The sequence below is a fragment of the Onthophagus taurus genome, chromosome 10 (genome assembly GCF_036711975.1).
Source record: "Onthophagus taurus isolate NC chromosome 10, IU_Otau_3.0, whole genome shotgun sequence".
NCBI lineage: Eukaryota > Metazoa > Arthropoda > Insecta > Coleoptera > Scarabaeidae > Onthophagus > Onthophagus taurus.
In genome coordinates, this window is record NC_091975.1 from 14,011,332 (window position 1) to 14,083,420 (window position 72,089).

At 36.7% G+C, this 72,089-nt stretch overlaps 3 protein-coding genes across 5 annotated transcripts; 1 reads left to right on the forward strand and 2 right to left on the reverse strand.

The window, feature by feature from the left end:
- Positions 1-11,613: 11,613 nt before the first annotated feature.
- LOC139431516 (uncharacterized) lies at positions 11,614-15,195 on the forward strand. The gene is made up of 2 exons (XM_071199395.1): positions 11,614-12,245; positions 12,305-15,195. The coding sequence occupies exons 1-2, from the start codon at positions 11,687-11,689 to the stop codon at positions 15,193-15,195; spliced, it is 3,450 nt and encodes a 1,149-aa protein (XP_071055496.1). The 5' UTR covers positions 11,614-11,686.
- Positions 15,196-20,095: 4,900 nt separating this feature from the next.
- Positions 20,096-21,972, reverse strand: LOC139431484 (uncharacterized). 3 transcript variants are annotated; one of them, XM_071199326.1, is made up of 3 exons: positions 21,718-21,972; positions 21,577-21,657; positions 20,096-21,516 (listed from the first exon to the last, which is right to left on the reverse strand). In XM_071199326.1, exon 3 carries the CDS (start codon positions 21,379-21,381, stop codon positions 20,224-20,226), a length of 1,158 nt encoding a protein of 385 aa, XP_071055427.1. In that variant the 5' UTR covers positions 21,382-21,516; positions 21,577-21,657; positions 21,718-21,972; the 3' UTR covers positions 20,096-20,223. The 3 variants fall into 3 exon arrangements, with proteins under 3 accessions (XP_071055427.1, XP_071055428.1, XP_071055426.1); XM_071199327.1 differs by lacking the exon at positions 21,577-21,657; XM_071199325.1 differs by having other exon boundaries at positions 20,096-21,657.
- Positions 21,973-23,173: 1,201 nt separating this feature from the next.
- LOC139431517 (uncharacterized) lies at positions 23,174-24,436 on the reverse strand. Its single transcript, XM_071199396.1, has one exon. The coding sequence runs from the start codon at positions 24,434-24,436 to the stop codon at positions 23,174-23,176; it is 1,263 nt and encodes a 420-aa protein (XP_071055497.1).
- Positions 24,437-72,089: the final 47,653 nt, after the last annotated feature.

Genomic DNA, 72,089 nt, shown 5'->3' on the forward strand with positions numbered 1-72,089 from the left:
ACCGGAACCAAAAGTGATAGAAAGTTCAAACATGGCTCAAAACGTCGTATAACTTCATAATATCACGTTTTGGGCACATTTTGTTTTTTATCTCCAACATGCTCCAAAATAATATTTACCATCTGAATATCACATATATGGTCGCCAGAATTACCGGAACCAAAAGTGATAGAAAGTTCAAACATGGCTCAAAACGGCGTATAACGTCATAATATCACGCTTTGGGCACATTTTGTTTTTTAACTCCAACATGCTCCAATGTGACATTTGCCACCTGAATGACATATATGTGGTCGACAGAATTAACGGAACCAAAAGTGATAGGAAGTTCAAACATGGCTCAAAACGGCGTATAACGTCATAATATCACGTTTAATGCACATTTTGTTTTTTATCTCCAACATACTTCAAAATAATATTTACCACCTGAATATCACATATATGGTCGACAGAATTACCGGAACCAAAAGTGATAGAAAGTTCAAACATGGCTCAAAACGGCGTATAACGTCATAATATCACGTTTTGGGCACATTTTGTTTTTTATCTCCAACATGCTCCAAAATAATATTTACCATCTGAATATCACATATATGGTCGCCAGAATTACCGGAATCAAAAGTGATAGAAAGTTCAAACATGGCTCAAAACGGCGTATAACGTCATAATATCACGTTTTGGGCACATCTTGTTTTTTATCTTCAACATGCTCCAATGTTACATTTGCCACCTTAATATCACATATATAGTCGACAGAATTACCGGAACCAAAAGTGATAGAAAGTTCAAACATGGCTCAAAACGGCGTATAACGTCATAATATCACGTTTTGGGCACATTTTGTTTTTTAACTCCAACATACTCCAATGTGACATTTGCCACCCGAATATCACATATATGGTCGACAGAATTACCGGAACCAAAAGAGATCGAAAGTTCAAACATGGCTCAAAACGGCGTATAACGTCATAATATCACGTTTTGGGCACATTTTGTTTTTTAACTCCAACATGCTCCAATGTGACATTTGCCACCTGAATGACATATATATGGTCGACAGAATTAACGGAACCTAAAGTGATAGGAAGTTCAAACATGGCTCAAAACGGCGTATAACGTCATAATATCACGTTTAATGCACATTTTGTTTTTTATCTCCAACATACCCCAAAATAATATTTACCATCTCAATATCACATGTATGGTCGACAGAATTACCGGAACCAAGAGTGATAGAAAGTTTAAACATGGCTCAAAACGGCGTATAACGTCATAATATCACGTTTAATGCACATTTTGTTTTTTATCTCCAACATACTTCAAAATAATATTTACCATCTGAATATCACATATATGGTCGACAAAATTACCGGAACCAAAAGTGATAGAAAGTTCAAACATGGCTCAAAACGGCGTATAACGTCATAATATCACGTTTTGGGCACATTTTGTTTTTTATCTCCAAATGCTCCAATGTGACATTTGCCACCTGAATATCACATATATGGTCGACGGAATTACCGGAACCAAAAGTGATAGAAAGTTCAAACATGGCTCAAAACGGCGTATAACGTCATAATATTACGTTTTGGGCACATTTTGTTTTTTATCTCCAACATACTCCAAAATAATATTTACCATCTGAATATCACATATATGGTCGCCAGAATTACCGGAACCAAAAGTGATAGAAAGTTCAAACATGGCTCAAAACGGCGTATAACGTCATAATATCACGCTTTGGGCACATTTTGTTTTTTAACTCCAACATGCTCCAATGTGACATTTGCCACCTGAATGACATATAATATATATGGTCGACAGAATTAACGGAACCAAAAGTGATAGAAAGTTCAAACATGGCTCAAAACGGCGTATAACGTCATAATATCACGTTTTGGGCACAGTTTGTTTTTTATCTCCAACATGCTCCAATGTGACATTTGGCATCGGAATATCACCTATATGGTCGACGGAATTACCGGAACTAAAAGTGATAGAAAGTTCAAACATGGCTCAAAACTGCGTATAACGTCATAATATCACGCTTTGGGCACATTTTGTTTTTTAACTCCAACATGCTCCACTGTGGCATTTGCCACCTGAATATCCATATATGGTCGACAGTATTACCGGAACCAAAAGTGATAGAAAGTTCAAACATGGCTCAAAACGGCGTATAACGTCATAATATTACGTTTTGGGCACATTTTGTTTTTTAACTACAACATGCTCCAATGTGACATTTGCCACCCGAATATCACATATATGGTCGACAGAATTACCGGAACCAAAAGAGGTCGAAAGTTCAAACATGGCTCAAAACGGCGTATAACGTCATAATATCACGTTTTGGGCACATTTTGTTTTTTATCTCCAACATGCTCCAATGTGACATTTGGCATTTGAACATCACATATATGGTCGACGGAATTACCGGAACCAAAAGTGATAGCAAGTTCAAACATGGCTCAAAACGGCGTATAACGTCATAATATCACGTTTTGGGCACATTTTGTTTTTTAACTCCAACATACTCCAAAATAATATTTACCATCTGAATATCACATATGTGGTCGACAGAATTACCGGAACCAAAAGTGATAGAAAGTTCAAACATGGCTCAAAACGGCTTATAACGTCATAATATCACGTTTTGGGCACATTTTGTTTTTTATCTCCAAAAGCTCCAATGTGACATTTGCCACCTGAATATCACATATATGGTCGACGGAATTACCGGAACCAAAAGTGATAGAAAGTTCAAACATGGCTCAAAACGGCGTATAACGTCGTAATATTACGTTTTGGGCACATTTTGTTTTTTAACTCCAACATGCTCCAATGTGACATTTGCCACCTGAATATCACATATATGGTCGACGGAATTACAGGAACCAAAAGTGATAGAAAGTTCAAACATGGCTCAAAACGGCGTATAACGTCATAATATTACGTTTTGGGCACATATTGTTTTTTAACTACAACATGCTCCAATGTGACATTTGCCACCTGAATATCACATATATGGTCGCCAGAATTACCCTAACCAAAAGTGATAGAAAGTTCAAACATGGCTCAACACGGCGTATATCTTCATAATATCACGTTTTGGGCACATTTTGTTTTTTAACTCCAACATACACCAATGTGACATTTGCCACCTGAATGACATATAATATATATGGTCGCCAGAATTACCGGAACCAAAAGTGATAGAAAGTTCAAATATGGCTCAAAACGGCTTATAACGTCATAATATCACGTTTTGGGCACATTTTGTTTTTTATCTCCAACATGCTCCAATATAACATTTGGCATCTGAATATCACCTATATGGTCGACAGAATTACCGGAACCAAAAGTGATAGAAAGTTCAAACATGGCTCAAAACGGCGTATAACGTCATAATATCACGTTTTGGGCACATTTTGTTTTTTAACTACAACATGCTCCAATGTGACATTTGCCATCTGAATGACATATAATATATATGGTCGCCAGAATTACCGGAACCAAAAGTGATAGAAAGTTCAAACATGGCTCAAAACGGCTTATAACGTCATAATATCACGTTTTGGGCACATTTTGTTTTTTATCTCCAACATGCTCCAATATAACATTTGGCATCTGAATATCACCTATATGGTCGACAGAATTACTGGAACCAAAAGTGATAGAAAGTTCAAACATGGCTCAAAACGGCGTATAACGTCATAATATCACGTTTTGGGCACATTTTGTTTTTATCTCCAACATGCTACAAATGTGACATTTGGCATCTGAATATCACCTATATGGTCGACAGAATTACTGGAACCAAAAGTGATAGAAAGTTCAAACATGGCTCAAAACGGCGTATAACGTCATAATATCACGTTTTGGGCACATTTTGTTTTTATCTCCAACATGCTACAAATGTGACATTTGGCATCTGAATATCACCTATATGGTCGACAGAATTACCGGAACCAAAAGTGATAGAAAGTTCAAACATGGCTCAAAGCGGCGTATAACGTCATAATATCACGTTTTGGGCACATTTTGTTTTTTATCTCCAACATGCTCTAATATAACATTTGGCATCTGTATATCACCTATATGGTCGACAGAATTACCGGAACCAAAAGTGATAGAAAGTTCAAACATGGCTCAAAACGTCGTATAACTTCATAATATCACGTTTTGGGCACATTTTGTTTTTTATCTCCAACATGCTCTAATATAACATTTGGCATCTGAATATCACTTATATGGTCGACAGAATTACCGGAACCAAAAGTGATAGAAAGTTCAAACATGGCTCAAAACGTCGTATAACTTCATAATATCACGTTTTGGGCACATTTTGTTTTTTATCTCCAACATGCTCCAATGTGACATTTGGCATCGGAATATCACATATATTGTCGACGGAATTACCGGAACCGAAAGTGATAGAAAGTTCAAACATGGCCCAAAACGGCGTATAACGTCATAATATCACGTTTTCGGCACATTTTGTTTTTTATCTCCAACATACTCCGAAATAATATTTACCATCTGAATATCACATATATGGTCGACAGAATTACCGGAACCAAAAGTGATAGAAAGTTCAAACATGGCTCAAAACGGCTTATAACGTCATAATATCACGTTTTGGGCACATTTTGTTTTTTATAACCTACATGCTCCAATATAACATTTGGCATCTGAATATCACATATATGGTCGACAGAATTACCGGAACCAAAAGTGATAGAAAGTTCAAACATGGCTCAAAACGGCGTATAACGTCATAATATCACGTTTTGGGCACATTTTGTTTTTTATCTCCAACATGCTCCAATGTGACATTTACCATCTGAATATCACATATATGGTCGCCAGATTTACCGGAACCAAAAGTGATAGAAAGTTCAAACGTGGCTCAAAACGGCGTATAACGTCATGATATCACGTTTTGGGCACATTTTGTTTTTTATCTCCAACATACTCCAAAATAATATTTACCATCTGAATATCACATATATGGTCGACCGAATTTCCGGAACCAAAAGTGATAGAAAGTTCAAACATGGCCCAAAACGGCGTATATCGTCATAATATCACGTTTTGGGCACATTTTGTTTTTTATCTCCAACATGCTCCAATGTGACATTTGCCACCTGAATATCACATATATGGTCGATAGAATTACCGGAACCAAAAGTGATAGAAAGCTCAAACATGGCTCAAAACGGCGTATAACGTCATAATATCACGTTTTGGGCACATTTTGTTTTTTATCTCCAACATGCTCCAATATAACATTTGGCATCTGAATATCACATACATGGTCGCCAGAATTACCGGAACCAGAAGTGATAGAAAGTACAAACATGGCTCAAAACGGCGTATAACGTCATTATATCACGCTTTGGGCACATTTTGTTTTTTAACTTCAACATGCTCCAATGTGACATTTGCCACCTGAATATCACATATATGGTCAACAGAATTACAGGAACCAAAAGTGATAGAAAGTTCAAACATGGCTCAAAACGGCGTATAACGTCATAATATCACGTTAAGGCACATTTTGTTTTTTATCTCCAACATACTCCAAAATAATATTTACCATCTCAATATCACATATATGGTCGACAGAATTACCGGAACCAAAAGTGATAGAAAGTTCAAACATGGCTCAAAACGGCGTATAACGTCATAATATCACGTTAAGGCACATTTTGTTTTTTATCTCCAACATACTCCAAAATAATATTTACCATCTGAATATCACGTATATGGTCGACAGAATTATCGGAACCAAAAGTGATAGAAAGTTCAAACATGGCTCAAAACTGCGTATAACGTCATAATATCACGTTTTGGGCACATTTTGTTTTTTAACTCCAAAATACCCCAATGTGACATTTGCCACCCGAATATCACATATATGGTCGACAGAATTACCGGAACCAAAAGAGATCGAAAGATCAAACATGGCTCAGAACGGCGTATAACGTCATAATATCATGTTTTGGGCACATTTTGTTTTTAATCTCCAACCTGCTCCAATGTGACATTTGGCATCTGAATATCACATATATGGTCGATAGAATTATCGGAACCAAAAGTGATAGAAAGTTCAAACATGGCTCAGAACGGCGTATAACGTCATAATATCACGTTTTGGGCACATTTTGTTTTTTATCTCCAACATACTCCGAAATAATATTTACCATCTGAATATCACATATATGGTCGACAGAATTACCGGAACCAAAAGTGATAGAAAGTTCAAACATGGCTCAAAACGGCTTATAACGTCATAATATCACGTTTTGGGCACATTTTGTTTTTTATCACCTACATGCTCCAACATAACATTTGGCATCTGAATATCACATATATGGTCGACAGAATTACCGGAACCAAAAGTGATAGAAAGTTCAAACATGGCTCAAAACGGCGTATAACGTCATAATATCACGTTTTGGGCACATTTTGTTTTTTAACTCCAACATACTCCAAAATAACATTTACCATCTGAATATCATATATATGGTCGCCAGATTTACCGGAACCAAAAGTGATAGAAAGTTCAAACGTGGCTCAAAACGGCGTATAACGTCACGATATCACGTTTTGGGCACATTTTGTTTTTTATCTCCAACATACTCCAAAATAATATTTACCATCTGAATATCACATATATGGTCGACAGAATTTCCGGAACCAAAAGTGATAGAAAGTTCAAACATGGCCCAAAACGGCGTATAACGTCATAATATCACGTTTTCGGCACATTTTGTTTTTTATCTCCAACATACTCCAAAATAATATTTACCATCTGAATATCACATATATGGTCGACAGAATTACCGGAACCAAAAGTGATAGAAAGTTCAAACATGGCTCAAAACGGCGTATAACGTCATAATATCACGTTTAATGAACATTTTGTTTTTTATCTCCAACATACTTCAAAATAATATTTACCATCTGAATATCACATATGGTCGACAGAATTACCGGAACCAAAAGTGATAGAAAGTTCAAACATGGCTCAAAAGGGCGTATAAAGTCATAATACCACGTTTTGAGCACATTTTGTTTTTTATTTCCAACATGCTCCAAAATAATATTTACCATCTGAATATCACATATATGGTCGCCAGAATTACCGGAACCAAAAGTGATAGAAAGTTCAAACATGGCTCAAAACGGCGTATAACGTCATAATATCACGTTTTGGGCACATATTGTTTTTTATCTCCAACATGCTCCAACATGTCATTTGGCGCCTAAATATCACAAATATCTTCAGCAGAATTATTTGAACCAAAAGTGATAGAAAGTTCAAACATGGCTCAGAACGGCGTATAACGTCATAATATCACGTTTTGGGCACATTTTGTTTTTTATCTCCAACATGCTCTAATATAACATTTGGCATCTGAATATCACCTATATGGTCGACGGAATTACCGGAACCACAAGTGATAGCAAGTTCAAACATGGCTCAGAACGGCGTATAACGTCATAATATCACGTTTTGGGCACATTTTGTTTTTTATCTCCAACATACTCCAAAATAATATTTACCATCTGAATATCACATATATGGTCGCCAGATTTACCGGAACCAAAAGTTATAGAAAGTTCAAACGTGGCTCAAAACGGCGTATAACGTCATGATATCACGTTTTGGGCACATTTTGTTTTTTATCTCCAACATACTCCAAAATAATATTTACCATCTGAATATCACATATATGGTCGATAGAATTATCGGAACCAAAAGTGATAGAAAGTTCAAACATGGCTCAGAACGGCGTATAACGTCATAATATCACGTTTTGGGCACATTTTGTTTTTTATCTCCAACATACTCCGAAATAATATTTACCATCTGAATATCACATATATGGTCGACAGAATTACCGGAACCAAAAGTGATAGAAAGTTCAAACATGGCTCAAAACGGCTTATAACGTCATAATATCACGTTTTGGGCACATTTTGTTTTTTATCACCTACATGCTCCAACATAACATTTGGCATCTGAATATCACATATATGGTCGACAGAATTACCGGAACCAAAAGTGATAGAAAGTTCAAACATGGCTCAAAACGGCGTATAACGTCATAATATCACGTTTTGGGCACATTTTGTTTTTTAACTCCAACATACTCCAAAATAACATTTACCATCTGAATATCATATATATGGTCGCCAGATTTACCGGAACCAAAAGTGATAGAAAGTTCAAACGTGGCTCAAAACGGCGTATAACGTCACGATATCACGTTTTGGGCACATTTTGTTTTTTATCTCCAACATACTCCAAAATAATATTTACCATCTGAATATCACATATATGGTCGACAGAATTTCCGGAACCAAAAGTGATAGAAAGTTCAAACATGGCCCAAAACGGCGTATAACGTCATAATATCACGTTTTCGGCACATTTTGTTTTTTATCTCCAACATACTCCAAAATAATATTTACCATCTGAATATCACATATATGGTCGACAGAATTACCGGAACCAAAAGTGATAGAAAGTTCAAACATGGCTCAAAACGGCGTATAACGTCATAATATCACGTTTAATGAACATTTTGTTTTTTATCTCCAACATACTTCAAAATAATATTTACCATCTGAATATCACATATGGTCGACAGAATTACCGGAACCAAAAGTGATAGAAAGTTCAAACATGGCTCAAAAGGGCGTATAAAGTCATAATACCACGTTTTGAGCACATTTTGTTTTTTATTTCCAACATGCTCCAAAATAATATTTACCATCTGAATATCACATATATGGTCGCCAGAATTACCGGAACCAAAAGTGATAGAAAGTTCAAACATGGCTCAAAACGGCGTATAACGTCATAATATCACGTTTTGGGCACATATTGTTTTTTATCTCCAACATGCTCCAACATGTCATTTGGCGCCTAAATATCACAAATATCTTCAGCAGAATTATTTGAACCAAAAGTGATAGAAAGTTCAAACATGGCTCAGAACGGCGTATAACGTCATAATATCACGTTTTGGGCACATTTTGTTTTTTATCTCCAACATGCTCTAATATAACATTTGGCATCTGAATATCACCTATATGGTCGACGGAATTACCGGAACCACAAGTGATAGCAAGTTCAAACATGGCTCAGAACGGCGTATAACGTCATAATATCACGTTTTGGGCACATTTTGTTTTTTATCTCCAACATACTCCAAAATAATATTTACCATCTGAATATCACATATATGGTCGCCAGATTTACCGGAACCAAAAGTTATAGAAAGTTCAAACGTGGCTCAAAACGGCGCATAACGTCATGATATCACGTTTTGGGCACATTTTGTTTTTTATCTCCAACATACTCCAAAATAATATTTACCATCTGAATATCACATATATGGTCGACAGAATTTCCGGAACCAAAAGTGATAGAAAGTTCAAACATGGCCCAAAACGGCGTATAACGTCATAATATCACGTTTAGGGCACATTTTGTTTTTTATCTCCAACATGCTCCAATGTGACATTTGCCACCTGAATATCACATATATGGTCGATAGAATTACCGGAACCAAAAGTTATAGAAAGTTCAAACATGGCTCAAAACGGCTTATAACGTCATAATATCACGTTTTGGGCACATTTTGTTTTTTATCTCCAAATGCTCCAATGTGACATTTGCCACCTGAATATCACATATATGGTCGACGGAATTACCGGAACCAAAAGTGATAGAAAGTTCAAACATGGCTCAAAACGGCGTATAACGTCATAATATCACGTTTTGGGCCGTTCTTGTTTTTTAACTCCAACATGCTCCAATTTGACATTTGCCACCTGAATATCACATATATGGTCGACAGAATTACCGGAACCAAAAGTGATAGAAAGTTCCAACATGGCTCAAAACGGCGTATAACGTCATAATATCACGCTTTGGGCACATTTTGTTTTTTAACTTCAACATGCTCCAATGTGACATTTGCCACCTGAATATCACATATATGGTCGACGGAATTACCGGAACCAAAAGTGATAGAAAGTTCAAACATGGCTCAAAACGGCGTATAACGTCATAATATCACGTTTTGGGCCGTTCTTGTTTTTTAACTCCAACATGCTCCAATTTGACATTTGCCACCTGAATATCACATATATGGTCGACAGAATTACCGGAACCAAAAGTGATAGAAAGTTCCAACATGGCTCAAAACGGCGTATAACGTCATAATATCACGCTTTGGGCACATTTTGTTTTTTAACTTCAACATGCTCCAATGTGACATTTGCCACCTGAATATCACATATATGGTCGACGGAATTACCGGAACCAAAAGTGATAGAAAGTTCAAACAAGGCTCAAAACGGCGTATAACGTCATAATATCACGTTTTGGGCCGTTCTTGTTTTTTAACTCCAACATGCTCCAATGTGACATTTGCCACCTGAATATCACATATATGGTCGACGGAATTACAGGAACCAAAAGTGATAGAAAGTTCAAACATGGCTCAAAACGGCGTATAACGTCATAATATTACGTTTTGGGCACATATTGTTTTTTAACTACAACATGCTCCAATGTGACATTTGCCACCTGAATATCACATATATGGTCGCCAGAATTACCCTAACCAAAAGTGATAGAAAGTTCAAACATGGCTCAACACGGCGTATATCTTCATAATATCACGTTTTGGGCACATTTTGTTTTTTAACTCCCACATACACCAATGTGACATTTGCCACCTGAATGACATATAATATATATGGTCGCCAGAATTACCGGAACCAAAAGTGATAGAAAGTTCAAACATGGCTCAAAACGGCTTATAACGTCATAATATCACGTTTTGGGCACATTTTGTTTTTTATCTCCAACATGCTCCAATATAACATTTGGCATCCGAATATCACCTATATGGTCGACAGAATTACCGGAACCAAAAGTGATAGAAAGTTCAAACATGGCTCAAAACGGCGTATAACTTCATAATATCACGTTTTGGGCACATTTTGTTTTTTAACTCCAACATGCTCCAATGTGACATTTGCCACCTGAATGACATATAATATATATGGTCGCCAGAATTACCATAACCAAAAGTGATAGAAAGTTCAAACATGGCTCAAAACGGCGTATAACGTCACGATATCACGTTTTGGGCACATTTTGTTTTTTATCTCCAACATACTCCAAAATAATATTTACCATCTGAATATCAGTAGTAGATAAAAGCCGATTCTAGAACCTCCTCTCAGAACCTCAGGTCAAGGTCAAGGCCAAGGTCACGTTGAGTGACCATGACCTTGACCTTGCCCTGAGGTTCTGGGAGGAGGTTCCAGAATCGGCTATTGCAAAGGGGGTCGTTGACCAGTAACCTAGACCTAAACAATGACCTTTACTTTGAGCACACCTCAGGTCAAGATCACGTTTAGTGACCATGACCTTGATCAGTAACCTTGACCTGAACAATGACCTTTACTTTGACCTCAACGGAGACCTTGAAGTCAACCTTAATTGTGACCATGACATTGACCTTGTACGTGACCTGAAATGAAGGTTACACGACGTGAGTTCATTGAAAACCCCACTTCGGAGGAGGTATGCTTTAAATAGCAGATAGAAAATCGTGTTCAACAGTATTGAAGTAAGAGTGTTGTGAACATGTTGACCTGCGACGTGTGTTACAAAGAGTTTACTAGACCAGATAATCTTGTGAGACATCAACGCACAGCATGTATTGGGAAACGTCGAAAGGTGGAAGAGGATCAACAAGGAGATGTTATAGTGTGTGAAATATGTGATGAACACGTAACCAGACAATGTTATTCCTCACATCTGCGCAGCAACAAACATAAACAGAAAGCCTTCGTAATAATAGATGATGGTGTAGAAAAAATAGATTCGATATTTGGAGATAAAATATGTAGTTTTAGAGTGAGCGATCATGAACGGAAGTACGTAGACATGAAGGAATTCAGTAACCGAATTAGAGAAAAAGTTATCAGTTTGATACAGTCCGTGAGGAATGTAAATGGTAGTTTAAAAGTGAATACGGAAATTTTTGGATTGTATTTCATAAATACGAAGGAAGAAGTGGAAATCAAATCATTCAACACAAAAAATAAAATTATAACAGTAGCCGTAGACTTGTACCAAACATACGAGGACTTTATGGACGAGATTATGGTGAAAATGTCGGAATTCCAAGAACGGGACTCAGGTAAGAGTATAAGAATAGAAAAGTAGTAAAATGCGAAACTAAAGGCGTTAATACTGCAGGTTGGACCTTGTTGGAAATATTATATCTTGAAGTGAACTGTAACAAGTTTAATCCTACAAGAGCATCGAGCTACATCGACTTACCGACATCCATAAAAGGGAAGAGAGCGGTAATAAACGTGCAAAATAACGATAATAAGTGCTTTGCTTGGGCACTGATGTCCGCGCTGTACCAACCCACAGGTTTACCGCAAAGAATATCATCATACCCAGATTATAGGGAAACAGAATTAAAGTTTGACTGCGTAACATTCCCAGTACCCATCAGAGACATACCAAAATTTGAGGAAGAAAATAACATTTCAATTAACGTCTATGGTATAAATTCTTGGTATAATGGAGAGAAAATGGTAGATGATATTGTAACTGTATGTATATGTAAACAGAAACGGGAGCGTCATGTAAACTTATTAGTAGTCAGCGACAATTTCGGGAATAACCACTATTGTTGGATAAAAAACTTATCTCGACTGATAAATACACAATCATCGACTCATGAACATCAAAGATATATTTGTGAGGGTTGTTTGCAATACTTTTCAACTGAAGACAAGTTGGTACGACATCAGATGGATGACTGTAAAAAAGTGAAAGCAACAGTACCAAGCGAACAAATAAAAGTGAATAAGTTCGGACATCTAGAAAAGGAAAATGTTTTACAATTTGAAGGATTTGAAAAAAAAATGAAAGTTCCGTTTGTGGTGTACGCCGATTTCGAGGCGATTCTGAAACCCTTAACGCCCGAAGAAGGAAAAGTTTACGATGATAATAAACCATATACGGCCCGATGTTTTGAACACGAACCATACGCTTTTGCGTACTACATTAAGTGTGCTTACGATGATAACTTATCGAAATTCCAAATATACCGAGGGCGAAACGCTGCTCTGGAATTTATTATAAGATTGGAGAAGGATGTAATAGAGATCTATAAACAACATTTGAGGCAAACAAAGGATATGATACCGCTAAGCTGTCTGGACCAATTTGTACATGAACTGAGTTCCGTATGTCACATTTGTGATAAACCAATAAACAAAGAAGAGAAAGTGTGTGATCACGATCACTTGACAGGATTGTATAGGGGTCCTGCGCATTCCGTCTGCAATATAAATTATAAATTACCGATGTTTATCCCTGTGTTTTTCCACAACCTGTCGAATTACGATGCCCACATGTTTGTGAAAAGTATTGCCCTAAACAAGGAGGAAGTAGAGGTGATAGCACAAAACAAAGAAAAATATATTTCTTTTTCCAAAAAAATAGTTGTCGGAGAAACAACCGATAACAAGGGAAAGAAACGCAAAGTGTTTATGAAAATAAGATTCGTCGACTCGTTTAGATTTATGGCGAGTTCTTTGGAAAAGTTGGTTTCATATTTGGATGATAAGGATTGTGTGGAAGTGAAAAAAAATTTCAAAGACTCTGAAGAATTTAGATTGATGCGCCAGAAAGGTGTATTTCCATATTCGTTCGTAGATTCGTTTGAAAAGTTGGAGTATAGTAAATTGCCTGATCATACACAGTTTTACGACATATTGAGTTCAAGTAATATTTCAAAGGAACAATACTCTAGAGCACAGACTGTATGGAATAAATTTAAGTGTACAACGTTGGGAGAATACAGTGACCTGTATTTGACGTCAGATGTGTTAATGTTGACTGACGTCTTTGAAAATTTCAGGACAATATCTTTGGAGAATTACAATCTGGATCCTTGCCATTATTATACTGCGCCCGGGTTTGGGTGGGATGCTCTGTTAAAAATGACAGGTGTAAAATTAGAATTGTTATTAGACATTGACATGTTACACTTTTTTAAGAAAGGAATTAGAGGCGGTCTCTGTATGTGTGTAAAACGATCTGCAATAGCAAACAACAAGTTCCTTGACGATTTTAACCCGGAAAAACCATCATCATATATTCTATACTTGGACGCTACCAATTTGTATGGGTATGCAATGAGTTGTAAATTACCAACAGGCGGTTTTCGATGGTTGTCGAACCAAGAAATAGCAGATATAGATGTGGAGTGTTTAGATGATGAACACCTTGGTTATGTCTTTGAAGTGGATTTGGAGTATCCCGAAAGGTTACACAACCAGCATGATGATCTACCGTTTTGTCCCGAAAACATAATCGCTCCCGGATCGAAGCATCCTAAGTTGATTGCGAACTTACAAAATAAATCGAAATACATAATTCACTATGTAAACCTACGTGAATGTGTGAAAAAAGGTCTTAAGCTAACCAAAATACACCGTGCATTGCAATTTCAACAATCGCCGTGGATGAAACCATATATCGATTTTAACTCTGAGAAACGAATGAATGCTACGAATGAATTTGGGAAAAATCATTATAAACAAATGAATAATATCGTGTATGGGAAAACGATGGAAAATGTTGAAAATAGAGTCGATATACGATTAGTGTCACATTGGGAGAATCGTTACAGGAGACCCGGTGCAGAAGCTCTTATCGCAAAGCCGACTTTCAAGTCATCGAAAATTTTCTGCCATAATTTGGCAGCCATTGAAATGCAGAAGGTGGAGGTCAAATATAACAAACCTCTGTATGTAGGGTTTAGCGTACTGGAATTGTCGAAAGCGGTCATTTATAACTTTTTTTATAATTTTTTAAAAGAGAAATATGGTGAAAACGTATTATTGTTATATACAGATACGGATTCGTTAATTCTCGAAATATTTACTGAGAATGTATACCAGGATATCAAAGAAAATATAGAGATGTTCGATACCTCTAATTACAAGTTAAACAACAGACATAATATTCCTCCAGGGCCGCCGATAGTTGGAAAAATGAAAGATGAGTACCCAAATACGATATTAACACTTTGGAAGGAGTTGTCAAGCGTGCCAAGGGTGTGAAAAAGTATGTTATCGATAAAAACTTAAGTGTTTCAGAATATAAACGGATTATCGAAGATGGAGGTTCTGTGCGAAAAAAGATGTATGTCTTTCGCTCCTCCTATCACACGATGTATACAGAACTAAAGAATAAAGTGGCGCTCTCTGCACATGACGATAAACGTTACGTGATGGAGGATGGATGTCATACGTTAGCTTGGGGAAACTATCTTATTGAAGATCTACGCAGGGAAGATCTTTTGGACAACTTATTGGAGTTGTTAAACGTAAACATGTATGGCTAGTTAAATTGCGATCAGTTAATTTGTAAAAAAAAAAAAAAATACTTGCTTGTATCACAAAACTTGTATATAAAGTAGAAAGTAGGTTGTTAAAAAGGTTACTTGAAATAAAATCAACGAAATTAAAAAAAAAAGTTTTTTATTTTCTTAGTGTAAAAATTATAATACATCCTTTTTTGCAATCCAAGAATTATGAGAGCTATCCATTCCCAACCATTTCACTCGGACTTTATTTCCTTTTCGACGAAGAACTTTTTCAATTAAAAATACATCCGGGTGTTTCACACGTTGTAATTCTTCGTCGTAAAATGCTCCAAGAATGGGTTCTCCTCTACCATCTTTAATAAGGTAAGTCCTGGGATTAGTATTTTGAACTGTCGCTATGGTGAAAATTTCATTGGACCAAGTTGGTTGGTAACCTTTAGCAAAAGCGTGTCTGTACTTGCTAATTCGCACGTGTTCCCCCACATTAAATTTATGGTGGTTGGGGTCGACAACTTTAATGGAATTGTATACAGTATTTAACAGAGCAGATTCATTTCGTCGATTAACAGCTGAAGGTTTCATGTGAATGGTGCGATGTATTGTGTTGTTGTAAGATTTTAGTAATTTGGGTAGTAAGTCTAACCAGCGATAATTTCCTTGCATACTAAATTCTTTCCACATTTTATTTTTTAGGGTTCTATTAAACCGTTCGATAATCGAGCTTTTTAAAGTGGAATAGGTGCTGTAATGATTAATGTTAAGTTGTTCCATTAATTTTTGAAAATCGCTATTGTAAAACTCTTTCCCATTATCGGTTTGTAAGTTGCTCGGAGTAATATTCTTTTTACTATGCAAAATGTCCTTCATAGCTTGAGTAACCTCTTTCCCAGTTTTGGTTTTGAGTGGTAAGGCCCATGCGTATTTTGAAAAAGCGTTGATAACAGTCAGTATATACTTGTAACCTTTATTGACCGACGCATATGGGATCATTTCAACCAAATCAGCTTGATAAAGATCCAATAGTCCGTGAAGCAGAACGCGGCGTCGCCGATAATGTCGTCTCGCAGGTGCATGTAGTTCGTTAACGAGATCTCGCTTAACACTAACCATTACTCTACAACCCCTTCAATCAACAACTCTACAAGAAAAGGTAGTCCTCCTATCGGTGCATTATTTTTACACTTAATGGTATCTCCGCGTTTGAGTTGGACTCCCTGGAGCGACTTAATAACGATATCGTTAACAAGTAACTGAACATGAGCGGACTTTACAACATCTTTTATCATACCTTCGTAGAAAGAATTGATGTAATCCGTAATTCCACTTTTGTTTGTGATTTTATAAAGTTTTGTTTTTGGATCAACATCTCCATCACCACGTAAAGTTAAAATAAATGTTGATGAAGGTTGTAGAACTTCGGATCTTGCTATGTGGTTCTGTATAACATGGTGGTGAACATGCTTACCAAATTTATCGATAGATGTAGAACCATGTTCACCAAAACGGTTTAAAGGCATATTGGCTTCTGAAGCGTCACAGAAACAGAAAAAAGTTTATATACCCTTAACGAATGACTTGCGCTTCCCGTAATTCCTCTATGAGGGATATAATTTCGTTATGATGAGCAGTATGACCTGCTGCTTCGGAAGCAAGTAGTAAACGCAACCGATCAACTAATTCGTTCACGTCGTCCCAGTATTCGTACTCTTTAATTGCAGCAGGTACTAACAACTTATTTAAGTGACCTGATCCAGTTTTAGGTTTTGGCCAATATCGAGCCCAGTACACATTTGGTCTTTGACCCAAGGAAATTGGTTTGATTATGTTCACAAACTTTTCATTTTCATCATCAGTTATGATACTTTTTGAAGCGTCATAATCTCTTTTATGTACATTCGAACGTTGTAAGATATCTTTGTAATTTCTCGCATCTGGTAAAGTAAATTTACCCGGTTTATTTTTGAATAACAACTCGTATAACCCCGGTGTTCCTGTATAAGTAAATTCACCCACCAAAATGTTTTTCCCGTCAAACGTTATTGGTTGATTTGCGATATACAATCCATCGGTAAGTGCACGAACACCGTAAGTTTGATCGAACTCGTTATTTACATCTACTGTTAAACCCGTAACATAGGTACGTGGTAAGGGGTCCAGCTGCCCTAAAGCTTCTCTAATAACTGTCTGTTCCATCATTCCCTCCATATTCTCTTTCATGCGCGCCAACTGCTCCCTAGCGTCCCGCTCGTAGACATCTAAAGATGTGTCTGACTCACGAACAGAAAACTCAGGTGTAGTATCTCGACCCTCGAACACCTCTTCGTCGCTGAGAAATTGCGGACTCCGTGCGAGTTCCGGTGAAACATCCATGCTAGCTCCCGGTTTAATGGGTGTTGACGTAACTCTACGTTTAGGTTTCACTCTAGGAGTTTCCAGTTTAAGTCCTTTAGAAGGTTTCTGCAAGTCAGCCAGTAAGGCTGAGATATCTGGTGACTGCTCCTTTTTCGGGGTAAATAAATCACGTTTTATCCCGAATTTATTGTCGAGCGCTAATAAATTGACAGTTTGTAATTTTTTGGAAATATCTGTCAGAGGTTCTTTCAGTGGAGCGAGTTGAGCTTCGGCAATGGACTGCTTCTGTTTTATATCTCCTTTCAAAGTGCGTATTTTATGTTTAACATCTTCTCGCGCAGCTATTAACTGTTGTGCAACATTACGATTCATAGTTCAACGTGATAGTGTAATAATCGCACAGAGACTGAGCATGCAGTCGTAAAGTCAATGGTTTTACAGTATAATGTACTCATCGAAACCTTTCCGATAGCGTCCGTTATTTTTATCGCAATCTAAATCAATAACTAATATACCGTGCGGTGTATCCCAACAAGTTCGACAAATTCTGACAAAATCATCCCACGTAATGTCCCCTAGCAAATGATCGTTGTAAATATGTTTCAAGTTAGTGAGATCTTGTTTAAATAAAACTAAAAGGTTGCAATTGTCACGTAAAAGCTGCTTGGAAATGGCGCTATAACTTTGAGCGAGTAAAAAAGTATCAACGTTTCTATGACGACCGTATGAAAAATATTCCTTGATAATCTGTTGCTCTGTAGGAGCAATATCATCAAAAATAATAATTGAATATTCTTTCACCTTTGACGGTGGTAGAAATCGTCCGACATCTGAGTATTCATAATAGCCGCAAGAGCGGATAGGTTTAAGTAATTGTCGTAGAAATTCGTATTTGATTTGGTAGAGTGAATTAGAGCACAAATATATATTCAAAAAGCGCAACCCGTTGAGAGCTGTCAATAAAGTTAACATTACGTTTGTTTTTCCGGCACCCGAAGAACCAATTATCAAACCACGTTTACATTCCCCACCAAATAATTCGCTATGTCGTTTAAATTTATTTGCAGCGAAGTCGTTATGAAGATTACAGATTGGTAGTGTTAAAGGTTGGCTAACAAACTTAACGTCTTCAACCATGCTGACGGGTGATACTTGAACGGGAGATTAACAAGAAATGAAGTCGTAGTAGAAAACAATGTTTATTTTATCATAAAATGTAGCATACAAAAAATTTCAGCAGATTATTTATTATCATTGTTTCAAAATAATGGTTTACAACACTTTAACTATATAAACTGTTAACATTGAGTTTGAAAGTTATTTAAAGCGTGCGTAATATTACACAATATTTATTTTACAATAAGACGTGGTATACATAAATTTACAAAATTATTTATTATCATGATTTCAAAAGTATCTGTATGGTTGATGTAGTAGAACCACCAGTGGGTTATTCACATACAGATGTTATGTGATTAAACAAAATAAAGCAGTGTAAGTCACAGTACAATTTACACTACTTAGTATTAAATTAACAATAAGTAGATACGGTAAATATTCAAATAAGTAATTAATAATACATATTAACAAAAGCATGGGAGCGGTAACAATAAGTAGATACGGTAAATATTCAAATAAATAATTAATAATACATATAAACAAAAGCATGGGAGCGGAAAAGGTGAAAAGGAAGCGAACTTGTTGTCATATCATCAATTCGAACGATTTTCAGTATCATACAAGGATGGTGTACAAATTTGAAAAAACCACCTACAACATATTAGTTGCTGAGACATCCCTCCGACAATTCCTCAGTACTTTGATCCTCCTCAAGTTGTGGTTTAAAACAGACTCGAAACAAAGACACACGACAACACATCGCACACCAATATTTTTTATTTAAAATAATAGTCTGCAATCGTTCAGAAGATGCATACTTTATTTTCGAGCGCAATTTCACACGACAATCCAGTTGTAAAACGTTCGTTATACTAATATGGTGTAGGCGGCGTCGACAACGATAGCAAAGGTTGCCCAAATGTGATTCATAAAAAACATACCTTGCTTGATACTGAAGACCCACTCCGAAAGTTGAACTCCAATCAACCGGAGAACCGTGGAACAACTTATGTACGGTGCCTTGCGACATTTTCTTTCAAAAGCGTTCCACGGTGGGGAAGCAAACCTCCCCAAGATTGATTCGATCGCCCTTTCGGGATATTCGACGCCAGAAGCATATGTCCCAGCTGTACATTACGTTTAGTAGCAGAGTCTTTGGTAAAACATCTACTAACCGCAACGTACGGTCTTTACGGGAAATCGTCGAATTAACGCTCTCCATAGCCAACTCCTGCAACGTTAACACTGCAAGAGACAAAAAAACTGAACGAGCTTCAAAAAAAAAACGCTATTAACCGTTGTCAGGCAGCAGCCTGAGAAGGGACTTATACAGGTTAATTTTGGTGTTGTACATGTTAAGGATGTTTGAAGAAGCAGCAAAGCAGACGGTGGGATTCTGGTTTACTGCATTCAACGCGTTCACGAAGTGGCGCTTATGATGTTCCAAAGTCGTCACTTTGGTTTGCAATTGAGGTTTCAAGCCCAAGATGAAAAAATCCTCTTGGGACAAAAGACTGCTTGCCAAGTTGGTTGTTGAATGCAGAAACGCATCAACCCATGGGTCGGGATGTGCGGTATTTACAGCTGGAAGATTTTGCCTCTGCGGGATAGTAGGGATAGGTAAAGGTGGTGGGAACACCACATTTTGTGGTGGGATAGTTGTGATAGTTGGCGGGCTGTCACGGATGTCGATGGTCACCTCTGGTGGAGATGTAACCACCGTTGCAGGTCTGGTTACTGTAGCGAGTGTAGGTACTCTTCGTGTGTTACGGGGAGGTTTGGCTAATGCGTTGCGCAGCAATCTACAGGAGTCTTGTGAAGCAGGAGAAGGGTTTGGGCGGGTAGTTTGTTTCACGCAACCCCTTGACAACAAGTTGACGCGTTTTTTTATACGGCGGGATGTGTACCGTATGGGTCCACTCGAGAAGACAGGCGAAACACATATCCTATCGGAGGGTTGGGATACGTCTTCCGTCGCTGGTACAGACGGTGCCGCAAGCACCTGGTTTTCAGCAGGTGCTTGACTTGTGACATCCGTATGTACAATATCTGGAAGTGGTTGTACCACGTCGGCCTGATTGGTAGCAGGTTCAGGTGGCACAACAACTTCCTGATATGTTCCTTCTTCTCGTATCTCCATACTGATGCGAGTTAAGCCGTAGGACGACAAGGTTGGACTGGTGGTAACAATCGCACCATTGTCGTTCCCTGGCTGTGACCGGAGCTCATTCATTATTTGCTCGTACAGTGGTGGGTCTGTAGTGAAATCCTGCATGGTACGACTCAAACCGTCAAAGTTGCCGCTGCAATATAATGGTAACGACGGTAGGCTTGACTCAACAACATTCGTACTGTCGTTATTGCGTGGCAGCACGGCAACCAGTGGGTCGGTCATACCATCGGTATTATCGCTTGCACGAGCGTGGCTGTTACCAATTAAGTGAAGCATAATGGGAAAGACTTCAAGGAATCAAAAGGGTTACAAAAAATTTGGATTATTTTATTAAAATTATACGTTCGCTCACGTCTGACAAGTTTGCAATGCGCTGAAGAACCACTTTTCTCAGCGTATAACAATTAATGTCTGAAATCATCACAAACATACATGAAGAAAACCGATAAAAATTGTATTGATGTAACTTACTTTTCAAATGGTTTTCTATCACGTCTGACAGGTTTGCAATGCGCTGAAGAACCACTTTTCTCAGCGTATAACAATTAATACCTGAAATCATCACAAACATACATGAAGAAAACCGATAAAAATTGTATTGATGTAACTTACTTTTCAAATGGTTTTCTAGCAGAAGGCGATTTCTTCGTGGTCGGAAAAACACAGTTTTTAACAAAATCTGTTATTATTGTAAACACACTTTTTAAGGAATTATCGTCTTTTGTACACTACTATATCACTCAGCGACTGCTGTACACGGAGTGAGGAGTAACCCACTTTCCACTACCTTTAAGTACGGGTTAGTGAACAGGTATTTGTCCGGTCAACTGTCTGGGAATGCGAGGTCGTTTAGGTCTTCTCCTTGTTATCGCCCGTGACTGAAGGGGAGGTCATACTGTCTGGGAATGCGAGGTTGTCCAGGTTTTCTCCTTCCAGGAGGTGAAGAGGTTTCTTTAAATAAAACTCATCAATATGGATAAAAAAATAACATTTATTTCTTTTCTAACGTACATTTAATACAATGCATTTTAGGTGGTGGTGGTCCATCGAAATGAGTTTCCGCACAATCATTATTATAATGTTCAAGACACGGTAACTTCATTTGTAACATTTTCGATTGCTGGTAGGCGAACGGTAGTTGGGTCCAAATTCTTCGTAATTCCATAGATGGTACTTTATCGAAATAATACTGTGTTGGTAAATATTTTAAATCACGAGCTGGAATGTTCGCAAATGAGGCATCTTGTTCATATTTTTTCATTACGCTGTACACTTTCTTGGCAGATGTAAGTGGCCAACACCCAAACACAGTGAACACTTGTTCCATCGCAACCAGCTCTTAACTATCCCCCATTACGACTTGTCTCTGCTTTATAGTCACCGACTGTCTTTCGCATCCTTGTTTTGCACCCCCTCTTCGACAACTTCTTGTAAGTGGCGTACATTGGAAAGAGCGCACATACTTCTTCGTCGCGAGTGAAAAGCACAGCTCGGTATACCCATCTCAAGTTTATAGATACTACCTTCCAACGCAAATATCGGCGCGGAAATAATATGTCTTAAAAATTTAATTTTTTCAGGTCCTTTAACATACACTTTCTTGACATTCCGACACAGATATTTGACTATGGCGTCGAATTCCATTGGATGGATAAAACCAACTTTCCAGTCGATGCAATGATGATGTGTCATTAACCAGTTTGCAGTATTCCTATATTTAGATGGTAATGAAGCTATACTGCTACTCGGTTGAAAAACGTGGTGGGTTATGCATTTGTTACTATCACATGATGCTAATTCTTTAGGTACGAACTGATCTTCGTTGACCATGAAACCTTGTATATCGAGAATTATGTATTGAGTTTTATTTGAATACATCTTGCTTCCGTACATCAACACGATTATCCATACTATGCAGCCGTAGAAATCTGTCGCACAACTTATACTCTACGACTTTTTTTTGTTTACGCTGAATATAGAAGTCTCACATTTCGGATGATGAGCTACGGGTGCGATGCGGCTCAGGATCCGATCCAACTACACACTACCAACCCTTCTTTCCCCATACTCAAGTCATTTGTTTGACGATTTTTGTTAGTGGAGAATATTGAAACGCCTTATCATGTAAAACTAAACAGTATGCTGTGGTACCATCAGGAATCGGATTTTTTGTCGTAAATTCTATCCGTATTTCTACCCCACTTTTGTGTAGCGCTTCTGCTTGATATGTACAATCAATTCCAATCAGTGGATAATTTTCAATAAATTGTTTCGGAGTGAGTAATGGTTCTCCTTCCTTCCCATAGTAGGACTTTTGAAAGCGTGTATACATGTCATATAACACTGCGACACGATTACTATCAAAGTCCACGTTCAGATTATCGTATGGGTAGCGTTCACCGTTTAGGAATACCGTCAAATTGGTGAGTTTTACATTATCAAAGGTTGCCATGTTCGCCAACTGTTTTCCTTTCTTCTTTGTTTGAAACCCAATTATTATAAATCTAGGTGTTTCCAACTGCGGAGCTGTTTTCACAGCCCATGAATGCTTTGTTGTTTGAGGTAAAGAAGGATATTCATGTACTTCCCAACTGCGAAAAGGTATTTGCAGATCAATATTTCGTCCTGCTATTTTTGTTAGAGCTAATTGTTCTCGTAAGCCTACGGCTAGATGGGGCATTCTCCACACAACTTTATCGATTTTTAACTGTAACGGTTCTTCTACCGTATTCACAAGCACATCATTATTATCATTATTACGAATTAACACTAGCTCTTGTCTCACATTCATCACAATTGTTTTAAAATCTTCAGCAAACCCTATTAATGTCTTTAGCGGTACACTCAATCCAAAATTTCCATTTTTATCCATTATTGCATCCGTTACAGGGGATGTTGGGACCACTTGACCTAGCAGATCCTCGCCCATGTTCCAACCTGCGTTCGCCAACTTTATTATATCGTGAGGGGTATACGAAAAGTATCCTTTCATACATGATGTTAACCCCACGTTTCTCACTCCATCTATTTGAACACCATTTATAAGATAGCGAATATCACTGAACATAAACGCTACAGGATTATTTATCAATTTTGCAGTTGCACTAGCATCTTTTGTTGCTTTACCACTCGCATCCAGTTTACGTACGCTCCCTTCCACATACAAAAAACTTTCATGAGGCAATGTGTAATTGTCTATTTCGGGTATGCCTATACGAATTTCATCATTGTTACCGAAGCTAGTAGAACCAAACGGTTGATGGGAATGATATTCGTAACTTACAATCGAGTTATCTACTTTTATTTTCTCCGTGACGTTTAAGGACTCCATTTATAGTAGTTGAAAACCTAAGTTGCTTAAATACTGACGATTGACGCGTGTTAACTGGGTAGTTGATTTTCGCTTACTGTTAGGTTTTACATCCTTTCGTACCGTTTTATACATTACTCTATCACCCAGATTTTCCTGTGCTTTTCTTCGAACGTCGTACACTATACCCATATTAAATACCCTACTACTCACACCGATTTCAAGTGCACTCTCACGGTCACTTCTTCGTCTCTGAAGTTTACCAACTGACCGTCCTGATCAAGTATGCGTACTATTAATGTACTAATCACGTTCGTTGTAACAGGTAAGTAAATCGGTTGTTGCGGAGCTTCTATTATTTTAAAACCAGCCGGTACGTTCGGGAAGAAATGATACAACACGTGCATGGGTTGTCCATTCGTATACGATCCGGAGCTCAAATTACAATAAATTTGTAATGCATTCGTTTTATTTATATTCACGATATGATCCGATTCTGTTATCGTGTTTTTAGGTATAACTTTAGGGTTAAAACCAAGTAAGGAACCGATTGAATTATCGCTAGCAAAATTTATTCGCCGGTTTGTTTTTATCTCAGCACGTTGCGTATTATTATTACCTCTTATGCGTATCTGTGTACCCGGTGTAGTCACGCTGAGAATATTCCTCGCTGTTAATGTTTTTTTAACGTATTCGTTAATATCGTTAATATCGTATGTTCCTAGCGGTATTTCAATATTCTCTGTAAAATTTCCCATATGATCTTCATATTGTAAAATATTGTTTGTTGAATCGATATTAGGTAACGTATTGAACGTTTCGAAATTTAAAAGAGCTAACTCGTATGTACCGAGTTCATTCAAATAAATCGGTGGGTTAAAGTTACAAGACAACTCCGACCCCCTTCCGGTGAGCGTAAATGTATAACTTGTATGTATTGTATCTTGTTCCATTGTTGTTCTCAAGACTAATCTTACACGGATACTTCCTTGGTATTTAAACTATCTAAGAAATGCAGACACAATTGTCCACAATTTGTTTGATCTTCTTTTTGATATCGTCGATAATTATACCTCACAATATTTCTCCCCCCATCCGATATAAAATACTTCTCCACTTCAATCGGTGGTCGTAAATCTCCATAACTGTCAAAGTAGTTAACATTTACACCATCCTTGTTGTAAGCTGTCCAGTGAGTACCGGGACCCGTACGATTATCAAGATTTATTATCCCACTCTCTCGTTTTCGGATTTTCTTCGGTAAATTGTTTCTCATGTACACCCCACGAAAGTTTAACAGATCAAGCGCTCGTGCATATCGCCTTAACTCTACATCCGTTAAAGAATGTTGGGGTATTTTTATTAGTTTTTTGCTACAGTTTTATAACCACAACCCTTTTTATATGGATTAATAAACATTCCTGTACCAATTTTGTTCGCCCTCTTGGGGCGTTTTAGTCGCTTTGATTTTCGTGATACCGTTTTCATGACTAGTCCGCAACCTTGCTTATATGGTTTAATATACAAACCGCTGCCGATCGCTTTTGGTTCCATAGCCCGATTGTGACGTTGGGCTTCTTGTAACTGCTCCCTTGCTATTTTTGCTTCGTTTACGGTTTTTGCAATAGCTGCTGCACCTCCGCCTAAAGAACCGAGAGCACCCAAAGCTGCAAGTATTAAGGGTAAAAAACCTCCCGTCTTGGGAATCTTGATTATTTTTCCGCGCGGTTTAAGTATTCTACCTTGATAAGGTTTCAACAGATTGTAACCCACTTGTACATCTCCCTTTGTATTCGTACTGTTGGTCTGTGCAATCGCTCGCCGCACTAAGTTCATTGCCTGCGTAAACGACAACTTACCGCCACGTTTCAACTTCTGACGAGTTGTCCCTCTACGTCTTAGGGCACGAATTTGCATTCCCATACCCATTATTGTTTTTCCTTTCATTATCGTTGACACTAACGCCGACGATAGTCGCTCTCCTAAGCTTGCGTCTTTACTTCTCAACCGCTCTTTCGCCGTCTTATACAACTCTTTATCGGCTATGTGTCGCTCAGCTAAATTCGATGTCGCTGCGTAGGCAATATCATGCGTTTTACAGGCGTCGTCTAATTTATTCACTCCCCGATCTCCACGAACTAATCTCTTTACCAATTTGGTTCCCGGACCGCAATAATTATAACCTGGCAAATGTAGTTCTATCGGAAGCTTATTGATTAATGTATTCACAATACCTCGACCAGACCGTTTGCTTGATCGATGCATACTGTTTCACTGTCCTAACATTCATACCATTATATTTAATAGCTTTCGCACATTATTCGGTGAATATTGGATGGTTAATAATACGCTCACATTTGAAAAAAAATTTTATTTATTTTAAGTCATTACATATTTAAATCTTTCATGAAAAATCTTATTTCTAAATTCGCTGCTTAAGTACAGGTGTAACATATCATTTACATAACTTATTCTATTCTTAAATCTAAGACGATCTAAATACATTTCCTCCCAATTACACTTTCGTGATTGTCTATACGCATAAGTCCATGCATACATTCTATGCATCTCATTTTTACTCTCATCAATCCGCACCTTACCCATGTCTTTATTGATTGTGAAATAATTTAAACAAATCTACATCCAACAAGATTTTATCGAAATTGTACAACATCACTTCCTTACTTATACATATTTGTTCAGAACACGATTCATTGAGCATCGTTAACATATTACGTTTCACATCTCCATCCATTGCAGCTAACGCGTTTATAACACTATCATAATATGCTTTGTAATTCACAGTTCTCAATAATTTCAGTCGAGTTGCTACTAAATCTGCTACGTTCCAAAGCTCATGCAACGATTCATATGCAATATATACATATTCTCCACCCCTCTCCAACTTTAAAATCTTGCAAACGTTTTCCATCCAATCGCACGATATACTGACACCACACAACACTATCTGCGACGGAGACTGATTAGCAAAACTGTTTGTGATTGTTGACTTATACATAATAATGTTGTGCCAATCGTTTTCCGTTAATGTTAAACATTGACCTTTTCCCATTAACCTTACCACTGGTTCAAAATGTAAGTCAGCACTTAATCCTATTGCCACACATTTCGTGCGGCTCTTATTTAGTGCATACACTGTTTCCGAAAATAGAGGACCTCTACTTGCTCTTACTGTACTGTCCGACATGTTGGTTAAGCTCTCCATGTTATCTATTCTCGAAACTACTTCATTATTACCGTTAACACTTTGCGTCATAATAAAAGGGCTTAAGTCTGCAAACGAATCTTTTCCATCAGCGACCGCTTGCATATTGTTACCACACTCTATAACTGTATTAAACTTTTCTTGTTTTAACACCTCTTCAGATGCCACGGGTGTCAACGAGGGTTTTATCACCTTTGGACTTATGCTCGCTTTTTTGGACACCGCCTGTTGAACCTCGAGACTTCTCTTCGGTGCTTTTGTATATTGTTGTCTGGAACCCACTAAGTATATATAACATTAATACTTCTGCTGTAAGACAAGTGTTTATGGACTTACTTGTTCTGCGTTGTTATGTCACCACTACGTCGGATGATTTCAATGAAACTAATCTTTTATGAACCTGACTTGCTATTTATGCACATCATTTTAGGTGGGGACGTCACGGTCACAATTAAGGTTGACTTCAAGTTCTCCGTTGAGGTCAAAGTAAAGGTCATTGTTCAGGTCAAGGTTACTGATCAATGTCATAGTCACTCAACGTGATCTTGACCTGAGGTGAGCTCAAAGTAAATCCAACCCGGTCATGCTCCACTCCTCCGGGAGCACCCGAGAAGAGTCATCACTCGACTTGAGTACACCAAAAAAAACATCATGAACTGCTAACTCGGGGGCGTCGAGTTGACACCATAAATAATACGTTAAAAAGATATGCAATTGTTTATCATTTATTAAAGACGAGTTCAATAAATTAAATGAAATTTAATTCGGTTGTTTTTCTTTTCCATTTTATATATTAGGATTAGGAATGTGATACATTTAAATTGAATAAAAAAAGTCAGTACAATAAAAATTAATTTATTTAAATTTTAAATTTTAACACTAATCTAAATCCATTTTTAAAAATTTTAAAATTAATTTAACATTTTCAATTGCACAACTGCTTTCCGATTTATAATGATATGCGCAAGAATTTTGACTCAACGAAAGCAAAGGGCAATATATATTATCTTGTAAATTAATAATCACTGGCTTTACCGATGATAATAGGTCTCTCAATACCTTTTCTTTTTGAGATCCCTTTACAAACACCACCTCCACTCCGCATGTATGCTGTTCCAGAATGTCTTTCAGTTGATTATAGGGCACATATCCATTCTCGTAATGCAAATGGTGTAAGTTATTCTCCTCCCAACGCACTTGTCGACATTCTCGCTTATTGAGTCTTTCATAACTTATATCAGGTTGAAATATGAAATGGGAAATCGACTCACCATCACCGATAGCCAATTCTTTAACTCGAAATCCCGAAGATAAAGTAAACCCTTGCATATCGATGACTTTAATTGGATTTCTCGATGCCATTATATTTAAGCGATGTAAACTGCTTAAAATAGGAGCTACAAGTTCCTCAATTTCTTTATGTTCACAACACTCTTACTTCAATACTGTTGAACACGATTTTCTATCTGCTATTTAAAGCATACCTCCTCCGAAGTGGGGTTTTCAATGGCCTCACGTCGTGTAACCTTCATTTCAGGTCACGTACACGGTCAATGTAATGGTCACAATTAAGGTTGACTTCAAGGTCTCCGTTGAGATCAAAGTAAAGGTCATTGTTCAGGTCAAGTTTACTGATCAAGGTCATGGTCACTAAACGTGATCTTGACCTGAGGTGAGCTCAAAGTAAAGGTCATTGTTTAGGTCAAGGTTACTGGTCAACGACCCCCTTTGCAATAGCCGATTCTGGAACCTCCTCCCAGAACCTCAGGGCAAGGTCAAGGTCATGGTCACTCAACGTGACCTTGGCCTTGGCCTTGACCTGAGGTTCTGAGAGGAGGTTCTAGAATCGGCTTTTATCTACTACTAATATCACATATATGGTCGACAGAATTTCCGGAACCAAAAGTGATAGAAAGTTCAAACATGGCCCAAAACGGCGTATAACGTCATAATATCACGTTTTCGGCACATTTTGTTTTTTATCTCCAACATACTCCAAAATAATATTTACCATCTGAATATCACATATATGGTCGACAGAATTACCGGAACCAAAAGTGATAGAAAGTTCAAACATGGCTCAAAACGGCGTATAACGTCATAATATCACGTTTAATGAACATTTTGTTTTTTATCTCCAACATACTTCAAAATAATATTTACCATCTGAATATCACATATGGTCGACAGAATTACCGGAACCAAAAGTGATAGAAAGTTCAAACATGGCTCAAAAGGGCGTATAAAGTCATAATACCACGTTTTGAGCACATTTTGTTTTTTATTTCCAACATGCTCCAAAATAATATTTACCATCTGAATAACACATATATGGTCGCCAGAATTACCGGAACCAAAAGTGATAGAAAGTTCAAACATGGCTCAAAACGGCGTATAACGTCATAATATCACGTTTTGGGCACATATTGTTTTTTATCTCCAACATGCTCCAACATGTCATTTGGCGCCTAAATATCACAAATATCTTCAGCAGAATTATTTGAACCAAAAGTGATAGAAAGTTCAAACATGGCTCAGAACGGCGTATAACGTCATAATATCACGTTTTGGGCACATTTTGTTTTTTATCTCCAACATGCTCTAATATAACATTTGGCATCTGAATATCACCTATATGGTCGACGGAATTACCGGAACCACAAGTGATAGCAAGTTCAAACATGGCTCAGAACGGCGTATAACGTCATAATATCACGTTTTGGGCACATTTTGTTTTTTATCTCCAACATACTCCAAAATAATATTTACCATCTGAATATCACATATATGGTCGCCAGATTTACCGGAACCAAAAGTTATAGAAAGTTCAAACGTGGCTCAAAACGGCGTATAACGTCATGATATCACGTTTTGGGCACATTTTGTTTTTTATCTCCAACATACTCCAAAATAATATTTACCATCTGAATATCACATATATGGTCGACAGAATTTCCGGAATCAAAAGTGATAGAAAGTTCAAACATGGCCCAAAACGGCGTATAACGTCATAATATCACGTTTAGGGCACATTTTGTTTTTTATCTCCAACATGCTCCAATGTGACATTTGCCACCTGAATATCACATATATGGTCGATAGAATTACCGGAACCAAAAGTGATAGAAAGTTCAAACATGGCTCAAAACGGCTTATAACGTCATAATATCACGTTTTGGGCACATTTTGTTTTTTATCTCCAAATGCTCCAATGTGACATTTGCCACCTGAATATCACATATATGGTCGACGGAATTACCGGAACCAAAAGTGATAGAAAGTTCAAACATGGCTCAAAACGGCGTATAACGTCATAATATCACGTTTTGGGCCGTTCTTGTTTTTTAACTCCAACATGCTCCAATTTGACATTTGCCACCTGAATATCACATATATGGTCGACAGAATTACCGGAACCAAAAGTGATAGAAAGTTCCAACATGGCTCAAAACGGCGTATAACGTCATAATATCACGCTTTGGGCACATTTTGTTTTTTAACTTCAACATGCTCCAATGTGACATTTGCCACCTGAATATCACATATATGGTCGACGGAATTACCGGAACCAAAAGTGATAGAAAGTTCAAACATGGCTCAAAACGGCGTATAACGTCATAATATCACGTTTTGGGCCGTTCTTGTTTTTTAACTCCAACATGCTCCAATTTGACATTTGCCACCTGAATATCACATATATGGTCGACAGAATTACCGGAACCAAAAGTGATAGAAAGTTCCAACATGGCTCAAAACGGCGTATAACGTCATAATATCACGCTTTGGGCACATTTTGTTTTTTAACTTCAACATGCTCCAATGTGACATTTGCCACCTGAATATCACATATATGGTCAACAGAATTACAGGAACCAAAAGTGATAGAAAGTTCAAACATGGCTCAAAACGGCGTATAACGTCATAATATCACGTTTTGGGCACATTTTGTTTTTTATCTCCAACATGCTCCAATGTGACATTTGGCATCTGAATATCACCTATATGGTCGATGGAATTACCGGAACCAAAAGTGATAGAAAGTTCAAACATGGCTCAAAACGGCGTATAACGTCATAATATCACGCTTTGGGCACATTTTGTTTTTTATCTCCAACATCCTCCAATGTGACATTTGGCATCTGAATATCACCTATGTGGTCGACAGAATTACCGGAACCAAAAGTGATAAAAAGTTCAAACATGGCTCAAAACGGCGTATAACGTCGTAATATCACGTTTTGGGCACATTTTGTTTTTTATCTCCAACATGCTCCAACATGTCATTTGGCGCCTAAATATCACAAATATGGTCAGCAGAATTATCGGAACCAAAAGTGATAGAAAGTTCAAACATGGCTCAGAACGGCGTATAACGTCATAATATCACGTTTTGGGCACATTTTGTTTTTTATCTCCAACATGTTTCAACATGTCATTTGGCGCCTGAATATCACAAATATGGTCAGCAGAATTATCGGAACCAAAAGTGATAGAAAGTTCAAACATGGCTCAAAACGGCGTATAACGTCATAATATCACGTTTTGGGCACATTTTGTTTTTTATCTCCAACATCCTCCAATGTGACATTTGGCATCTGAATATCACCTATGTGGTCGACAGAATTACCGGAGCCAAAAGTGATAAAAAGTTCAAACATGGCTCAAAACGGCGTATAACGTCGTAATATCACGTTTTGGGCACATTTTGTTTTTTATCTCCAACATGCTCCAACATGTCATTTGGCGCCTAAATATCACAAATGTGGTCAGCAGAATTATCGGAACCAAAAGTGATAGAAAGTTCAAACATGGCTCAGAACGGCGTATAACGTCATAATATCACGTTTTGGGCACATTTTGTTTTTTATCTCCAACATGTTTCAACATGTCATTTGGCGCCTGAATATCACAAATATGGTCGACAGAATTACCGGAACCAAAAGTGATAGAAAGTTCAAACATGGCTCAAAACGGCGTATAACGTCATAATATCACGTTTAATGCACATCTTGTTTTTTATCTCCAACATACTTCAAAATAATATTTACCATCTGAATATCACAAATATGGTCGACAGAATTACCGGAACCAAAAGTGATAGAAAGTTCAAACATGGCTCAAAACGGCGTATAACGTCATAATATCACGTTTAATGAACATTTTGTTTTTTATCTCCAACATACTTCAAAATAATATTTACCATCTGAATATCACATATGGTCGACAGAATTACCGGAACCAAAAGTGATAGAAAGTTCAAACATGGCTCAAAAGGGCGTATAAAGTCATAATACCACGTTTTGAGCACATTTTGTTTTTTATTTCCAACATGCTCCAAAATAATATTTACCATCTGAATATCACATATATGGTCGCCAGAATTACCGGAACCAAAAGTGATAGAAAGTTCAAACATGGCTCAAAACGGCGTATAACGTCATAATATCACGTTTTGGGCACATATTGTTTTTTATCTCCAACATGCTCCAACATGTCATTTGGCGCCTAAATATCACAAATATCTTCAGCAGAATTATTTGAACCAAAAGTGATAGAAAGTTCAAACATGGCTCAGAACGGCGTATAACGTCATAATATCACGTTTTGGGCACATTTTGTTTTTTATCTCCAACATGCTCTAATATAACATTTGGCATCTGAATATCACCTATATGGTCGACGGAATTACCGGAACCACAAGTGATAGCAAGTTCAAACATGGCTCAGAACGGCGTATAACGTCATAATATCACGTTTTGGGCACATTTTGTTTTTTATCTCCAACATACTCCAAAATAATATTTACCATCTGAATATCACATATATGGTCGCCAGATTTACCGGAACCAAAAGTTATAGAAAGTTCAAACGTGGCTCAAAACGGCGTATAACGTCATGATATCACGTTTTGGGCACATTTTGTTTTTTATCTCCAACATACTCCAAAATAATATTTACCATCTGAATATCACATATATGGTCGACAGAATTTCCGGAATCAAAAGTGATAGAAAGTTCAAACATGGCCCAAAACGGCGTATAACGTCATAATATCACGTTTAGGGCACATTTTGTTTTTTATCTCCAACATGCTCCAATGTGACATTTGCCACCTGAATATCACATATATGGTCGATAGAATTACCGGAACCAAAAGTGATAGAAAGTTCAAACATGGCTCAAAACGGCTTATAACGTCATAATATCACGTTTTGGGCACATTTTGTTTTTTATCTCCAAATGCTCCAATGTGACATTTGCCACCTGAATATCACATATATGGTCGACGGAATTACCGGAACCAAAAGTGATAGAAAGTTCAAACATGGCTCAAAACGGCGTATAACGTCATAATATCACGTTTTGGGCCGTTCTTGTTTTTTAACTCCAACATGCTCCAATTTGACATTTGCCACCTGAATATCACATATATGGTCGACAGAATTACCGGAACCAAAAGTGATAGAAAGTTCCAACATGGCTCAAAACGGCGTATAACGTCATAATATCACGCTTTGGGCACATTTTGTTTTTTAACTTCAACATGCTCCAATGTGACATTTGCCACCTGAATATCACATATATGGTCGACGGAATTACCGGAACCAAAAGTGATAGAAAGTTCAAACATGGCTCAAAACGGCGTATAACGTCATAATATCACGTTTTGGGCCGTTCTTGTTTTTTAACTCCAACATGCTCCAATTTGACATTTGCCACCTGAATATCACATATATGGTCGACAGAATTACCGGAACCAAAAGTGATAGAAAGTTCCAACATGGCTCAAAACGGCGTATAACGTCATAATATCACGCTTTGGGCACATTTTGTTTTTTAACTTCAACATGCTCCAATGTGACATTTGCCACCTGAATATCACATATATGGTCAACAGAATTACAGGAACCAAAAGTGATAGAAAGTTCAAACATGGCTCAAAACGGCGTATAACGTCATAATATCACGTTTTGGGCACATTTTGTTTTTTATCTCCAACATGCTCCAATGTGACATTTGGCATCTGAATATCACCTATATGGTCGATGGAATTACCGGAACCAAAAGTGATAGAAAGTTCAAACATGGCTCAAAACGGCGTATAACGTCATAATATCACGCTTTGGGCACATTTTGTTTTTTATCTCCAACATCCTCCAATGTGACATTTGGCATCTGAATATCACCTATGTGGTCGACAGAATTACCGGAACCAAAAGTGATAAAAAGTTCAAACATGGCTCAAAACGGCGTATAACGTCGTAATATCACGTTTTGGGCACATTTTGTTTTTTATCTCCAACATGCTCCAACATGTCATTTGGCGCCTAAATATCACAAATATGGTCAGCAGAATTATCGGAACCAAAAGTGATAGAAAGTTCAAACATGGCTCAGAACGGCGTATAACGTCATAATATCACGTTTTGGGCACATTTTGTTTTTTATCTCCAACATGTTTCAACATGTCATTTGGCGCCTGAATATCACAAATATGGTCGACAGAATTACCGGAACCAAAAGTGATAGAAAGTTCAAACATGGCTCAAAACGGCGTATAACGTCATAATATCACGTTTTGGGCACATTTTGTTTTTTATCTCCAACATCCTCCAATGTGACATTTGGCATCTGAATATCACCTATGTGGTCGACAGAATTACCGGAGCCAAAAGTGATAAAAAGTTCAAACATGGCTCAAAACGGCGTATAACGTCGTAATATCACGTTTTGGGCACATTTTGTTTTTTATCTCCAACATGCTCCAACATGTCATTTGGCGCCTAAATATCACAAATGTGGTCAGCAGAATTATCGGAACCAAAAGTGATAGAAAGTTCAAACATGGCTCAGAACGGCGTATAACGTCATAATATCACGTTTTGGGCACATTTTGTTTTTTATCTCCAACATGTTTCAACATGTCATTTGGCGCCTGAATATCACAAATATGGTCGACAGAATTACCGGAACCAAAAGTGATAGAAAGTTCAAACATGGCTCAAAACGGCGTATAACGTCATAATATCACGTTTAATGCACATCTTGTTTTTTATCTCCAACATACTTCAAAATAATATTTACCATCTGAATATCACATATATGGTCGCCAGAATTACCGGAACCAAAAGTGATAGAAAGTTCAAACATGGCTCAAAACGGCGTATAACGTCATAACATCACGTATTGGGTACATTTTGTTTTTTATCTCCAACATGCTCCAAAATAATAATTACCATCTGAATATCACATATATGGTCGCCAGAATTACCGGAACCAAAAGTGATAGAAAGTTCAAACATGGCTCAAAACGGCGTATAACGTCATAATATCACGTTTTGGGCACATTTTGTTTTTTATCTCCAACATGCTCCACTGTGACATTTGGCATCTGAATATCACCTATATGGTCGATGGAATTACCGGAACCAAAAGTGATAGAAAGTTCAAACATGGCTCAAAACGGCGTATAACGTCATAATATCACGCTTTGGGCACATTTTGTTTTTTATCTCCAACATCCTCCAATGTGACATTTGGCATCTGAATATCACCTATGTGGTCGACAGAATTACCGGAACCAAAAGTGATAAAAAGTTCAAACATGGCTCAAAACGGCGTATAACGTCATAATATCACGTTTTGGGCACATTTTGTTTTTTATCTCCATCATGCTCCAACATGTCATTTGGCGCCTAAATATCACAAATATGGTCAGCAAAATTATCGGAACCAAAAGTGATAGAAAGTTCAAACATGGCTCAGAACCGCGTATAACGTACTAATATCACGTTTTGGGCACATTTTGTTTTTTATCTCCAACATGTTTCAACATGTCATTTGGCGCCTGAATATCACAAATATGGTCGACAGAATTACCGGAACCAAAAGTGATAGAAAGTTCAAACATGGCTCAAAACGGCGTATAATGTCATAATATGACGTTTTGGGCACATTTTGTTTTTTATCTCCAACATGCTCCAATGTGACATTTGGCATCTGAATATCACCTATATGGTCGACAGAATTACCGGAACCAAAAGTGATAGAAAGTTCAAACATGGCTCAAAGCGGCGTATAACGTCATAATATCACGTTTTGGGCACATTTTTTTTTTATCTCCAACATGCTCCAATGTGACATTTGCCACCTGAATATCACATATATGGTCGACAGAATTACCGGAACCAAAAGTGATAGAAAGTTCAAACATGGCTCAAAACGGCGTATAACGTCATAATATCACGTTTAAGGCACATTTTGTTTTTTATCTCCAACATACTCCAAAATAATATTTACCATTTGAATATCACATATATGGTCGACAGAATTTCCGGAACCAAAAGTGATAGAAAGTTCAAACATGGCCCAAAACGGCGTATAACGTCATAATATCACGCTTTGGGCACATTTTGTTTTTTAACTCCAACATGCTCCAATGTGACATTTGCCACCTGAATGACATATAATATATATGGTCGACAGAATTAACGGAACCAAAAGTGATAGAAAGTTCAAACATGGCTCAAAGCGGCGTATAACGTCATAATATCACGTTTTGGGCACATTTTGTTTTTTAACTCCAACATGCTCCAATGTGACATTTGCCACCTGAATATCACTTATATGGTCGACAGAATTATCGGAATCAAAAGTGATAGAAAGTTCAAACATGGTTCAAAACGGCGTATATCGTCATTATATCACGTCTTGGGCACATTTTGTTTTTTATCTCCAACATGCTCCAATGTGACATTTGCCACCTGAATATCACATATATGGTCGACAGAATTATCGGAATCAAAAGTGATAGAAAGTTCAAACATGGCTCAAAACGGCGTATAACGTCATAATATCACGTTTGGCACATTTTGTTTTTTATCTCCAACATACTCCAAAATAATATTTACCATCTGAATATCACATATATGGTCGACAGATTTACCGGAACCAAAAGTGATAGAAAGTTCAAACATGGCTCAAAACGGCGTATAACGTCATAATATCACGTTTAAGGCACATTTTGTTTTTTATCTCCAACACTCCAAAATAATATTTACCATCTGCATATCACATATATGGTCGACAGAATTTCCGGAACCAAAAGTGATAGAAAGTTCAAACATGGTTCAAAACGGCGTATATCGTCATTATATCACGTCTTGGGCACATTTTGTTTTTTATCTCCAACATGCTCCAATGTGACATTTGCCACCTGAATATCACATATATGGTCGACAGAATTATCGGAATCAAAAGTGATAGAAAGTTCAAACATGGCTCAAAACGGCGTATAACGTCATAATATCACGTTTTGGGCACATTTTGTTTTTTAACTCCAACATGCTCCAATGTGACATTTGCCACCTGAATATCACATATATGGTCGACAGAATTACTGGAACCAAAAGTGATAGATAGTTCAAACATGGCTCAAAACGGCGTATAACTTCATAATATCACGTTTAATGCAGATTTTGTTTTTTATCTTCAACATACTTCAAAATAATATTTACCATCTGAATATCACATATATGGTCGACAGAATTACCGGAACCAAAAGTGATAGAAAGTTCCAACATGGTTCTAAACGGCGTATATCGTGATTATATCACGTCTTGGGCACATTTTGTTTTTTATCTCCAACATACTCCAAAATAATATTTACCATCTGAATATCACATATATGGTCGACAGAATTACCGGAACCAAAAGTGATAGAAAGTTCAAACATGGCTCAAAACGGCGTATAATATCATAATATCACGCTTTGGGCACATTTTGTTTTTTAACTCCAACATGCTCCAATGTGACATTTGCCACCTGAATATCACATATATGGTCGACAGAATTACTGGAACCAAAAGTGATAGAAAGTTCAAACATGGTTCAAAACGGCGTATATCGTCATTATATCACGTCTTGGGCACATTTTGTTTTTTATCTCCAACATGCTCCAATGTGACATTTGCCACCTGAATATCACATATATGGTCGACAGAATTACGGGAACCAAAAGTGATAGAAAGTTCAAACATGGCTCAAAACGGCGTATAACTTCATAATATCACGTTTAATGCAGATTTTTTTTTATCTCCAACATACTCCAAAATAATATTTACCATTTGAATATCACATATATGGTCGACCGAATTTCCGGAACCAAAAGTGATAGAAAGTTCAAACATGGCTCAAAACGGCGTATAACGTCATAATATCACGTTTAAGGCACATTTTGTTTTTTATCTCCAACACTCCAAAATAATATTTACCATCTGCATATCACATATATGGTCGACAGAATTTCCGGAACCAAAAGTGATAGAAAGTTCAAACATGGTTCAAAACGGCGTATATCGTCATTATATCACGTCTTGGGCACATTTTGTTTTTTATCTCCAACATGCTCCAATGTGACATTTGCCACCTGAATATCACATATATGGTCGATAGAATTACCGGAACCAAAAGTGATAGAAAGCTCAAACATGGCTCAAAACGGCGTATAACGTCATAATATCACGTTAAGGCACATTTTGTTTTTTATCTCCAACATACTCCAAAATAATATTTACCATCTCAATATCACATATATGGTCGACAGAATTACCGGAACCAAAAGTGATAGAAAGTTCAAACATGGCTCAAAACGGCGTATAACGTCATAATATCACGTTAAGGCACATTTTGTATTTTATCTCCAACATACTCCAAAATAATATTTACCATCTGAATATCACGTATATGGTCGACAGAATTATCGGAACCAAAAGTGATAGAAAGTTCAAACATGGCTCAAAACTGCGTATAACGTCATAATATCACGTTTTGGGCACATTTTGTTTTTTAACTCCAAAATACCCCAATGTGACATTTGCCACCCGAATATCACATATATGGTCGACAGAATTACCGGAACCAAAAGAGATCGAAAGATCAAACATTGCTCAGAACGGCGTATAACGTCATAATATCACGTTTTGGGCACATTTTGTTTTTAATCTCCAACCTGCTCCAATGTGACATTTGGCATCTGAATATCACATATATGGTCGATAGAATTATCGGAACCAAAAGTGATAGAAAGTTCAAACATGGCTCAGAACGGCGTATAACGTCATAATATCACGTTTTGGGCACATTTTGTTTTTTATCTCCAACATACTCCGAAATAATATTTACCATCTGAATATCACATATATGGTCGACAGAATTACCGGAACCAAAAGTGATAGAAAGTTCAAACATGGCTCAAAACGGCTTATAACGTCATAATATCACGTTTTGGGCACATTTTGTTTTTTATCACCTACATGCTCCAACATAACATTTGGCATCTGAATATCACATATATGGTCGCCAGATTTACCGGAACCAAAAGTGATAGAAAGTTCAAACGTGGCTCAAAACGGCGTATAACGTCACGATATCACGTTTTGGGCACATTTTGTTTTTTATCTCCAACATACTCCAAAATAATATTTACCATCTGAATATCACATATATGGTCGACAGAATTTCCGGAACCAAAAGTGATAGAAAGTTCAAACATGGCCCAAAACGGCGTATAACGTCATAATATCACGTTTTCGGCACATTTTGTTTTTTATCTCCAACATACTCCAAAATAATATTTACCATCTGAATATCACATATATGGTCGACAGAATTACCGGAACCAAAAGTGATAGAAAGTTCAAACATGGCTCAAAACGGCGTATAACGTCATAATATCACGTTTAATGAACATTTTGTTTTTTATCTCCAACATACTTCAAAATAATATTTACCATCTGAATATCACATATGGTCGACAGAATTACCGGAACCAAAAGTGATAGAAAGTTCAAACATGGCTCAAAAGGGCGTATAAAGTCATAATACCACGTTTTGAGCACATTTTGTTTTTTATTTCCAACATGCTCCAAAATAATATTTACCATCTGAATATCACATATATGGTCGCCAGAATTACCGGAACCAAAAGTGATAGAAAGTTCAAACATGGCTCAAAACGGCGTATAACGTCATAATATCACGTTTTGGGCACATATTGTTTTTTATCTCCAACATGCTCCAACATGTCATTTGGCGCCTAAATATAACAAATATCTTCAGCAGAATTATTTGAACCAAAAGTGATAGAAAGTTCAAACATGGCTCAGAACGGCGTATAACGTCATAATATCACGTTTTGGGCACATTTTGTTTTTTATCTCCAACATGCTCTAATATAACATTTGGCATCTGAATATCACCTATATGGTCGACGGAATTACCGGAACCACAAGTGATAGCAAGTTCAAACATGGCTCAGAACGGCGTATAACGTCATAATATCACGTTTTGGGCACATTTTGTTTTTTATCTCCAACATACTCCATAGTAATATTTACCATCTGAATATCACATATATGGTCGCCAGATTTACCGGAACCAAAAGTTATAGAAAGTTCAAACGTGGCTCAAAACGGCGTATAACGTCATGATATCACGTTTTGGGCACATTTTGTTTTTTATCTCCAACATACTCCAAAATAATATTTACCATCTGAATATCACATATATGGTCGACAGAATTTCCGGAATCAAAAGTGATAGAAAGTTCAAACATGGCCCAAAACGGCGTATAACGTCATAATATCACGTTTAGGGCACATTTTGTTTTTTATCTCCAACATGCTCCAATGTGACATTTGCCACCTGAATATCACATATATGGTCGATAGAATTACCGGAACCAAAAGTGATAGAAAGTTCAAACATGGCTCAAAACGGCTTATAACGTCATAATATCACGTTTTGGGCACATTTTGTTTTTTATCTCCAAATGCTCCAATGTGACATTTGTCACCTGAATATCACATATATGGTCGACGGAATTACCGGAACCAAAAGTGATAGAAAGTTCAAACATGGCTCAAAACGGCGTATAACGTCATAATATCACGTTTTGGGCCGTTCTTGTTTTTTAACTCCAACATGCTCCAATTTGACATTTGCCACCTGAATATCACATATATGGTCGACAGAATTACCGGAACCAAAAGTGATAGAAAGTTCCAACATGGCTCAAAACGGCGTATAACGTCATAATATCACGCTTTGGGCACATTTTGTTTTTTAACTTCAACATGCTCCAATGTGACATTTGCCACCTGAATATCACATATATGGTCGACGGAATTACCGGAACCAAAAGTGATAGAAAGTTCAAACATGGCTCAAAACGGCGTATAACGTCATAATATCACGTTTTGGGCCGTTCTTGTTTTTTAACTCCAACATGCTCCAATTTGACATTTGCCACCTGAATATCACATATATGGTCGACAGAATTACCGGAACCAAAAGTGATAGAAAGTTCCAACATGGCTCAAAACGGCGTATAACGTCATAATATCACGCTTTGGGCACATTTTGTTCTTTAACTTCAACATGCTCCAATGTGACATTTGCCACCTGAATATCACATATATGGTCAACAGAATTACAGGAACCAAAAGTGATAGAAAGTTCAAACATGGCTCAAAACGGCGTATAACGTCATAATATCACGTTTTGGGCACATTTTGTTTTTTATCTCCAACATGCTCCAATGTGACATTTGGCATCTGAATATCACCTATATGGTCGATGGAATTACCGGAACCAAAAGTGATAGAAAGTTCAAACATGGCTCAAAACGGCGTATAACGTCATAATATCACGCTTTGGGCACATTTTGTTTTTTATCTCCAACATCCTCCAATGTGACATTTGGCATCTGAATATCACCTATGTGGTCGACAGAATTACCGGAACCAAAAGTGATAAAAAGTTCAAACATGGCTCAAAACGGCGTATAACGTCGTAATATCACGTTTTTGGCCCCTTTTTTTTTTTTATCTCCAACATGCTCCAACATGTCATTTGGCGCCTAAATATCACAAATATGGTCAGCAGAATTATCGGAACCAAAAGTGATAGAAAGTTCAAACATGGCTCAGAACGGCGTATAACGTCATAATATCACGTTTTGGGCACATTTTGTTTTTTATCTCCAACATGATTCAACATGTCATTTGGCGCCTGAATATCACAAATATGGTCGACAGAATTACCGGAACCAAAAGTGATAGAAAGTTCAAACATGGCTCAAAACGGCGTATAACGTCATAATATCACGTTTTGGGCACATTTTGTTTTTTATCTCCAACATGCTCCAATGTGACATTTGGCATCTGAATATCACCTATATGGTCGATGGAATTACCGGAACCAAAAGTGATAGAAAGTTCAAACATGGCTCAAAACGGCGTATAACGTCATAATATCACGCTTTGGGCACATTTTGTTTTTTATCTCCAACATCCTCCAATGTGACATTTGGCATCTGAATATCACCTATGTGGTCGACAGAATTACCGGAGCCAAAAGTGATAAAAAGTTCAAACATGGCTCAAAACGGCGTATAACGTCGTAATATCACGTTTTGGGCACATTTTGTTTTTTATCTCCAACATGCTCCAACATGCCATTTGGTGCCTGAATATCACAAATATGGTCAGCAGAATTATCAGAACCAAAAGTGATAGAAAGCTCAAACATGGCTCAAAACGGCGTATAACGTCATAATATCACGTTTTGGGCACATTTTGTTTTTTATCTCCAACATGTCCCAAAATAATATTTACCATCTGAATATTACATATATGGTCGCCAGAATTACCGGAACCAAAAGTGATAGAAAGTTCAAACATGGCTCAAAACGGCGTATAACGGCATAATATCACTTTTGGGCACATTTTGTTTTTTATCTCCAACATACTCCAAAATAATAATTACCATCTGAATATCACATATATGGTCGCCAGAATTACCGGAACCAAAAGTGATAGAAAGTTCAAACATGGCTCAAAACGGCGTATAACGTCATAATATAAAGTTTTAGGCACATCTTGTTTTTTATCTCCAACATGCTCCAATGTGACATTTGCCACCTGAATATCACATATATGGTCGACAGAATTACTGGAACCAAAAGTGATAGAAAGTTCAAACATGGCTCAAAACGGCGTATAACTTCATAATATCACGTTTAATGCAGATTTTGTTTTTTATCTTCAACATACTTCAAAATAATATTTACCATCTGAATATCACATATATGGTCGACAGAATTACCGGAACCAAAAGTGGTAGAAAGTTCAAACATGGCTCAAAACGGCGTATAACGTCATAATATCACGTTTAATGCAGATTTTGTTTTTTATCTTCAACATACTTCAAAATAATATTTACCATCTGAATATCACATATATGGTCGACAGAATTACCGGAACCAAAAGTGATAGAAAGTTCAAACATGGCTCAAAACGGCGTATAACTTCATAATATCACGTTTAATGCAGATTTTGTTTTTTATCTTCAACATACTTCAAAATAATATTTACCATCTGAATATCACATATATGGTCGACAGAATTACCGGAACCAAAAGTGATAGAAAGTTCAAACATGGCTCAAAACGGCGTATAACGGCATAATATCACTTTTGGGCACATTTTGTTTTTTATCTCCAACATACTCCAAAATAATATTTACCATCTGAATATCACATATATGGTCGACAGATTTACCGGAACCAAAAGGGATAGAAAGTTCAAACATGGCTCAAAACGGCGTATAACGTCATAATATCACGTTTTGGGCACATTTTGTTTTTTAACTCCAACATGCTCCAATGTGACATTTGCCACCTGAATATCACATATATGGTCGACAGAATTACTGGAACCAAAAGTGATAGAAAGTTCAAACATGGCTCAAAACGGCGTATAACTTCATAATATCACGTTTAATGCAGATTTTGTTTTTTATCTTCAACATACTTCAAAATAATATTTACCATCTGAATATCACATATATGGTCGACAGAATTACCGGAACCAAAAGTGGTAGAAAGTTCAAACATGGCTCAAAACGGCGTATAACGTCATAATATCACGTTTAATGCAGATTTTGTTTTTTATCTCCAACATACTTCAAAATAATAATTACCATCTGAATATCACATATATGGTCGACAGAATTACCGGAACCAAAAGTGATAGAAAGTTCCAACATGGTTCTAAACGGCGTATATCGTGATTATATCACGTCTTGGGCACATTTTGTTTTTTATCTCCAACATACTCCAAAATAATATTTACCATCTGAATATCACATATATGGTCGACAGAATTACCGGAACCAAAAGTGATAGAAAGTTCAAACATGGCTCAAAACGGCGTATAATATCATAATATCACGCTTTGGGCACATTTTGTTTTTTATCTCCAACATGCTCCAATGTGACATTTGCCACCTGAATATCACATATATGGTCGACAGAATTACTGGAACCAAAAGTGATAGAAAGTTCAAACATGGCTCAAAACGGCGTATAACTTCATAATATCACGTTTAATGCAGATTTTTTTTTATCTCCAACATACTCCAAAATAATATTTACCATCTGAATATCACATATATGGTCGACAGATTTACCGGAACCAAAAGGGATAGAAAGTTCAAACATGGCTCAAAACGGCGTATAACGTCATAATATCACGTTTAAGGCACATTTTATTTTTTAACTCCAACATGCTCCAATGTGACATTTGCCACCTGAATATCACATATATGGTCGACAGAATTACTGGAACCAAAAGTGATAGAAAGTTCAAACATGGCTCAAAACGGCGTATAACTTCATAATATCACGTTTAATGCAGATTTTGTTTTTTATCTCCAACATACTTCAAAATAATATTTACCATCTGAATATCACATATATGGTCGACAGAATTACCGGAAACAAAAGTGGTAGAAAGTTCAAACATGGCACAAAACGGCGTATAACGTCATATCACGTTTTGGGCACATTTTATTTTTTAACTCCAACATGCTCCAACATGCCATTTGGCGCCTGAATATCACAAATATGGTCAGCAGAATTATCAGAACCAAAAGTGATAGAAAGCTCAAACATGGCTCAAAACGGCGTATAACGTCATAATATCACGTTTAATGCAGATTTTGTTTTTTATCTTCAACATACTTCAAAATAATATTTACCATCTGAATATCACATATATGGTCGACAGAATTACCGGAACCAAAAGTGATAGAAAGTTCAAACATGGCTCAAAACGGCGTATAACTTCATAATATCACGTTTAATGCAGATTTTGTTTTTTATCTTCAACATACATCAAAATAATATTTACCATCTGAATATCACATATATGGTCGACAGAATTACCGGAACCAAAAGTGATAGAAAGTTCAAACATGGCTCAAAACGGCGTATAACGGCATAATATCACTTTTGGGCACATTTTGTTTTTTATCTCCAACATACTCCAAAATAATATTTACCATCTGAATATCACATATATGGTCGACAGATTTACCGGAACCAAAAGCGATAGAAAGTTCAAACATGGCTCAAAACGGCGTATAACGTCATAATATCACGTTTTGGGCACATTTTGTTTTTTAACTCCAACATGCTCCAATGTGACATTTGCCACCTGAATATCACATATATGGTCGACAGAATTACTGGAACCAAAAGTGATAGAAAGTTCAAACATGGCTCAAAACGGCGTATAACTTCATAATATCACGTTTAATGCAGATTTTGTTTTTTATCTTCAACATACTTCAAAATAATATTTACCATCTGAATATCACATATATGGTCGACAGAATTACCGGAACCAAAAGTGGTAGAAAGTTCAAACATGGCTCAAAACGGCGTATAACGTCATAATATCACGTTTAATGCAGATTTTGTTTTTTATCTCCAACATACTTCAAAATAATAATTACCATCTGAATATCACATATATGGTCGACAGAATTACCGGAACCAAAAGTGATAGAAAGTTCCAACATGGTTCTAAACGGCGTATATCGTGATTATATCACGTCTTGGGCACATTTTGTTTTTTATCTCCAACATACTCCAAAATAATATTTACCATCTGAATATCACATATATGGTCGACAGAATTACCGGAACCAAAAGTGATAGAAAGTTCAAACATGGCTCAAAACGGCGTATAATATCATAATATCACGCTTTGGGCACATTTTGTTTTTTAACTCCAACATGCTCCAATGTGACATTTGCCACCTGAATATCACATATATGGTCGACAGAATTATCGGAATCAAAAGTGATAGAAAGTTCAAACATGGTTCAAAACGGCGTATATCGTCATTATATCACGTCTTGGGCACATTTTGTTTTTTATCTCCAACATGCTCCAATGTGACATTTGCCACCTGAATATCACATATATGGTCGACAGAATTACTGGAACCAAAAGTGATAGAAAGTTCAAACATGGCTCAAAACGGCGTATAACTTCATAATATCACGTTTAATGCAGATTTTTTTTTATCTCCAACATACTCCAAAATAATATTTACCATCTGAATATCACATATATGGTCGACAGATTTACCGGAACCAAAAGGGATAGAAAGTTCAAACATGGCTCAAAACGGCGTATAACGTCATAATATCACGTTTAAGGCACATTTTATTTTTTAACTCCAACATGCTCCAATGTGACATTTGCCACCTGAATATCACATATATGGTCGACAGAATTACTGGAACCAAAAGTGATAGAAAGTTCAAACATGGCTCAAAACGGCGTATAACTTCATAATATCACGTTTAATGCAGATTTTGTTTTTTATCTCCAACATACTTCAAAATAATATTTACCATCTGAATATCACATATATGGTCGACAGAATTACCGGAAACAAAAGTGGTAGAAAGTTCAAACATGGCACAAAACGGCGTATAACGTCATATCACGTTTTGGGCACATTTTATTTTTTAACTCCAACATGCTCCAACATGCCATTTGGCGCCTGAATATCACAAATATGGTCAGCAGAATTATCAGAACCAAAAGTGATAGAAAGCTCAAACATGGCTCAAAACGGCGTATAACGTCATAATATCACGTTTAATGCAGATTTTGTTTTTTATCTTCAACATACTTCAAAATAATATTTACCATCTGAATATCACATATATGGTCGACAGAATTACCGGAACCAAAAGTGATAGAAAGTTCAAACATGGCTCAAAACGGCGTATAACTTCATAATATCACGTTTAATGCAGATTTTGTTTTTTATCTTCAACATACATCAAAATAATATTTACCATCTGAATATCACATATATGGTCGACAGAATTACCGGAACCAAAAGTGATAGAAAGTTCAAACATGGCTCAAAACGGCGTATAACGGCATAATATCACTTTTGGGCACATTTTGTTTTTTATCTCCAACATACTCCAAAATAATATTTACCATCTGAATATCACATATATGGTCGACAGATTTACCGGAACCAAAAGGGATAGAAAGTTCAAACATGGCTCAAAACGGCGTATAACGTCATAATATCACGTTTTGGGCACATTTTGTTTTTTAACTCCAACATGCTCCAATGTGACATTTGCCACCTGAATATCACATATATGGTCGACAGAATTACTGGAACCAAAAGTGGTAGAAAGTTCAAACATGGCTCAAAACGGCGTATAACGTCATAATATCACGTTTAATGCAGATTTTGTTTTTTATCTCCAACATACTTCAAAATAATAATTACCATCTGAATATCACATATATGGTCGACAGAATTACCGGAACCAAAAGTGGTAGAAAGTTCAAACATGGCTCAAAACGGCGTATAACGTCATAATATCACGTTTAATGCAGATTTTGTTTTTTATCTCCAACATACTTCAAAATAATAATTACCATCTGAATATCACATATATGGTCGACAGAATTACCGGAACCAAAAGTGATAGAAAGTTCCAACATGGTTCTAAACGGCGTATATCGTGATTATATCACGTCTTGGGCACATTTTGTTTTTTATCTCCAACATACTCCAAAATAATATTTACCATCTGAATATCACATATATGGTCGACAGAATTACCGGAACCAAAAGTGATAGAAAGTTCAAACATGGCTCAAAACGGCGTATAACGTCATAATATCACTTTTGGGCACATTTTGTTTTTTATCTCCAACATACTCCAAAATAATAATTACCATCTGAATATCACATATATGGTCGCCAGAATTACCGGAACCAAAAGTGATAGAAAGTTCAAACATGGCTCAAAACGGCGTATGACGTCATAATATAAAGTTTTGGGCACATCTTGTTTTTTATCTCCAACATGCTCCAATATAACATTTGGCATCTGAATATCACATATATGGTCGCCAGAATTACCGGAACCAAAAGTGATAGAAAGTTCAAACATGGCTCAAAACGTCATATAACGTCATAATATCACGTTTTGGGCACATTTTGTTTTTTATCTCCAACATGCTCCAAAATAATATTTACCATCTGAATATTACATATATGGTCGCCAGAATTACCGGAACCAAAAGTGATAGAAAGTTCAAACATGGCTCAAAACGGCGTATAACGTCATAATATCACGTTTTGGGCACATTTTGTTTTTTATCTCCAACATGCTCCAATGTGACATTTGGCATCTGAATATCACATGTATGGTCGACAGAATTACCGGAACCAAAAGTGATAGAAAGTTCAAACATGGCTCAAAACGGCGTATAACGTCATAATATCACGTTTTGGGCACATTTTGTTTTTTATCTCCAACATGCTCCAATGTGACATTTGGCATCTGAATATCACCTATATGGTCGATGAAATTACCGGAACCAAAAGTGATAGAAAGTTCAAACATGGCTCAAAACGGCGTATAACGTCATAATATCACGCTTTGGGCACATTTTGTTTTTTATCTCCAACATCCTCCAATGTGACATTTGGCATCTGAATATCACCTAAGTGGTCGACAGAATTACCGGAACCAAAAGTGATAAAAAGTTCAAACATGGCTCAAAACGGCGTATAACGTCATAATATCACGTTTTGGACACATTTTGTTTTTTATCTCCAACATGCTCCAACATGTCATTTGGCGCCTGAATATCACAAATATGGTCAGCAGAATTATCGGAACCAAAAGTGATAGAAAGCTCAAACAAGGCTCAAAACGGCGTATAACGTCATAATATCACGTTTTGGGCACATTTTGTTTTTTAACTCCAACATGCTCCAACATGCCATTTGGCGCCTGAATATCACAAATATGGTCAGCAGAATTATCAGAACCAAAAGTGATAGAAAGCTCAAACATGGCTCAAAACGGCGTATAACGTCATAATATCACGTTTTGGGCACATTTTGTTTTTTATCTCCAACATGTCCCAAAATAATATTTACCATCTGAATATTACATATATGGTCGCCAGAATTACCGGAACCAAAAGTGATAGAAAGTTCAAACATTGCTCAAAACGGCGTATAACGTCATAATATCACTTTTGGGCACATTTTGTTTTTTATCTCCAACATACTCCAAAATAATAATTACCATCTGAATATCACATATATGGTCGCCAGAATTACCGGAACCAAAAGTGATAGAAAGTTCAAACATGGCTCAAAACGGCGTATGACGTCATAATATAAAGTTTTGGGCACATCTTGTTTTTTATCTCCAACATGCTCCAATATAACATTTGGCATCTGAATATCACATATATGGTCGCCAGAATTACCGGAACCAAAAGTGATAGAAAGTTCAAACATGGCTCAAAACGTCGTATAACGTCATAATATCACGTTTTGGGCACATTTTGTTTTTTATCTCCAACATGCTCCAAAATAATATTTACCATCTGAATATTACATATATGGTCGCCAGAATTACCGGAACCAAAAGTGATAGAAAGTTCAAACATGGCTCAAAACGGCGTATAACGTCATAATATCACGTTTTGGGCACATTTTGTTTTTTATCTCCAACATGCTCCAATGTGACATTTGGCATCTGAATATCACATGTATGGTCGACAGAATTACCGGAACCAAAAGTGATAGAAAGTTCAAACATGGCTCAAAACGGCGTATAACGTCATAATATCACGTTTTGGGCACATTTTGTTTTTTATCTCCAACATGCTCCAATGTGACATTTGGCATCTGAATATCACCTATATGGTCGATGGAATTACCGGAACCAAAAGTGATAGAAAGTTCAAACATGGCTCAAAACGGCGTATAACGTCATAATATCACGCTTTGGGCACATTATGTTTTTTATCTCCAACATCCTCCAATGTGACATTTGGCATCTGAATATCACCTAAGTGGTCGACAGAATTACCGGAACCAAAAGTGATAAAAAGTTCAAACATGGCTCAAAACGGCGTATAACGTCATAATATCACGTTTTGGGCACATTTTGTTTTTTATCTCCAACATGCTCCAACATGTCATTTGGCGCCTGAATATCACAAATATGGTCAGCAGAATTATCGGAACCAAAAGTGATAGAAAGCTCAAACAAGGCTCAAAACGGCGTATAACGTCATAATATCACGTTTTGGGCACATCTTGTTTTTTATCTCCAACATGCTCCTATATAACATTTGGCATCTGAATATCACATATATGGTCGCCAGAATTACCGGAACCAAAAGTGATAGAAAGTTCAAACATGGCTCAAAACGTCGTATAACGTCATAATATCACGTTTTGGGTACATTTTGTTTTTTATCTCCAACATGCTCCAAAATAATATTTACCATCTGAATATTACATATATGGTCGCCAGAATTACCGGAACCAAAAGTGATAGAAAGTTCAAACAGGGCCCAAAACGGCGTATAACGTCATAATATCACGTTTTGGGCACATTTTGTTTTTTAACTCCAACATGCTCCAATGTGACATTTGCCACCTGAATATCACATATATGGTCGACAGAATTACCGGAACCAAAAGTGATAGAAAGTTCAAACATGGCCCAAAACGGCGTATAACGTCATAATATCACGCTTTGGGCACATTTTGTTTTTTATCTCCAACATCCTCCAATGTGACACTTGGCATCTGAATATCACCTAAGTGGTCGACAGAATTACCGGAACCAAAAGTGATAAAAAGTTCAAACATGGCTCAAAACGGCGTATAACGTCATAATATCACGTTTTGGGCACATTTTGTTTTTTATCTCCAACATGCTCCAACATGTCATTTGGCGCCTAAATATCACAAATATGGTCAGCAAAATTATCGGAACCAAAAGTGATAGAAAGTTCAAACATGGCTCAGAACGGCGTATAACGTCATAATATCACGTTTTGGGCACATTTTGTTTTTTATCTCCAACATGTTTCAACATGTCATTTGGCGCCTGAATATCACAAATATGGTCAGCAGAATTATCGGAACCAAAAGTGATAGAAAGCTCAAACATGGCTCAAAACGGCGTATAACGTCATAATATCACGTTTTGGGCACATTTTGTTTTTTAACTCCAACATGCTCCAACATGCCATTTGGCCCCTGAATATCACAAATATGGTCAGCAGTTTTGGGCACGTTTTGTTTTTTATCTCCAACATGCTCCAAAATAATATTTACCATCTGAATATTACATATATGGTCGCCAGAATTACCGGAACCAAAAGTGATAGAAAGTTCAAACATGGCCCAAAACGGCGTATAACGTCATAATATCACGTTTTGACATAATATCAAGTGATAGAAAGTTCAAACATGGCTCAAAACGGCGTATAACGTCATAACATCACGTTTTGGGCACATCTTGTTTTTTATCTCCAACATGCTCCAATATAACATTTGGCATCTGAATATCACATATATGGTCGCCAGAATTACCGGAACCAAAAGTGATAGAAAGTTCAAACATGGCTCAAAACGTCGTATAACGTCATAATATCACGTTTTGGGCACATTTTGTTTTTTATCTCCAACATGCTCCAAAATAATATTTACCATCTGAATATTACATATATGGTCGCCAGAATTACCGGAACCAAAAGTGATAGAAAGTTCAAACAGGGCCCAAAACGGCGTATAACGTCATAATATCACGTTTTGGGCACATTTTGTTTTTTAACTCCAACATGCTCCAATGTGACATTTGTCACCTGAATATCACATATATGGTCGACAGAATTACCGGAACCAAAAGTGATAGAAAGTTCAAACATGGCCCAAAACGGCGTATAACGTCATAATATCACGTTTTGGGCACATTTTGTTTTTTAACTCCAACATGCTCCAATGTGACATTTGCCGCCTGAATATCACATATATGGTCGACAGAATTACCGGAACCAAAAGTGATAGAAAGTTCAAACATGGCTCAAAACGGCGTATAAAGTCATAATATCACGTTTTGGGCACATTTTGTTTTTTAACTCCAACATGCTCCAAAATAATATTTACCATCTGAATATCACATATATGGTCGCCAGAATTACCGGAACCAAAAGTGATAGAAAGTTCAAACATGGCTCAAAACGGCGTATAACATCATAATATCACGTTTTGGGCACATTTTGTTTTTTAACTCCAACATGCTTCAATATGACATTTGGCCCCTGAATATCACATATATGGTCGACAGAATTATCGGATCCAAAAGTGATGGAAAGTTCAAACATGGCTCAAAACGGCGTATATCGTCATTATATCACGTCTTGTGCACATTTTGTTTTTTATCTCCAACATGCTCCAAAATAATATTTACCATCTGAATATCACATATATGGTCGACAGAATTTCCGGAACCAAAAGTGATAGAAAGTTCAAACATGGCTCAAAACGGCGTATAACTTCATAATATCACGTTTTGTGCACATTTTGTTTTTTATCTCTAACATGCTCCAAAATAATATTTACCATCTGAATATCACATATATGGTCGACAGAATTTCCGGAACCAAAAGTGATAGAAAGTTCAAACATGGCCCAAAACGGCGTATAACGTCATAATAGCACGTTTTGGGCACATTTTGTTTTTTATCTCCAACATGCTCCAATGTGACATTTGCCACCTGAATATCAGACATATGGTCGACAGAATTACGGGAACCAAAAGTGATAGAAAGTTCAAACATGGCTCAAAACGGCGTATAACCCCATAATATCACGTTTTGGGCACATTTTGTTTTTTAACTCCAACATGCTCCAATGTGACATTTGCCACCTGAATATCACATATATGGTCGCCAGAATTACCGGAACCAAAAGTGATAGAAAGTTCAAACATGGCTCAAAACGGCGTATAACTTCATAATATCACATTTTGTTTTTTATCTCTAACATGCTCCAAAATAATATTTACCATCTGAATATCACATATATGGTCGACAGAATTTCCGGAACCAAAAGTGATAGAAAGTTCAAACATGGCTCAGCACGGCGTATATCGTCATAATATCACGCTTTGGGCACGTTTTGTTTTTTATCTCCAACATGCTCCAATATAACATTTGGCATCTGAATATCACATATATTGTCGACAGAATTACCGGAACCAAAAGTGATAGAAAGTTCAAACATGGCTCAAAACGGCGCATAACGTCATAATATCACGTTTAGGGCACATTTTGTTTTTTAACTCCAACATGCTCCAATGAGACATTTGCCACCTGAATATCCATATATGGTCGACAGAATTACCGGAACCAAAAGTGATAGAAACTTCAAACATGGCTCAAAACGGCGTATAACGTCATAATAACACGTTTTGTGCACATTTTGTTTTTTATCTCCAACATGCTCCAAAATAATATTTACCATCTGAATATCACATATATGGTCGACAGAATTACAGGAACCAAAAGTGATAGAAAGTTCAAACATGGCTCAAAACGTCGTATAACTTCATAATATCACGTTTTGGGCACATTTTGTTTTTTATCTCCAACATGCTCCAATGTGACATTTGGCATCTGAATATCACATATATGGTCGACGGAATTACCGGAACCAAAAGTGATAGCAAGTTCAAACATGGCTCAAAACGGCGTATAACGTCATAATATCACTTTTGGGCACATTTTGTTTTTTATCTCCAACATACTCCAAAATAATATTTACCATCTGAATATCACATATATGGTCGCCAGAAATACCGGAACCAAAAGTGATAGAAAGTTCAAACATGGCTCAAAACGGCGTATAACGTCATAATATCACTTTTGGGCACATTTTGTTTTTTATCTCCAACATACTCCAAAATAATATTTACCATCTGAATATCACATATATGGTCGCCAGAATTACCGGAACCAAAAGTGATAGAAAGTTCAAACATGGCTCAAAACGGCGCATAACGTCATAATATCACGTTTTGGGCACATTTTGTTTTTTATCTCCAACATGCTCCAATGTTACATTTGCCACCTGAATATCACATATATAGTCGACAGAATTACCGGAACCAAAAGTGATAGAAAGTTCAAACATGGCTCAAAACGGCGTATAAAGTCATAATATCACGTTTTGGGCACATTTTGTTTTTTATCTCCAACATGCTCTGAAATAATATTTACCATCTGAATATCACATATATGGTCGACAGAATTACCGGAACCAAAAGTGATAGAAAGTTCAAACATGGCTCAAAACGGCGCATAACGTCATAATATCACGTTTTGGGCACATTTTGTTTTTTATCTCTAACATGCTGCAATGTGACATTTGCCACCTGAATATCACATATATGGTCGCCAGAATTACCGAAACCAAAAGTGATAGAAAGTTCAAACATGGCTCAAAACGGCGTATAACTTCATAATATCACGTTTTGTGCACATTTTGTTTTTTATCTCTAACATGCTCCAAAATAATATTTACCATCTGAATATCACATATATGGTCGACAGAATTTCCGGAACCAAAAGTGATAGAAAGTTCAAACATGGCTCAGCACGGCGTATATCGTCATAATATCACGCTTTGGGCACGTTTTGTTTTTTATCTCCAACATGCTCCAATATAACATTTGGCATCTGAATATCACATATATTGTCGACAGAATTACCGGAACCAAAAGTGATAGAAAGTTCAAACATGGCTCAAAACGGCGCATAACGTCATAATAACACGTTTTGGGCACATTTTGTTTTTTAACTCCAACATGCTCCAATGTGACATTTGCCACCTGAATATCACATATATGGTCGCCAGAATTACCGGAACCAAAAGTGATAGAAAGTTCAAACATGGCTCAAAACGGCGTATAACTTCATAATATCACATTTTGTTTTTTATCTCTAACATGCTCCAAAATAATATTTACCATCTGAATATCACATATATGGTCGACAGAATTTCCGGAACCAAAAGTGATAGAAAGTTCAAACATGGCTCAAAACGTCGTATAACTTCATAATATCACGTTTTGGGCACATTTTGTTTTTTATCTCCAACATGCTCCAATGTGACATTTGGCATCTGAATATCACATATATGGTCGACGGAATTACCGGAACCAAAAGTGATAGCAAGTTCAAACATGGCTCAAAACGGCGTATAACGTCATAATATCACTTTTGGGCACATTTTGTTTTTTATCTCCAACATACTCCAAAATAATATTTACCATCTGAATATCACATATATAGTCGCCAGAAATACCGGAACCAAAAGTGATAGAAAGTTTAAACATGGCTCAAAACGGCGTATAACGTCATAATATCACGCTTTGGGCACATTTTGTTTTTTAACTCCAACATGCTCCAAAATAATATTTACCATCTGAATATCACATATATGGTCGACAGAATTACCGGAACCAAAAGTGATAGAAAGTTCAAACATGGCTCAAAACGGCGCATAACGTCATAATATCACGTTTTGGGCACATTTTGTTTTTTATCTCCAACATGCTCCAATGTGACATTTGCCACCTGAATATCAGACATATGGTCGACAGAATTACGGGAACCAAAAGTGATAGAAAGTTCAAACATGGCTCAAAACGGCGTATAACCCCATAATATCACGTTTTGGGCACATTTTGTTTTTTATCTCTAACATGCTCCAATGTGACATTTGCCACCTGAATATCACATATATGGTCGCCAGAATTACCGGAACCAAAAGTGATAGAAAGTTCAAACATATCTCAAAACGGCGTATAACTTCATAATATCACGTTTTGTGCACATTTTGTTTTTTATCTCTAACATGCTCCAAAATAATATTTACCATCTGAATATCACATATATGGTCGACAGAATTTCCGGAACCAAAAGTGATAGAAAGTTCAAACATGGCTCAGCACGGCGTATATCGTCATAATATCACGCTTTGGGCACGTTTTGTTTTTTATCTCCAACATGCTCCAATATAACATTTGGCATCTGAATATCACATATATTGTCGACAGAATTACCGGAACCAAAAGTGATAGAAAGTTCAAACATGGCTCAAAACGGCGCATAACGTCATAATATCACGTTTTGGGCACATTTTGTTTTTTAACTCCAACATGCTCCAATGTGACATTTGCCACCTGAATATCCATATGTGGTCGACAGAATTACCGGAACCAAAAGTGATAGAAAGTTCAAACATGGCTCAAAACTGCGTATAACGTCATAATATCACGTTTTGGGCACATTTTGTTTTTTATCTCCAACATGCTCCAATGTGACATTTGCCACCTGAATATCAGATATATGGTCGACAGAAATACGGGAACCAAAAGTGATAGAAAGTTCAAACATGGCTCAAAACGGCGTATAACGTCATAATATTACGTTTTGGGCACATTTTGTTTTTTAACTCCAACATGCTCCAATATAACATTTGGCATCTGAATATCACATATATGGTCGACAGAATTACCGGAACCAAAAGTGATAGAAAGTTCAAACATGGCTCAAAACGTCGTATAACTTCATAATATCACGTTTTGGGCACATTTTGTTTTTTATCTCCAACATGCTCCAATGTGACATTTGGCATCTGAATATCACATATATGGTCGACGGAATTACCGGAACCAAAAGTGATAGCAAGTTCAAACATGGCTCAAAACGGCGTATAACGTCATAATATCACTTTTGGGCACATTTTGTTTTTTATCTCCAACATACTCCAAAATAATATTTACCATCTGAATATCACATATATGGTCGCCAGAATTACCGGAACCAAAAGTGATAGAAAGTTCAAACATGGCTCAAAACGGCGTATAACGTCATAATATCACGTATTGGGCACATCTTGTTTTTTATCTCCAACATGCTCCAATGTTACATTTGCCACCTGAATATCACATATATAGTCGACAGAATTACCGGAACCAAAAGTGATAGAAAGTTCAAACATGGCTCAAAACGTCGTATAACTTCATAATATCACGTTTTGGGCACATTTTGTTTTTTATCTCCAACATGCTCCAATGTGACATTTGGCATCTGAATATCACATATATGGTCGACAGAATTACCGGAACCAAAAGTGATAGAAAGTTCAAACATGGCTCAAAACGTCGTATAACTTCATAATATCACGTTTTGGGCACATTTTGTTTTTTATCTCCAACATGCTCCAATGTGACATTTGGTATCTGAATATCACATATATGGTCGACGGAATTACCGGAACCAAAATTGATAGCAAGTTCAAACATGGCTCAAAACGGCGTATAACGTCATAATATCACTTTTGGGCACATTTTGTTTTTTATCTCCAACATACTCCAAAATAATATTTACCATCTGAATATCACATATATGGTCGCCAGAATTACCGGAACCAAAAGTGATAGAAAGTTCAAACATGGCTCAAAACGGCGTATAACGTCATAATATCACTTTTGGGCACATTTTGTTTTTTATCTCCAACATACTCCAAAATAATATTTACCATCTGAATATCACATATATGGTCGCCAGAATTACCGGAACCAAAAGTGATAGAAAGTTCAAACATGGCTCAAAACGTCGTATAACGTCATAATATCACGTTTTGGGCACATTTTGTTTTTTATCTCCAACATGCTCCAAAATAATATTTACCATCTGAATATTACATATATGGTCGCCAGAATTACCGGAACCAAAAGTGATAGAAAGTTCAAACATGGCTCAAAACGTCGTATAACGTCATAATATCACGTTTTGGGCACATTTTGTTTTTTATCTCCAACATGCTCCAAAATAATATTTACCATCTGAATATTACATATATGGTCGCCAGAATTACCGGAACCAAAAGTGATAGAAAGTTCAAACATGGCTCAAAACGGCGTATAACGTCATAATATCACGTTTTGTGCACATTTTGTTTTTTATCTCCAACATGCTCCAAATTAATATTTACCATCTGAATATCACATATATGGTCGACAGAATTTCCGGAACCAAAAGTGATAGAAAGTTCAAACATGGCTCAAAAGGGCGTATAATGTCATAATATCACGTTTTGGGCACATTTTGTTTTTTAACTCCAACATGCTCCAATGTGACATTTGCCACCTGAATATCCATATATGGTCGACAGAATTACAGGAACAACAAGTAATAGAAAGTTCAAACATGGCTCAAAACGGCGTATAACGTCATAATATCACGTTTTGGGCACATTTTGTTTTTTAACTCCAACATGCTCCAATGTGACATTTGCCACCTGAATATCCATATATGGTCGACAGAATTACAGGAACAACAAGTAATAGAAAGTTCAAACATGGCTCAAAACGGCGTATAACGTCATAATATCACGTTTTGGGCACATTTTGTTTTTTAACTCCAACATGCTCCAATGTGACATTTGCCACCTGAATATCCAAATATGGTCGACAGAATTACCGGAACCAAAAGTGATAGAAAGTTCAAACATGGCTCAAAACGGCGTATAACGTCATAATATCACGTTTAATGCACATTTTGTTTTTTATCTCCAACATACTTCAAAATAATATTTACCATCTGAATATCACATATATGGTCGACAGAATTACCGGAACCAAAAGTGATAGAAAGTTCAAACATGGCTCAAAACGGCGTATAACGTCATTATATCACGTCTTGGGCACATTTTGTTTTTTATCTCCAACATGCTTCAATATGACATTTGGCCCCTGAATATCACATATATGGTCGACAGAATTATCGGATCCAAAAGTGATGGAAAGTTCAAACATGGCTCAAAACGGCGTATGTCGTCATTATATCACGTCCTGTGCACATTTTGTTTTTTATCTCCAACATGCTCCAAAATAATATTTACCATCTGAATATCACATATATGGTCGACAGAATTTCCGGAACCAAAAGTGATAGAAAGCTCAAACATGGCTCAAAACTGCGTATAACGTCATAATATCACGTTTAATGCAGATTTTGTTTTTTATCTCCAACATACTTCAAAATAATAATTACCATCTGAATATCACATATATGGTCGACAGAATTACCGGAACCAAAAGTGATAGAAAGTTCCAACATGGTTCTAAACGGCGTATATCGTGATTATATCACGTCTTGGGCACATTTTGTTTTTTATCTCCAACATACTCCAAAATAATATTTACCATCTGAATATCACATATATGGTCGACAGAATTACCGGAACCAAAAGTGATAGAAAGTTCAAACATGGCTCAAAACGGCGTATAATATCATAATATCACGCTTTGGGCACATTTTGTTTTTTAACTCCAACATGCTCCAATGTGACATTTGCCACCTGAATATCACATATATGGTCGACAGAATTATCGGAATCAAAAGTGATAGAAAGTTCAAACATGGTTCAAAACGGCGTATATCGTCATTATATCACGTCTTGGGCACATTTTGTTTTTTATCTCCAACATGCTCCAATGTGACATTTGCCACCTGAATATCACATATATGGTCGACAGAATTACTGGAACCAAAAGTGATAGAAAGTTCAAACATGGCTCAAAACGGCGTATAACTTCATAATATCACGTTTAATGCAGATTTTTTTTTATCTCCAACATACTCCAAAATAATATTTACCATCTGAATATCACATATATGGTCGACAGATTTACCGGAACCAAAAGGGATAGAAAGTTCAAACATGGCTCAAAACGGCGTATAACGTCATAATATCACGTTTAAGGCACATTTTATTTTTTAACTCCAACATGCTCCAATGTGACATTTGCCACCTGAATATCACATATATGGTCGACAGAATTACTGGAACCAAAAGTGATAGAAAGTTCAAACATGGCTCAAAACGGCGTATAACTTCATAATATCACGTTTAATGCAGATTTTGTTTTTTATCTCCAACATACTTCAAAATAATATTTACCATCTGAATATCACATATATGGTCGACAGAATTACCGGAAACAAAAGTGGTAGAAAGTTCAAACATGGCACAAAACGGCGTATAACGTCATATCACGTTTTGGGCACATTTTATTTTTTAACTCCAACATGCTCCAACATGCCATTTGGCGCCTGAATATCACAAATATGGTCAGCAGAATTATCAGAACCAAAAGTGATAGAAAGCTCAAACATGGCTCAAAACGGCGTATAACGTCATAATATCACGTTTAATGCAGATTTTGTTTTTTATCTTCAACATACTTCAAAATAATATTTACCATCTGAATATCACATATATGGTCGACAGAATTACCGGAACCAAAAGTGATAGAAAGTTCAAACATGGCTCAAAACGGCGTATAACTTCATAATATCACGTTTAATGCAGATTTTGTTTTTTATCTTCAACATACATCAAAATAATATTTACCATCTGAATATCACATATATGGTCGACAGAATTACCGGAACCAAAAGTGATAGAAAGTTCAAACATGGCTCAAAACGGCGTATAACGGCATAATATCACTTTTGGGCACATTTTGTTTTTTATCTCCAACATACTCCAAAATAATATTTACCATCTGAATATCACATATATGGTCGACAGATTTACCGGAACCAAAAGCGATAGAAAGTTCAAACATGGCTCAAAACGGCGTATAACGTCATAATATCACGTTTTGGGCACATTTTGTTTTTTAACTCCAACATGCTCCAATGTGACATTTGCCACCTGAATATCACATATATGGTCGACAGAATTACTGGAACCAAAAGTGATAGAAAGTTCAAACATGGCTCAAAACGGCGTATAACTTCATAATATCACGTTTAATGCAGATTTTGTTTTTTATCTTCAACATACTTCAAAATAATATTTACCATCTGAATATCACATATATGGTCGACAGAATTACCGGAACCAAAAGTGGTAGAAAGTTCAAACATGGCTCAAAACGGCGTATAACGTCATAATATCACGTTTAATGCAGATTTTGTTTTTTATCTCCAACATACTTCAAAATAATAATTACCATCTGAATATCACATATATGGTCGACAGAATTACCGGAACCAAAAGTGATAGAAAGTTCCAACATGGTTCTAAACGGCGTATATCGTGATTATATCACGTCTTGGGCACATTTTGTTTTTTATCTCCAACATACTCCAAAATAATATTTACCATCTGAATATCACATATATGGTCGACAGAATTACCGGAACCAAAAGTGATAGAAAGTTCAAACATGGCTCAAAACGGCGTATAATATCATAATATCACGCTTTGGGCACATTTTGTTTTTTAACTCCAACATGCTCCAATGTGACATTTGCCACCTGAATATCCATATATGGTCGACAGAATTGCCGGAACCAAAAGTGATAGAAAGTTCAAACATGGCTCAAAACGGCGTATAACGTCATAATATCACGTTTTGGGCACATTTTGTTTTTTAACTCCAACATGCTCCAATGTGACATTTGCCACCTGAATATCTATATATGGTCGACAGAATTACCGGAACCAAAAGTGATAGAAAGTTCAAACATTGCTCAAAACGGCGTATAACGTCATAATATCACGTTTTGTGCACATTTTGTTTTTTATCTCCAACATGCTCCAAAATAATATTTACCATCTGAATATCACATATATGGTCGACAGAATTACCGGAACCAAAAGTGATAGAAAGTTCCAACATGGCTCAAAACGGCGTATAACGTCATAATATCACGTTTTGTGCACATTTTGTTTTTTATCTCCAACATGCTCCAAATTAATATTTACCATCTGAATATCACATATATGGTCGACAGAATTTCCGGAACCAAAAGTGATAGAAAGTTCAAACATGGCTCAAAAGGGCGTATAACGTCATAATATCACGTTTTGGGCACATTTTGTTTTTTAACTCCAACATGCTCCAATGTGACATTTGCCACCTGAATATCCATATATGGTCGACAGAATTACCGAAACAACAAGTAATAGAAAGTTCAAACATGGCTCAAAACGGCGTATAACGTCATAATATCACGTTTTGGGCACATTTTGTTTTTTAACTCCAACATGCTCCAATGTGACATTTGCCACCTGAATATCCAAATATGGTCGACAGAATTACCGGAACCAAAAGTGATAGAAAGTTCAAACATGGCTCAAAACGGCGTATAACGTCATAATATCACGTTTAATGCACATTTTGTTTTTTATCTCCAACATACTTCAAAATAATATTTACCATCTGAATATCACATATATGGTCGATAGAATTATCGGAACCAAAAGTGATAGAAAGTTCAAACATGGCTCAGAACGGCGTATAACGTCATAATATCACGTTTTGGGCACAATTTGTTTTTTATCTCCAACATGCTCCAATATAACATTTGGCATCTGATAATCACCTATATGGTCGACAGAATTACCGGAACCAAAAGTGATAGAAAGTTCAAACATGGCTCAAAACGGCGTCTAACGTCATAATATCACGTTTGGGCACATTTTGTTTTTTATCTCCAACATGCTCCAATGTGACATTTGCCACCTGAATATCAGATATATGGTCGATAGAATTACGGGAACCAAAAGTGATAGAAAGTTCAAACATGGCTCAAAACGGCGTATAACGTCATAATATTACGTTTTGGGCACATTTTGTTTATTAACTCCAACATGCTCCAATGTGACATTTGCCACCTGAATATCCATATATGGTCGACAGAATTGCCGGAACCAAAAGTGATAGAAAGTTCAAACATGGCTCAAAACGGCGTATAACGTCATAATATCACGTTTTGGGCACATTTTGTTTTTTAACTCCAACATGCTCCAATGTGACATTTGCCACCTGAATATCTATATATGGTCGACAGAATTACCGGAACCAAAAGTGATAGAAAGTTCAAACATGGCTCAAAACGGCGTATAACGTCATAATATCACGTTTTGGGCACATTTTGTTTTTTATCTCCAACATGCTCTGAAATAATATTTACCATCTGAATATCACATATATGGTCGACGAATTACCGGAACCAAAAGTGATAGAAAGTTCAAACATGGCTCAAAACGGCGCATAACGTCATAATATCACGTTTTGGGCACATTTTGTTTTTTAACTCCAACATGCTCCAATGTGACATTTGCCACCTGAATATCCATATATGGTCGACAGAATTACCGGAACCAAAAGTGATAGAAAGTTCAAACATGGCTCAAAACGGCGTATAACGTCATAATAACACGTTTTGTGCACATTTTGTTTTTTAACTCCAACATGCTCCAATGTGACATTTGCCACCTGAATATCCATATATGGTCGACAGAATTACCGGAACCAAAAGTGATAGAAAGTTCAAACATGGCTCAAAACGGCGTATAACGTCATAATATCACGTTTTGTGCACATTTTGTTTTTTATCTCCAACATGCTCCAAAATAATATTTACCATCTGAATATCACATATATGGTCGACAGAATTACCGGAACCAAAAGTGATAGAAAGTTCAAACATGGCTCAAAATGTCGTATAACTTCATAATATCACGTTTTGGGCACACTTTGTTTTTTATCTCCAACATGCTCCAATGTGACATTTGGCATCTGAATATCACATATATGGTCGGCGGAATTACCGGAACCAAAAGTGATAGAAAGTTCAAACATGGCTCAAAATGGCGTATAACGTCATATCACTTTTGGGCACATTTTGTTTTTTATCTCCAACATACTCCAAAATAATATTTACCATCTGAATATCACATATATGGTCGCCAGAATTACCGGAACCAAAAGTGATAGAAAGTTCAAACATGGCTCAAAACGGCGTATAACGTCATAATATCACGCTTTGGGCACATTTTGTTTTTTAACTCCAACATGCTCCAAAATAATATTTACCATCTGAATATCACATATATGGTCACCAGAATTACCGGAACCAAAAGTGATAGAAAGTTCAAACATGGCTCAAAACGGCGTATAACGTCATAATATCACGTTTTGGGCACATCTTGTTTTTTATCTCCAACATGCTCCAATGTTACATTTGCCACCTGAATATCACATATATAGTCGACAGAATTACCGGAACCAAAAGTGATAGAAAGTTCAAACATGGCTCAAAAGGGCGTATAACGTCATAATATCACGTTTTGGGCACATTTTGTTTTTTAACTCCAACATGCTCTGAAATAATATTTACCATCTGAATATCACATATATGGTCGACAGAATTACCGGAACCAAAAGTGATAGAAAGTTCAAACATGGCTCAAAACGGCGCATAACGTCATAATATCACGTTTTGGGCACATTTTGTTTTTTATCTCCAACATGCTACAATGTGACATTTGCCACCTGAATATCAGACATATGGTCGACAGAATTACGGGAACCAAAAGTGATAGAAAGTTCAAACATGGCTCAAAACGGCGTATAACCCCATAATATCACGTTTTGGGCACATTTTGTTTTTTATCTCTAACATGCTCCAATGTGACATTTGCCACCTGAATATCACATATATGGTCGCCAGAATTACCGGAACCAAAAGTGATAGAAAGTTCAAACATGGCTCAAAACGGCGTATAACTTCATAATATCACGTTTTGTGCACATTTTGTTTTTTATCTCTAACATGCTCCAAAATAATATTTACCATCTGAATATCACATATATGGTCGACAGAATTTCCGGAACCAAAAGTGATAGAAAGTTCAAACATGGCTCAGCACGGCGTATATCGTCATAATATCACGCTTTGGGCACGTTTTGTTTTTTGTCTCCAACATGCTCCAATATAACATTTGGCATCTGAATATCACATATATTGTCGACAGAATTACCGGAACCAAAAGTGATAGAAAGTTCAAACATGGCTCAAAACGGCGTATAACGTCATAATATCACGCTTTGGGCACATTTTGTTTTTTAACTCCAACATGCTCCAAAATAATATTTACCATCTGAATATCACATATATGGTCGCCAGAATTACCGGAACCAAAAGTGATAGAAAGTTCAAACATGGCTCAAAACGGCGTATAACATCATAATATCACGTTTTGGGCACATTTTGTTTTTTAACTCCAACATGCTTCAATATGACATTTGGCCCCTGAATATCACATATATGGTCGACAGAATTATCGGATCCAAAAGTGATGGAAAGTTCAAACATGGCTCAAAACGGCGTATATCGTCATTATATCACGTCTTGTGCACATTTTGTTTTTTATCTCCAACATGCTCCAAAATAATATTTACCATCTGAATATCACATATATGGTCGACAGAATTTCCGGAACCAAAAGTGATAGAAAGTTCAAACATGGCTCAAAACGGCGTATAACTTCATAATATCACGTTTTGTGCACATTTTGTTTTTTATCTCTAACATGCTCCAAAATAATATTTACCATCTGAATATCACATATATGGTCGACAGAATTTCCGGAACCAAAAGTGATAGAAAGTTCAAACATGGCCCAAAACGGCGTATAACGTCATAATAGCACGTTTTGGGCACATTTTGTTTTTTATCTCCAACATGCTCCAATGTGACATTTGCCACCTGAATATCAGACATATGGTCGACAGAATTACGGGAACCAAAAGTGATAGAAAGTTCAAACATGGCTCAAAACGGCGTATAACCCCATAATATCACGTTTTGGGCACATTTTGTTTTTTAACTCCAACATGCTCCAATGTGACATTTGCCACCTGAATATCACATATATGGTCGCCAGAATTACCGGAACCAAAAGTGATAGAAAGTTCAAACATGGCTCAAAACGGCGTATAACTTCATAATATCACATTTTGTTTTTTATCTCTAACATGCTCCAAAATAATATTTACCATCTGAATATCACATATATGGTCGACAGAATTTCCGGAACCAAAAGTGATAGAAAGTTCAAACATGGCTCAGCACGGCGTATATCGTCATAATATCACGCTTTGGGCACGTTTTGTTTTTTATCTCCAACATGCTCCAATATAACATTTGGCATCTGAATATCACATATATTGTCGACAGAATTACCGGAACCAAAAGTGATAGAAAGTTCAAACATGGCTCAAAACGGCGCATAACGTCATAATATCACGTTTAGGGCACATTTTGTTTTTTAACTCCAACATGCTCCAATGAGACATTTGCCACCTGAATATCCATATATGGTCGACAGAATTACCGGAACCAAAAGTGATAGAAACTTCAAACATGGCTCAAAACGGCGTATAACGTCATAATAACACGTTTTGTGCACATTTTGTTTTTTATCTCCAACATGCTCCAAAATAATATTTACCATCTGAATATCACATATATGGTCGACAGAATTACAGGAACCAAAAGTGATAGAAAGTTCAAACATGGCTCAAAACGTCGTATAACTTCATAATATCACGTTTTGGGCACATTTTGTTTTTTATCTCCAACATGCTCCAATGTGACATTTGGCATCTGAATATCACATATATGGTCGACGGAATTACCGGAACCAAAAGTGATAGCAAGTTCAAACATGGCTCAAAACGGCGTATAACGTCATAATATCACTTTTGGGCACATTTTGTTTTTTATCTCCAACATACTCCAAAATAATATTTACCATCTGAATATCACATATATGGTCGCCAGAAATACCGGAACCAAAAGTGATAGAAAGTTCAAACATGGCTCAAAACGGCGTATAACGTCATAATATCACTTTTGGGCACATTTTGTTTTTTATCTCCAACATACTCCAAAATAATATTTACCATCTGAATATCACATATATGGTCGCCAGAATTACCGGAACCAAAAGTGATAGAAAGTTCAAACATGGCTCAAAACGGCGCATAACGTCATAATATCACGTTTTGGGCACATTTTGTTTTTTATCTCCAACATGCTCCAATGTTACATTTGCCACCTGAATATCACATATATAGTCGACAGAATTACCGGAACCAAAAGTGATAGAAAGTTCAAACATGGCTCAAAACGGCGTATAAAGTCATAATATCACGTTTTGGGCACATTTTGTTTTTTATCTCCAACATGCTCTGAAATAATATTTACCATCTGAATATCACATATATGGTCGACAGAATTACCGGAACCAAAAGTGATAGAAAGTTCAAACATGGCTCAAAACGGCGCATAACGTCATAATATCACGTTTTGGGCACATTTTGTTTTTTATCTCTAACATGCTCCAATGTGACATTTGCCACCTGAATATCACATATATGGTCGCCAGAATTACCGAAACCAAAAGTGATAGAAAGTTCAAACATGGCTCAAAACGGCGTATAACTTCATAATATCACGTTTTGTGCACATTTTGTTTTTTATCTCTAACATGCTCCAAAATAATATTTACCATCTGAATATCACATATATGGTCGACAGAATTTCCGGAACCAAAAGTGATAGAAAGTTCAAACATGGCTCAGCACGGCGTATATCGTCATAATATCACGCTTTGGGCACGTTTTGTTTTTTATCTCCAACATGCTCCAATATAACATTTGGCATCTGAATATCACATATATTGTCGACAGAATTACCGGAACCAAAAGTGATAGAAAGTTCAAACATGGCTCAAAACGGCGCATAACGTCATAATAACACGTTTTGGGCACATTTTGTTTTTTAACTCCAACATGCTCCAATGTGACATTTGCCACCTGAATATCACATATATGGTCGCCAGAATTACCGGAACCAAAAGTGATAGAAAGTTCAAACATGGCTCAAAACGGCGTATAACTTCATAATATCACATTTTGTTTTTTATCTCTAACATGCTCCAAAATAATATTTACCATCTGAATATCACATATATGGTCGACAGAATTTCCGGAACCAAAAGTGATAGAAAGTTCAAACATGGCTCAAAACGTCGTATAACTTCATAATATCACGTTTTGGGCACATTTTGTTTTTTATCTCCAACATGCTCCAATGTGACATTTGGCATCTGAATATCACATATATGGTCGACGGAATTACCGGAACCAAAAGTGATAGCAAGTTCAAACATGGCTCAAAACGGCGTATAACGTCATAATATCACTTTTGGGCACATTTTGTTTTTTATCTCCAACATACTCCAAAATAATATTTACCATCTGAATATCACATATATAGTCGCCAGAAATACCGGAACCAAAAGTGATAGAAAGTTTAAACATGGCTCAAAACGGCGTATAACGTCATAATATCACGCTTTGGGCACATTTTGTTTTTTAACTCCAACATGCTCCAAAATAATATTTACCATCTGAATATCACATATATGGTCGACAGAATTACCGGAACCAAAAGTGATAGAAAGTTTAAACATGGCTCAAAACGGCGCATAACGTCATAATATCACGTTTTGGGCACATTTTGTTTTTTATCTCCAACATGCTCCAATGTGACATTTGCCACCTGAATATCAGACATATGGTCGACAGAATTACGGGAACCAAAAGTGATAGAAAGTTCAAACATGGCTCAAAACGGCGTATAACCCCATAATATCACGTTTTGGGCACATTTTGTTTTTTATCTCTAACATGCTCCAATGTGACATTTGCCACCTGAATATCACATATATGGTCGCCAGAATTACCGGAACCAAAAGTGATAGAAAGTTCAAACATATCTCAAAACGGCGTATAACTTCATAATATCACGTTTTGTGCACATTTTGTTTTTTATCTCTAACATGCTCCAAAATAATATTTACCATCTGAATATCACATATATGGTCGACAGAATTTCCGGAACCAAAAGTGATAGAAAGTTCAAACATGGCTCAGCACGGCGTATATCGTCATAATATCACGCTTTGGGCACGTTTTGTTTTTTATCTCCAACATGCTCCAATATAACATTTGGCATCTGAATATCACATATATTGTCGACAGAATTACCGGAACCAAAAGTGATAGAAAGTTCAAACATGGCTCAAAACGGCGCATAACGTCATAATATCACGTTTTGGGCACATTTTGTTTTTTAACTCCAACATGCTCCAATGTGACATTTGCCACCTGAATATCCATATGTGGTCGACAGAATTACCGGAACCAAAAGTGATAGAAAGTTCAAACATGGCTCAAAACTGCGTATAACGTCATAATATCACGTTTTGGGCACATTTTGTTTTTTATCTCCAACATGCTCCAATGTGACATTTGCCACCTGAATATCAGATATATGGTCGACAGAAATACGGGAACCAAAAGTGATAGAAAGTTCAAACATGGCTCAAAACGGCGTATAACGTCATAATATTACGTTTTGGGCACATTTTGTTTTTTAACTCCAACATGCTCCAATATAACATTTGGCATCTGAATATCACATATATGGTCGACAGAATTACCGGAACCAAAAGTGATAGAAAGTTCAAACATGGCTCAAAACGTCGTATAACTTCATAATATCACGTTTTGGGCACATTTTGTTTTTTATCTCCAACATGCTCCAATGTGACATTTGGCATCTGAATATCACATATATGGTCGACGGAATTACCGGAACCAAAAGTGATAGCAAGTTCAAACATGGCTCAAAACGGCGTATAACGTCATAATATCACTTTTGGGCACATTTTGTTTTTTATCTCCAACATACTCCAAAATAATATTTACCATCTGAATATCACATATATGGTCGCCAGAATTACCGGAACCAAAAGTGATAGAAAGTTCAAACATGGCTCAAAACGGCGTATAACGTCATAATATCACGTATTGGGCACATCTTGTTTTTTATCTCCAACATGCTCCAATGTTACATTTGCCACCTGAATATCACATATATAGTCGACAGAATTACCGGAACCAAAAGTGATAGAAAGTTCAAACATGGCTCAAAACGTCGTATAACTTCATAATATCACGTTTTGGGCACATTTTGTTTTTTATCTCCAACATGCTCCAATGTGACATTTGGCATCTGAATATCACATATATGGTCGACAGAATTACCGGAACCAAAAGTGATAGAAAGTTCAAACATGGCTCAAAACGTCGTATAACTTCATAATATCACGTTTTGGGCACATTTTGTTTTTTATCTCCAACATGCTCCAATGTGACATTTGGTATCTGAATATCACATATATGGTCGACGGAATTACCGGAACCAAAATTGATAGCAAGTTCAAACATGGCTCAAAACGGCGTATAACGTCATAATATCACTTTTGGGCACATTTTGTTTTTTATCTCCAACATACTCCAAAATAATATTTACCATCTGAATATCACATATATGGTCGCCAGAATTACCGGAACCAAAAGTGATAGAAAGTTCAAACATGGCTCAAAACGGCGTATAACGTCATAATATCACGCTTTGGGCACATTTTGTTTTTTAACTCCAACATGCTCCAAAATAATATTTACCATCTGAATATCACATATATGGTCGACAGAATTACCGGAACCAAAAGTGATAGAAAGCTCAAACATGGCTCAAAACGGCGTGTAACGTCATAATATCACGTTTTGGGCACATTTTGTTTTTTATCTCCAACATGCTCCAATGTGACCTTTGCCACCTGAATATCACATATACGGTCGACAGAACTACCGGAACCAAAAGTGATAGAAAGTTCAAACATGGCTAAAAACGGCGTATAACTTCATAATATCACGTTTTGGGCACATTTTGTTTTTTAACTCCAACATGCTCCAATGTGACATTTGCCACCTGAATATCACATGTATAGTCGACAGAATTACCGGAACCAAAAGTGATAGAAAGTTCAAACATGGCTCAAAACGGCGTATAACGTCATAATATCACGTTTTGGGCACATTTTGTTTTTTATGTCCAACATGCTCCAATGTGACATTTGCCACCTGAATATCATATATATGGTCGACAGAATTACCGGAACCAAAAGTGATAGAAAGCTCAAACATGGCTCAAAACGGCGTGTAACGTCATAATATCACGTTTTGGGCACATTTTGTTTTTTATCTCCAACATGCTCCAATGTGACCTTTGCCATCTGAATATCACATATACGGTCGACAGAACTACCGGAACCAAAAGTGATAGAAAGTTCAAACATGGCTAAAAACGGCGTATAACTTCATAATATCACGTTTTGGGCACATTTTGTTTTTTAACTCCAACATGCTCCAAT

What these genes read in the sequence shown, in the direction of transcription:
- LOC139431484 (XM_071199327.1), bottom strand. Translation starts at nt 21,381, where the DNA reads ATGCTTCACTTAATTGGTAACAGCCACGCTCGTGCAAGCGATAATACC.
- LOC139431516 (XM_071199395.1), top strand. Translation starts at nt 11,687, where the DNA reads ATGTTGACCTGCGACGTGTGTTACAAAGAGTTTACTAGACCAGATAAT. An exon ending in ATTCCAAGAACGGGACTCAG is followed by an intron (nt 12,246 to 12,304) that starts GTAAGAGTATAA and finishes TTAATACTGCAG; the next exon opens with GTTGGACCTTGTTGGAAATA.
- LOC139431517 (XM_071199396.1), bottom strand. Translation starts at nt 24,436, where the DNA reads ATGGAGTCCTTAAACGTCACGGAGAAAATAAAAGTAGATAACTCGATT.